Source organism: Camponotus floridanus, unplaced genomic scaffold (assembly GCF_003227725.1).
Source record: "Camponotus floridanus strain SB8 unplaced genomic scaffold, Cflo_v7.5 scaffold165, whole genome shotgun sequence".
Classification (NCBI taxonomy): Eukaryota; Metazoa; Arthropoda; class Insecta; order Hymenoptera; family Formicidae; genus Camponotus; species Camponotus floridanus.
This window is the reverse complement of record NW_020229287.1, coordinates 266,947-339,035: the sequence shown is the minus strand read 5'-3', so window position 1 is coordinate 339,035 and position 72,089 is coordinate 266,947. Positions and strand designations below refer to the sequence as shown.

Sequence of the window (72,089 nt, the reverse complement as noted above, 5' to 3'; positions counted from 1 at the left end):
ATATCTATATGCATATAGAAAGATAATTGATACAAATTTTGAAATGATGCAAATAGTTTTTCTCATTAATAATGCAAATTTTTATATTATCTTATTTTTAACATTATATAATAAGTTGAAAATAAAGTTTGAAGAATATGAGAATAAAATTTGAATAATTTAGTTATTTTTACTGAGAGTAAGCATTTAGATATTGTACACTGAATATGTTACATGTGAAGGTAAATACCTGAACATTTTTTATGTGAGATAAATATAAGTTTCTTTAGAAACGTGTTCAAAGAAAATGTAAAGAAAAAAATTGAAATGTTTGAGAAGTGAGACTGGTTCAACTATTTCTTTATATTAGTGATGATTGAGAAGACTATATCTCTCCTTCTCTCTCTCTCTCTCTCTCTGTTAAATCTTATTATAAAAATCTATTACTGTTGCTTAATATGCATGATTTAAAAATCTATTTAAAAAAATGTATTAAAGAAAAGACTATTCTATATCAAGCAGAATTTAGTTGTTTAAAATAATGGTAGTATGATTACCAAAGAGGTACATTCAGGTCATATAAAATATTTCTTTTTATAAAAATGAGTGAATATTGGGAACTGAAGAATTGATATTCAACCTGGTGGAACATCGGGAAATACATTGGTTGGAGGTATCCATCCATAATATCCAGTTGGTGGAGGCTGATAAGCTGAAGGTTGCGCAGGATACCAATCGGATAATGGAGGGGTATATGGTGGTGGCGCATCATTGGAAGGCCCATTGCGTTGAGCTAAAAGTCATATAAAAAACATAACTAATACATTTAATATTTTACAAGAAAATTGAAATGATAAAAATTCTTCTTATCAATAGTATCATATCAGTGATAATGCTATTGATTCTATTGTTATCTGACTACATGAAGAATATATATAAAATCAGAAATAGCTTAATTTCATTGTATATTATTAATTGCAAACATATTTTATTTATTTATCTTAGCAAACAAAATTAAAAGAATGTATCTTATTTATTTTTTTATCTCACCCATTGACGCTACTCTCAACAAAGCTTGCGCAAAATCCACTGCTCCTCCGCTCTTGAATCGTAACTTAAATTTGCATTCTCCGATCCAGTTACCATTCGGCTGGGCACGGCACTTGCCACCTATATAATTTGCCCCGAATACTGGTTGCTCCAATCCAACTTCGCTCAATGTCACAAATGGAAAGCTGAAGGACAGCATCCTGTCCCTTTGGTCCTTGGAGTTAAAAATCATTCTATGCGTCGTCAAGTACAATCTGCCTTGCTTCTTCCCGATGAATTCCGGCTGCTCCTGTCCGTGAAATTCCATCGTGACATTGTCGGAGAAGAGTATAATGCTGAAAAAAAAATTACGTACATGTGAAGAATTAATCAAATAAAAATTTGTATGCAATTTTACTCGTAAAGTTTATAAATTTATCTCGCTTAAACGACTCGAATTGCATAAGTGTGTAATTATAATAGGCTGATTCAACAAGGACGTTGGCGATAAAATAATGATTATTAAAGGCTATGACGATATTACGTGTTATTGCACGTTAAACGTCACGTCAAGAATATTCGAGATACATGTAACTTTGCGGATAAAATAAATTCCGTATAATTTGTCAAAAGATCTCACCATTCACCTGCGTGGAGAAGAACTCCACCGTTGGTATGCGCCGTGTTCAATGACATATTTCTTTATGTCAAAAATATATGACGGATAACAAACACTTCGATGACTGTCGTAAGATCCTTTTTTAAGAACTTCAAAGTCACGACATGCGAAAAAGTTTTAATCGTAACTGTAAGCACATCGATCAATCACAGTTAAATATTCCTACTACGTTTCAGAATGCTGGACTGTGATTGGTCGACTTGCTTACAGTTACCACTAAAACTTTTCACGCGACGTGCCTTTGAAGAGAAAAGAGAGGCCCAATTTACATCAATGGTTTGATACGCATTTTAAAAATTAATAAATAATTAGTAAATGGCTAATAAACTCATTACTTGATACGAGTATCAAACGATCGGTAAATTAGATCAGAGAGAGAGGGGGAGAGAGAGAGAGAAAGAGAGAGAGAGAGAGAGGAAGTTGGCGTTTTCTCTATTTTATCATTTCAAATCTAAGATTCTAGATTTAGATATATTTGTCTTATTTTAATATATACTACCGTTTAATTAAACAAATATTTGCCTCAATTAATTTCAATCAGAAAGAAGAATAAGAAACGTCATAGGTCACTTCGGTAATCATCACTTGGGTAATTCCTAAAGGCGCCCTCTGAAATAAAAACGTGGACACGAACTACGAAGCTAATCATGAATGTTTTCAGTAGGTAACATAATTTTGGGTTATTCCGTCGGTAACACAAGTATCGATAATGCAAAACACTAAATTTTTAATACAAATCTAAAGTTTTGAGTAGTCTTTCTCTCCCTGTATTGATAATATAATTAATTATTAATATATTCCTTGATACAATATATTAATCACACATCATCCACCATCACCATTGCCACCGCCATCTTTACGTGATCTTTATCACAATGATTCATCATTGAAAATAAAGTATAACACAAAAAATATTCTTTATTTATAAATATTAAAATTAAAATAAAACATTGGCTCAAATAATAATAATTAAAAATTAATTAAAAAATTGACAAATAGAGCCAATAAAGCCTAATTGGAGCGCAAAAAGAAACCTTCCTCTTTCTTTTAATTATTAATATATTTTAAATTACAATACATGCAATAAACACGAATGTTTCGGATCATTTTTTGATTCATCTTAATATTACATTATATTATTAATATTATAACATAATATTACATATAATATAATATTATATACGTCAATATTACGCGTTATAAAATATAAAAAAAGATGACATGAAACGTCTGTGATTATTGCATGTATTGTAACGAATAATATGAAATATGAATTTCTGTATAATAAAAATTGTATAAATAAAGACAATTTTTACATTAAAAATACATGAAAAATATGTTTCTGCAAACTCGCAAAATTTAAATTTTCGCGCGCCGTGTGATTTCTCCTTGCCGAAGAAAGAAGAAAAGCGCAGAGACCGGATATCGGATATCCGAATACCCGGGCATCGGTCAGCATGAAAATTCGGCGCGCGCAGAAATCAATGCTGTAATTGTCAAAGCATGCGCTCGAGGGTAGAACGGGAGAACCCGGCATACGCAGTACGAGGGAATAAATAACACAGTAATCATAGTGCGCGATTAAAGGACCTCGGGCGAACAGGAAGCGAGCACTCGCCGCAAGCGAGGAAGCTGCCGAACGCGAACGCGCGAATCCGCGTTCGCGAGCCATGGACTCGTAAAGAAGATTATCGAGTTCGTCGCCGCCAGATCGTCGATCTCCTCGAATCCTCCTCCCGCTCCGATTTTTCTTTTCGAATTGCAATATGGACGAAAACTTGAGCCGGGGATATGTCCAACTGGGCAAGGCCAGGGGCATGAACGAGTTCAAATTTTCGAATGGATTCACGCATCTCTCGCCGCCTGTCGACAAATGCAACTTCATTTACATGGCTCTGATTCTTGGCGGCATAGGATTTCTTCTACCTTACAACAGGTCTCCTTTTGCACAGACGTGCATTATTAATTCTCACACATGCATATCCTTTGTGTTGATTATTGAGAATTGAAAATCTCTTCGCAGACTAGTCCTTTTATTTTTCAACAACTGGATTGCTTCAAGAGAATTACTAATAATAATTTAATCGTATCGTCGTGATATTTAATGCAATTGATGTTCTATCGTAAGCGATTTTTAGTGGCTTTTACGAAAAACTTTATTTAATAATTATTCTAAATAATTTAATAATTTATTTAATAATTATTCTAAATAATTTATTTAGTAATTATTTAATAATTATTCTAAGTAATTATTTAATAATTATTAATTTTAGTAATTATTTAATAATTATTAAATTATTCTAATTTATTTAATAATTATTTGAGGTAATTTATTGGTTTAATATTTATTTGAGGTAATTATTCTAAGTAATTTATTTAATAATTATTCTGTAAAGAATTTTTTTATTCATGGCATGTTTTTGTCATATCAAATTTTGTGAAACATGCATCTTAAATTTTTGTTATAAAATCTTTGCAATTTTTATATTGACAATTATGTAATTGTTTTTTACAGTTTCATTATAGCAGTAGATTATTTTCAAGCAAGATATCCAGGAACTACCGTGATATTCGACATGTCTGTCGTTTACATTATTATGGCTTTCTTTGCAGTCTTTGCAAACAATATATTGGTCGAAACCTTATCGCTGAATACACGAATCACGTTTGGTAAGATATGCGAAGAATACATAAAGTTAATCAAACTATATTAGAGTGAATATTATGACAATAATATAATTAATAATATAATTAATAATTATGGAAATATTAAATGAGTTTTAGAGTTTTTTATAAAATTATTTGTAATAATATTATATGTGTACAATTTTTTATATTCTTTGAAAATATTATTTCGCATATACTTTATGTATAATTTTTAATAATTAGATTTTTGTATGATTTATTATTTATTTGAGATGATTTGATAATAAAGATTATTTTAATCTCTCTGAATTAATATTGTCATTTAGTTTCTTAATAAAAATAGATTGTGTCGAACTATAATCGTTGCTTCAATTTATTTATATATGGTAAGAAAATGAGATAGCAAAATATACATAACTTAATCTTTATTTTGTAGGATATCTAGTTTCCTTTGTTACTCTGAACTTTGTGGTGATCTGCGAGATTTGGTGGGAACTCTTCGGTGTTGCAACTTCCTATACTATTAATTTAGTTGCCGTTGCAATAGTATCACTTGGTTGTACAGGTACAGAATTAAAGAAATTATTAATAATTTATTGATTAATATCTCAGATCAAAGGAATATTCGGAAATCTAATTTTCCGACTAATTAATAATAATATAATTTATTTGTGGTAAATATAATTTAAGAAATATTGTATGTAAATATTGTATATGTGTGTATATGTATATAATTATGTGATAACTTTTCACGCTCTTTGCCTTAATTTTTAGTTACGTTATATATTAAATCTGATTAAATTAAAATTAGCAACATTTTTTTGAACAAATTCCATTAATTGTTAATTCTGCAAAAATCTTATATTTTCTTATATCTTATTTTTTTTTATTATAGTTCAACAATCGAGTTTTTATGGATACACATCAATGCTTCCCAGTCGATATACTCAAGCTGTGATGACTGGAGAAAGTGAGTCTTTGCGTACATTTTATGAGTAATTATAGTTTAGCAAAACTTAGTATTAAATTTGAGAAATCGAAAAAGATTTTTCTTAATAATTTTATAAAAAAAGAAATTTTTTTAAAAATATATATTATAGATAATATTACGAATAATATGCTGCTCTTTCAGCCCAACTCTGGAACATATTATATAATATATACAAAAATATTTTATTGCATTTTTTTAGGTGTTGCTGGCTTTTGGGTATCAATTAATCGAATAATAACAAAATCGTTACTCAATGATGAGCGTGGTAATACATCCATGTTTTTTGTTCTGTCGAATATGACGATCTTGTTGTGTTTTGTTTTACATCAAGTAGTACGGAAGACAGACTTTGTGCAATTTTACATAACATTATGCCAAGAAAGAAACCGGATCACTTTGGAACCAACAGAAGATGTCGGACTGGTATGTAATTGTAATCATAATATCATGTAATTACTTCATTTATAATAGAAGGCAGATAAAAAAATAAAATTCCCTATTTTATTACAATTATTTTTAGCATTTATGCACAAATTAGACTGTGTTAAAATATAAGCTAATGAGCTATTTTTCAATATATTCTTCAAGAAGATGATTGATGCACTTGTTTTGCACGAATTTGAAAATGCTTCCTTGATAAAAATTCAACTTTTGATATTTAAATCATTCTTGAAATAGAATGTTTCAATCAAATGATTACAAAAGTTCCTGAGTTTGATGCAGAGTAAGATTTCACATTATCATGAGAAAATTTGATAAGAAAGAGGTCTAAGATTTGCTTCAGAAAAGGTCATGCTTCTATCTTTGATTCATCTCCTTGATGCAAAAAATGCTTTTCAAGAATAATTTAAATATTAAGTGCTGGATTTTTTTTATCGAGAGGGAATCTTCAAATTCATGCTAAATAGAACAAGAGTATCAATCTTTTTGAAGATTATATTGAAAAGTAATCATTAGTGTATGCTTATTAAAAACTAATTATTAAAAATAATTATTAATGTGTATTATTATTTTCAGATGGATCCGTTAGACCAAATCGGTGATCCTTCGAAAGGTCAATACGGAGTGTTGAAGATCCAAACGAGTCCGTTGGGGACAGAATCCGCGAGTGGGACCGATTTAAATGGTAAGAAATTGATTTTGTATGATTTAAGTACAGAATGATATTAGATTTATTTAGAAGACTATTTCTTCGAATTACATTCGAGAAAAATGTGCTATTGAATCGAGATTACGACAATAATATGACTGAATAATATAATTGTTTCAGCGTCTCGACAATATTCTGCATTCTCATTCAGCAATCCAGTTTATGAACCTAGCGCACCTTCAGGAAATCCGCCTGGTAGCGCTGGACCAACTTACAAAGTCGAAGATGTCGTGGTTATGAGAGGTGCTTATGGAACACAAAGCACAAGTACACCATGGTCCGGCATAAAAAGTAAGAGAATACAACTTTTTCCTACTTCATTAAAAATTAATAATAATCAATTAATTTTTTTTACATTACACAAACTTGTAATATTACAATTTGATGTTATCTTTTACACTGGATTCTGTAAAAATCGCATACAAATCGTAAGATATCTCAATTTTATAATTCATAGTGAAAATTTAAAATAATTTTTTAGGGGGTTTACTCGCAAGACTCGAAGTTGCCAAATTGATCTTCCCATACATGGCTAGCATTGGAGTCGCTTATTTCGTAACGCTTTGCTTGTATCCAGGAATCGTGTCGGAAATAATATCTTGCAAGTTTGAATCATGGATGCCGGTTATTTTAATGACCGCCTTCAACGCCTCTGATTTACTCGGCAAGGTATAATATCACCCATTATTTAAATTATTTACATTAATCCTGCTCTTTTTTAAATTAGTAACATTAATCCTGCTCTTTTTCATTGTTTTGTATTTATTTTTCATTCTATTGATTAATATTGTAATTTTATATTGTTATATTACATTTACACTTTAATATCTTTTGAACATTTAATTGAAAAATTAGATTTCGCTCGAAGATTGCAAGTTAATAATATATTAGGTATATTAGTGTATTAGATATATTAATAGAACATTAATGAAAAGGATAGAAAATTGATAGAAAACTAAAATTAAAAAACATTAGAATTATATTTTTAATAAAAATAGATAGTTTTTTTATAGAATTATTATTTTTTTAAGTAAAGATGAGCTAAATGTATGAAACGACATGATTAAAAAATGTTTCATCAGGATCATAACATGGATTATCCGGTTTCTTTTATAGGTATTTGCTTTAATACCTTACGAATGGAAACGTACGCAACTACTTTATTTCTCTAGCGCGCGGGTCATACTTATTCCTCTATTTCTGCTTTGCGCAATTCCACGTGGTGCTCCTATTCTCTCCGGCGAGGGATATCCGCTTTTGTTCTCTTGGTTGCTCGGTCTTACGAATGGTATAGTCGGTTCCATACCTATGATCCAAGCACCAAGTAAAGTACCGGAGGAACATCGAGAACTCGCAGGTATAAAATTTTATTATAAATCCAAAATTCAGAATCTGTTATAGTTTATAAGTTGAAAAATTAATACGACATATAATTTCGATAGGTAACATTATGACGTTATCGTATACAACCGGATTGACCATCGGTTCTCTACTGGCGTATATGATGGATGCTTGTCTCGGACCACCTGTGCAAGCCAAGGACGTGTGTTCCAAGTTGACCAAGATTCAGACCGCGTCAACCGCGTTAAGCAACGTGACGACGAGCATCTTGACGACCGCCATATCCTCCACTTTGTCTGTCGTCGAGAGAACGACGGTGATGCCGAAACCGAAGACCGTTAATGTGCTAACTACAATTTGGATGTCCACATTATTGTCGAATAGCACCGCAAGCCTATTGAATGATGAGGGATCGCTGAATGCGTCGACGACGGTTTTACCGAAAATCTTAGCTAATGTTACCACTTCGGCAAGTAACACGATTCTGCAACATTAGGACGCATATGTTTATGTGCTGTGTTAAATCTGGTGCTTACATATAAATACAGGGTGTTTCACATCAAATGTTTCTTTAAAACTCGACGTCGTACGAAGAATGTTTCGGATAAAATTGATAGAGTTTTGAAAGAAAAAATATTGATAAAAAGATTTGAATTTTAATTAAAGTTGTTTTTAAGATCAACCTAGTTTTTTCAAATAGGATCAGCCTAATTTTTTTGTACAAATCGATTCTCTACAATATTCGGCGTCAAAAATTAGAGATGATCAAAATAGAATGAATAGTTTATGAGATATTTTATATACTTCAGTTTTTGACATAATTTTATGTAAATTATGAGAGAGAGAGAGAGAGAGAGAGAAAGAGAGAAAGAGAGAAATATCTTAAAATAGTTCAATTTTTGACAATTCTATTTTTATAACTTTTAATGCCGAATATTGGGAAACATTTGTATAAGAAAATTAAGATTTTATTTTAAAAAAACTAAGTTTATCTTCATACAACCTTGATTGATATGAAAAATGATCTTAGTTAAAATTCAAATATTTATTAACTTTTTCTTTCTTAAAAATATAAATTTTGGCTGGAATGTTTTTTGTATGACATCAAGTTTCGGAGACACTTTATAACATTTTATGTGAAACATTTTATATAAAAATGGAGAGAGAGAGAGAGAGAAAGAGAAAAATAAAAAAAAATATGTGTGCATGTATGTGTGCGCGTGCGCACACAAAAAGGTGATATATGAATTAAGACGTTACTACAAGGCTGAAGTATTATGAATTAGATTGGTTGAATTTTTCAGTTAATGAAAAGGAAAAGTTGTTGAAATATATTATAATATTGTTTTCGTTATATTGCCAGTTATAAGACGCAATATTTATTCATATTATGTATCATCGCGGAACATATTTTTTGCTGTTTAATCTATATAAAAAAATTTGCTTTTAAAGAAACAAGAAAAATAAAACAGAAACAGTATAAGTAATTCTACTGCAAATGATTACAATAATACAATATGGTTCGTGGTAAACATATGTAATGTTATTAAAATATGAGACGTTCAGCATCTATTTCTAAATGTTGGTCATTCGAAAAGTTGTATAGATGAGATAGAATCTTGGAAATAAAGACCAGAAAATAGCGAACAAGTTAAATCTTTCAAAGCATTATTATATACAGAGTATCTCCTTACAATACTGTAATAGTATATTCTAGAGATAAAATAGAGTAAATGAATTCCAATACAAAAATATTGAGGATACAATAATTTTTGAGTTATAAATGATCAAAGTTTGTAATAATGTCGCATAGAATTCGCGCGCTTGTAATTATACTTACATGCGTATCGATCGTCTGTTATTGATTTTTTACTGTAACTGTAATTGATTGCATTGGATTAATATGATTGCATTAACATATAATTGACATTGGATTATAATGTACGGGATAAATGTAGACTAGTGAAGAAAGAGAAAGCAAGAAAAAAAAAACAAATTATTTTGAGAATTGAGTTTCAAACATGTGTCATGAGAATAGAAAAAACACCAAAATTAAAAAAATTATAAACAATTATTTTTAGATTATATATAAATAAGTTCGTATATTACAAAAATATTTATTTTTTAAATTAAGTATTAAAATATTTTTAGAATTTACATTCTCCAAATATATACAATTTTCATTTATCTGTTGTTTTCAATAAATAATTATCTCTCTAATTGTTTTTAATAACTTAAATAGCTCTTTGACTTTTGCTTTCTAAAGAAAGAACTTTCTATGTTAAATATTTTTCTGTTTTCAAAAGAAATCTCTTTAGCGTTGTTTTAAAAATGAATTACATCTGTTCGTAAAAATTGATTAAATTCTCCTTTTTTTAAAAAGACAATAGATTCAAAACTTCAAAATTGTATATTATATGATTGGATTATTTAAAATGAGGAGTGTTCAATTCTTAATAATATTACATAATAATAAAAATATATATATATACGCTGTATATAAATTTGGTATTGTGAGTAATTATTAATTAAATTAATTAAACAAATTAAATATAGTTAAAATATCAAATGTATAAACAATACCACTTATTTCATATTTTTAAATGATATAATTCACCTCAATCATCGTTTTATCAAATTATTATATAACTTATAAAAATAAAAAAGGTATAAATATTTTAATTTATATCTAACAGAAAATAAATGACTAAAATAAAATTAATTATTATATACATTTGTGTTTGAAGTTGAAAAAAGATTACTCGTTAGATATTCGGTGTGTAATTCCTGCTATTCTTGTATAAATTGCACGATGTAAATTAGTAAACGCTAGCTTAAATAAAAATAAATTTTGCATTTTATTTTATAGGATTGTATGGGTTGATATGGATTTTACGTTTCGTTAATATTTATTTATGCGCAAGTTGTATTGATGCACTTGATTTTGTATGTACTGTGATGAAGTTATCTTTTGAAATATCACCAGATTAAACACACGCACAAAGGAATCAATTGTGTATAACATTGTCGGTATGAAGCTGAAGAAGGTGGTTTATGAGATTACATACATGGGGCTTCACAAATGTTCCGTTTCTGTTAAGCATATGTGCCTTTTATTTCGTATCAGCAAATCGCTGTTTCGAATATTTTCAAAAATGCTAAACGAGCAAAATTGTTGATTCTTTTTCTAGAAAATAATACGTTATGTATATATTTATCTTGTACTTTAAAACTCACGTCTTTGTTATCGTTTTAATGCGTAAAAGATTGTTAAACTATATTCAATGGTTGATGATTGAGAAATTTTTGTCGATAAGGTTACTGCATGAGTATATTCTGTCATCTACATGTATATATAGTTGATTGATATGTAAATGTAAAATATGTGTATTTATGTGGCACATTAGGCGTCTCAATTACTTTACAATTCACTAGATCCACTTTTTAGATGAACTTTCAAAAATAATGCATTATGTGAATGAAATGCATTATGCCACATTATATATTATGATTCGTAGTAAAGAGACAACAATAAACGATAATTGACATAATTAATATCTGATATACATACGTGTTATGGTATACATATGTATTTGATATACATGTGTGTTATATCTCAAGCATAAAAAGACAAAAAGTACGAGTTTATTTTATGAAGATTTTAATCATACATAAAATTCTAGTTGAAGCACAATTGTTTTTATGTTTACTAATTTCAATTTAATTGTTAAATAAAATATGATTTTCTATTTATGTCAAGGATAAGTATTTTTGAAAATTTTCCCAAATTTTGTAAAATTTATATAAAGAAAGATATATTATTAAATTTCGTTTATAATTTAATTGTTGCTCTAGAATGATAGGAAAATGGTTATCACTTTATCCATAAAATAAAAATGAAAACATAACTCTTTTTTATTTCTAACACGAATGCGTTGACACTTAATGCTTAATAAACATGTATTAAAATGTTTATGATATATTTAGTACATGATACACTTCCTAAAAAAAAAAAAGACTTTCTCACAAACATTTCTACCCCCTCCAGCTTCGTTAATTGCATTATCTGCTCAACATATCCGATGTTATGTAGGAGATTGTATAATCAAAGTTTATAAAATTAAGACATAGTTAGTTGTATGTATTATGAAGAAATGTAATACATATGTAATACATTCTATCATGCGACCGATTAAATATCTCTCTCTGTTTCTTTTTTTTTAATATATAATGTGCCCAGTAGCGGATTTTCCATTAGGCACATTTTAGATACACATCCTGGGGCTTTAATATTGTAGGGAGCTTCCTCCAGATCAAGTTGTAAAGTCTTGACACTTTGATATTGCAAGATATATCCATATCAAGTTATACCTGGGAGTTTTAAAGTGCCAAAATCCGCCACTGCATATATACAAAGAAATATTCATCCAAAGTAAATAAATTTGAAAAAAAAGATCACTTCCAAAGCTAATCAATTATTTCGATTACTATATCACACTGCAGCAATGGTCTAATATATATGCGCATTATTCATAGTCAACATATTGACTTCTGAAAATTTATATGTATAGCTATACAGAATGTATTCGAAATAATCACATGCTTGATGTATCTTTTTCCTTCCCTGTTTGTACAACTCCAGAGAAAAACGTCCCCTAATCTACGATATCTTAAGAATAATGTGTATAAACATTTTATTCTTACGTCGTATAAAGTAAAGGAAACTTTTAGTAAAGCATCTTTTTTTTCTCACATATTGAACCTTCCTTTATGTGGATTTTAATCAAGAAAAATGCAAATATTTTTTTAGATTAGATGAAGAATTTGACAAAACTTTGAATAGAGATTTTTCGAAAAAGAAAATTTTATGTTAATGAAGTATGATAATTGAATATGTTTTGACATATTTTTATACAAAACATTTTTCTTAAAACAAAATACAACTAATTTAATACTAATTGGAAATTTTATTAATATCAAGAATAATATTTAATTTATAAGAATCTTTCTCATATTACTATTGAATTTACAAAATTGGTTGGATTGCGTACATCAGGCAGCATAAAAAGATAAAAAAATCATTAATTTAAATTACGTTTACACTTACGTTTTTTAAAGTTTCTTATTATTTAAAACAAAAATTTCTTTTGCCTTCTATTAACGTGATTAACGTGTTTATTTTATTTAAATCTAAAATAAAATTAATATGCGCGCATGTTGATGTCTTTGAAGATAAGTCATAGTCTAGCTAAATATAAAGAAAATATAAAGATGTTGAAATGCATATATGTAATAAAAAATATACGTGTATTATACTCGTTATGTTATATTTTCCATTTTAATAATGTAATATTAGGATACATTGTATCAAATATGATGTGACACTTTGATGTTGATTCTCTAAGTCAAGTATTTCCGTTTCATATAATTCCATAAGCACTATAATCAACTGTCACACATATCACATCACATTGAAATGTTAATATATACAAACTATACATATATATAAGTAATGAAAGGAGTACATTCTATACATATGCGTGTTTATGTATATATATATATATATATATATATATATATATATATATATAAACACACACACATGTACACAACATAATATATCTTATAGAATTATATATATATATATAGAGTTCCGAATTATTGGTTTCTCAAAATCTAAATTAAACTTTTTCGTACATGATCAATTAACATAGACGACTTATACAATAGCAATCTATATAATTGGCTCCTAAACTTTAATCACATATATGAAAATGCTGAAATCCCCGATAAAATGATGTCTGTTCAATCTCGTTGTTTCTTCTTCATTTAATCCGTATGATTTGATTTTAATAAAATCGTAACACAGGAAAAAGAACGCAGTTGCTTGCCTGCCACAATGGAACGACAACAATCGTCCTATCACAGTTAAAGTTTGCCTAGAAGAAAGGCCACGATGATAAATTATCAATATGAAAAAGGAAAACCGAATATTTCTATAATAATCATTTGAGGTATTTCGCTGCCCAGTCTGTTCGGCCATAGGGTCCGCCACTGGCTTTCGCGTTGAAAACGTTTCCAAATAAATTAGGTTGAAACGTGGGCTTATTGGTAGTCTCTATCGAAAAGAGAATTGGTGTTAGCTAACTGTGTTTTTGTCTTTTTCAAAAATATCATTACTTGGATAAAAATTGCCTGAGAATCGAAGCAAGCCTTCGGTTGGAAAATTAATAAAAAAAAAATACGCAATCTTGAAGTAAAAATTCATTCAATACTTACTGATATTTTGAGTACCATATACGCTGGGATAAGGTAATCTCAAGTTTTGTTCAGCAATATAACGATTTCGCGCGAGATAATGCTGTCTTGTTTGATTCTCAATACTATTTCTAGATTCCCAATAGGACTCTGCAAAGTCCTCATATTTGTTGGATGTCGTTTGACCGATGAATCCATTTAATAACAATTTTGATCGGTTGATATCAGAATCCCCATTTCTTGAAAATGAATAGAGAAAAGTATTAAACTGTAGACAATAAGAAAGCTACAGTATGTGTGATGAAGACGATATGGATGATTTATTTTGAATTTACACAATGCAAATTACACAAATATATCCAAATATAGCTGTGAAATAAACATTCAAATTTTTTCATGTGTTTTAGTTATAAAAAATCGTTCCATTTAATACATATTTACTGCAATCTAATGAATGCGACAAGCATATTGCTGAAAATTCGATAATCAGAATGACAATTGTGAAGATATATCGCAACGCATTGTTCACGTATAACACAAGCAAACGTGTTTTGTCTAATAAGTTCGTTATTATCATGAAATATTTTACGAGGTATTGGTCACAGTGAATCAATAAGATTTGACATAAGTATAGCAAATGTCTCGATATAACATTGAAAATAATCCAAGAGATTTTCCAAATAATCGATCCAATAAGCATAGAGATGCTTAAGAAGATAATTAATGGGAATGAGATTCTTGTCAGCATATCGGTTAAATATTGTATAGTATTAGCCAAAATATCAATCGATTTACGAACGATTGTATCATAAGATTGCGTTGTTAAGAAGTGGTATTTTTCAAATGGCGCAAATTTAAACAGATTCATCAGACATTCGGAAGGTATGTTCCATCTGATATGCAAGCGCAGGAGGCCGATTATTATCAACACCGTGCACGCGATAAGGATTCTCTCGATTGGATTTCGGAACATTATATACCTGGATGGCAAATTTGTGCTCTGGCCTGCGACATACCGAGCCACGCTGAGGTAGTGTTGCTTCGCTGAAACTTTGCGCGAATTCTTCATTTGACTGGACTGGTTTGACTGATTCCACATCCTCGACGATGGTTCGTTCCACGCTGGTAGAGACCAATTGGCATTACCATGCTTCAAATTTTCAGGTTGTTGATAATTCACATTCCAATTCATACGATTTTCCTTATATATGCGATCGGGGATGAGCATTGCACTTGTGTTTTCCGGACTGACTTTGCTCCTGATAAGATAATCAAAAGATCAAATCAAGTAACCGAAAGATAGTATATCGAAAGGTAAATTCATCGAGAAAAATTGTGCAATTTACCCTAAAAGACCGGCAAACTCGTCCTCATCATCTTTGGAAGCGTTATTATCATGTTTATTGTGATTATTATGATTTAGCAATGGCAAGGCAACTGTCTGCTGATGCGATTCAACCATTTTTTCGGGTGCTCTATAAATATTAAATTTCAATTTTAATAGTTTTAATAATATATAAAAATGTTATCAAAATTTTTTTTTAAATAAAAAAATATAAAATATTTTTTAAAAATTGTGATATCCAATTGAGACTTATCATCACTTATCGCAATAATTAAATATATATGAATTTTCGATATCTTACCTCGATTGAACTAAGTTATTAACAAGGTCTTCTTGAGAATAATTGTATTGTTTAGGCGCAGGTGATGGAAGATTTATTTTGTTCATGGTGAAGCCTCGTTGAGATATAACACCAATTTTCTTACTATTAATGATACGCGGGTCGCCAACTTGAAAATATGGATACCTAAAGATATGACAATAATCATTATTAACAGTTTCAAATCATTCAGAATCCTTTTAAAAATCTTTATAAAAACTTTTTAAGAAAATATAATAAATGATGTAAAAATATGTTAATATCTATTGTTTTTTGCAAAAATTTTATATATTTATTATATAAATTTTAATAATTTTAATATATAATAAATATTAATAACTTTAATATATAGTTTAATACATAATTTAATATATAACTTTTCTTCTTTAAAATTGGCATTATTATTATTGCATTATTATTTTAGTTAAGTCGAAGTTAGCATCTGCAAGCGTTTCATAAAAATAAACATCTTGATTATTTAATGTCTCTTGTTTTCAAGAATTATTTCCTCTTTTTCAATTTGTTAAATACTTTATGTAGACTTACATACCTAAGAGATTGCTGTGCTGTTGGTCTCTTTATAGGATTCCATTGTAACATATCTTCCATAAGTATAACTGCTTCTTGACTAGCATTCGGTATTAATACGGTTAATGAGGTACGCGTAAAATTGGGAAATTTGAAATTCATAGCCGCAGCCAATTGATATCCTTCCGGCCAATCTTCTTTATCAGGTGTTCCGATTACAGAACATATTTTAAATATTTCGTCAATTTCGCTTTTTCCGGGAAACAAGGGCCTAAATGTGTATAATTCGGCCATTATACAGCCAACCGCCCAAATGTCGATCGGGCTGTTGTAAATCGTAGAGTGTAACAATACTTCCGGTGCTCGATACCTGCATATATATAAGTCTTTAATTTTAATTAATAGAGGTCGTATTTTTTGTGTTTTTCAGTCATTTGTCTTTTAGAATTTGAAATGTTCTGATAATAAAATTAATTTGTGTGTGACTCCAGAGTTTAATTGAGAGAAATAATTAATCAATATGTGAAATTAATTGGAAGAATAAGTGCAGGAGAATATCAGAAAAAATTTATTAATAGGTATTTTTCTTCTCTTGTTCAATCTGAGTCTGATTAAAAAAAGAATCGAAAGAATGTGTATCGTTTATAATCAGTTAATGAGAAAAGAAGAAAAAGAGATCAGGGTCAAGGTATGAATAAGTAACGCGTGATATTGATCTCTGTAGAACTTTAAGGAATATTATATTTTAATTCAGTTATAATCAAAACTATTTCTGTTTTCATTAAACAAATACTTTTTCTTTAAATTTTCTAAGTTTAATTAAAAAAAATAACCATCCTTAAAGGATTAATTTATATTTACGAATAATACTATCACGAAACTATTACCATCTCGTCGATACGTAGTCAGTATACGGAGGTCTTGATCGAATCTCTCTCGCTAGTCCAAAATCAGCAATCTTTACTAACTCGGGTCCCATGCACAATAAATTTTCTGGCTTCATGTCGCGATGAAAGAAACCATGTTTATGCATGAAAGCGAGACCTTGTAATACTTGGTATACCATATTTCTTATTACTGGTTCGGGAAAGAGTTTGTCCCTACAAATATTCCAAATATATAAATACGAGATTAACAATAACATCTGTATAACGCATATATATACCTGTCCTTCATTAATTGGTAGAGATTTTCCTTCATGTATTCAAATACGAAATACAACACATCGTTCTCTCGTATAACTTCTTTAAGTTTCACCACGTTTGCGTGACTGAGTTTTTTCAATGACTATAATATAAGAGGGGAAAGAAGAAGATGAACATTATCTGTTAATAATTGTCGATTTGATTGAAAAATAAGAGATCGCGAGCAGAAGAAAAATTATTTTATAATTGTAATCATAATAATATGTAATTTAATTATATCATAATTGAATTTAATTATATTTCAGCACAATATTATCATTTATCGTTAATATCAAATATTACGTATTGTTCTGCAAATCTTTTTGTAATTTAATATTTAATATTTTAAAAATATATTAACATATTAATTAATTAATATATTTAATATTTTAATAGTTTAACATATTTTTTTATCCGAAATAATAATACGATTTTTTTTAAATTATCTAATTTAATCGTACCTTTACTTCTCGCAAATTCATAGCCTCTTCCCAAGAATAATATTTCCTTTTCATTCTCTTTATAGCTACTTTTTCACCTGTATCAATGCGTTCGCCGAGGACAACGGAACCAAAGGTTCCATCACCCAATTGATTCAAAGTTATATATCGATTCATCTTCACTTATGTTATGCTTGGAAATTTTTCACTCGTTCACTCGTTCTTACATAGTGAATCTTAGCATTACAATTGCGACATATTTATACACCTTCGTGTATGGCATCGCATATGTTCTTCATACCTATTGTAATCATAAAAACTGAAGATATTTTATGAATTTACTGATTTAAAAAATTTTTTTTCTAAAATATAAATTTAGTATATAAAAATTTGTAAATGTATGTATGTGTGTATAATGTAAAATATTTAAAACAATTATTATTCTATTAGAATAATTTCAATAAAGGAAGAAATCAGTGCTAAATAAATAAAGTGTTATATTATTTGTTATATTATTTTTTCTTTATTCAATTTATTAAAACGTTAATTTATTCACAAAATAATAAATATTTTTTCTTCGTTTTACTTATATATGGAATATCTGAGAATTATCCAAAATACGATGTGATGAATAGAGACAGTTTTTACTCTTGTAATAATTTAAATTCTTTGGAATTTTTTATTACAATTTATTTTTGAATTATAATCAAGAAAAGCATTATATTATCGAGCGGATACTTGAAGTTTAATTCGAAAGTGCGAGTATCTTACGCATATAAGTAAGGCTTATAATGCAAACTACAAGTTAGCAAACTTAGTCTCGTTGGCGTATAAATAAATACTTGGTGCGAGTTATCCAGAGTATTGACTCTATAGTGGTAGAATGAATATTTGATAAGCGACATTTTGCCATAAAACTCGAAACCGTTGACAAGATGGTAGAGAAACTCTTACGCTATTCACGTCAGAAAGTCTTAATTTGATGTCATATCAAATATCCTAGCTACGATTTTTGCGTAATATTGAAGAGAATTTATATGTATTTTAGGACTAAATAAATAAAGAAATATGATCAGAGAGCAAATTATTTTCGACAAAGTTTTCTCGTATATGTTGAACTTACTTGGAAAATTACGCGATAATATGTTCGACATTTTTTTTTGCACATGTTATATACGATAATCCGATTCTATGATATAGAACAGACCTATGACATATGGAGCAAAAGACTTGTAAATCTAGGACGTTACTTTGTATATATGTCACTCTGAGATTAGCATTTTCTTACGGCCGCATGCGAACAATCTTGTGAGCCAGACATGCAAGAATATAGATTTTCTCGAATGACGTTATTCGACCTGATAGCTAACAACCTGCGTTTTGTGATTTTCTATTCTAAGAGAAAAAAATAAATTAATTCCGATGAATTTAAATTTCGATACTAAAAAAAGTATTTTACACAACTCGCAATTATAATTTTAATATAACAGACTCTCTGATAAATTCAAAACATTATTTTTGATCTACAAAATATCGTAGCAATAGTTATAAATATTTAAAAATGGTCTTTATGTTTAGATATGATGATAATAAAATCTCGATAAAATTCTACTTGCCGATAATATAGCAAATACTACATAATTACGATCTTGTAACGTTTAATCCCGAAGATTTTAGAAATAAAACAAGAGAATATAAACATACAAATTTTGATTTATTAATATATCTCATTTTTGTGAATTTAATTAATTTTACAATATATTTTTATGAAATGCAATTTAATTATAATTTTATCAATCTTAAAATATTGCCTAATAATTTTTCCAAAGATTCCAAGCATTATTGTTTAAAAACAAAATATATATTTAATATGAAAAACATAGAAAATAATTATGACAAAGCTTATATTTTTTAAAACATAATTTTTAATTCTATATCTTCACTTTTATTTTTAAAATTCATTTTTTTTAAAGCATAGCGCATCTAAAATTTGCACTGCGCGATTTAAAAATCGCAAAATAGGCTTGCGAAATTATGCATCCCGATTTTCAATATGAACTTACAAAACGTTAAAAATAGCTATCAATTCCCAAGAGACCGAGATATATTATAGATCGCAATAAAATCAAACATCGTCAAGATAACATTAGAAAATTAATAATTTTTTTTTTGAAAATATTCTATTATTAATCGGAAAAAATCGGAATTGTACTCACAGAACAAAATGCAAAGATTCTTGAATTTTCATGTACTTGATTATCTTCTTGCGTAGCATTCGCAACAAACTATTAATCGAGCGGCCATACTTCACGGTCGCTATGGATACGAATATTAAGTCAAACTGTCAAACTCATAGACTTGTATACATTATACTAGACTGCCAACTTCGATATGAAAAGTGAAGCTAAGGCAGACATTTTTAATTGGGTAGAATACCTTAGACTGGGTTTACAATAGATAATTTAAGCCCTAAGCCTTAATAAATTGACCAATCACAGTCAAGTATGAAGAGAATATTCGACTGTGATTGGTCAATTTCTTAATACGTAGACTTAAATTTTCGCGATCGGACATGTAACATGTACCATCATGTATTTGTAATAATTAATGGCGTATAAGTATTAGAGAAAATAGCAAAGGATGTACAAGAGAGAAAAAAGGAAATCAGGAAAAGCATTGGACAGCGTATAGACACACATATACGTATAGGTAAGTAATTTATAAAAATTATTTATTATATTTATATATTATTTTCGAAATGATGAATTAATTGTTTTATACATAATCAATTAACTATTTTATTACATTATTTTATTATATTAATTTATTATATTGGTTTATTATATCAATTATTTTATTACATTATATTTTATTAATTAATTGTACATAATCAATTAAATAATCTATAAATTAAAATTCCTTTAATTTAATATTTCGCGTGTATATTATATAATGTATATATGTAATGCATAGAAAATTTCGAATCAATTCAACAAATTACCAATAAAAATAAAAGAGAGAGAGAGAGAATCACAAAATTTTATTAAGAAAATTAAAATTAAAAATTTATTTATATTTATATACATAAGCTTCTTGCTATTCAGCTGGTGCTACTGGAATTTCGTGCACATAGCACGGAACAAGATCAGAAAGTATGCACATGTTAAGCGGCCTTTTCATTGACGCTACTTTTTAGCGTCAATGAAATTGCATCTTAACAGTTGGCAGCCCTACGAAATAGGCTGTGCAGCACTGCGCGTATATAAAATAAATTTGAAATCGCTTCTAGCCTAATCATCTTCACGCGATCGACTTTATTTGAATTGCACAGCATCGCATCGAATTATGATGCGACGCCGATTTGTTCGAACGTAATTCGGGACATCGCGATGCTGTATAAGCATCGAATGAGCACGAATTGTCACGCAAATATGATAAATCACATCTACTCACCGTTCACCGGCTGTTCCACAGGCCGCTCCACTCGCTCGCCTCGGGACGTCCCATTCCGATCTTGATGCACACGATATCATCAACGCGAACGCGCGACACTTTATTCGGCACTCCCGATATTCGCTCGCATCCGATAATCATCATCAAGGGCGCAAATAACGCGACGCGACTTCGCTCCATCTTCGCGATCGCGCTATCACTGAACTGTGAAAAATAGCTGTCGCGCACTTTCACCGACATCTTATGAAAGTCGCGCGATCATCCTTGGACACTTTCGACGCTCTTTCACTCGCAATATTCGTTTAAAAACGGTTAAAAGACGCGAAAAATGCGGACGTACGACGATCCGTGTAACTGCGTATGACTCCGATTCGCGTATGACGCGTATGACGTAGCGATCACGCGCTAACATGGCGGCTGAACCAGTGCGCATTCGTTTCTGCGCACTGGTTCGGCCGCCATGTTAGCGCGTGCTGCGACGACACTGCTACGTCACTGCTACGTCAAACGCGTCATACGGCCGCCATGTTGGCGCGTGAATCGGAGTCATACGCAGTTACACGTATCGTCGTACGTCCGCATTTTTCGCATCTTTTAACCGTTTTTAAACGAATATCGCGAGTGAACGAGCGTCAAGAGTGTCCAAGGATGATCGCGCGACTTTGATAGTGTGTCGATGGAAATGCGCGACAGCGATTTTTGATGATATTCAGTGATGGCGTCATTGCGAAGATGGAGCGAAATTGCGTTGCGTTATTCGGGCCCTTGATGATGATTATCGGATGCGAGCGAGTATCGGGAGTGCCGAATAAAGTGTCGCGCGTTCGCGTTGATGATATCGTGTGGATTTGTGTGCATCAAGATCGGAATGGGACGTCCCGAGGCGAGCGAACTGTCCCGAGGAGGAGCGGCCTGTGGAACAGCCGGTGAGTAGATTTGATTTATCATATTTGCGTGATAATTCATGCTCATTCGACGCTTATCGACAGCATCGCGATGTCCCGAATTACATTCGGACAAATCGGCATTATAATTCGATTCGGTACAATTCAAATAAAGTCGATCGCGTGAAGATGGTTATGCTAGAAGCGATTTCAAATTTATTTTGTACGCGCGCGCAGTACATTACAGCCTATCTCGTAGGGCTGCCAACTGTTAAACGATAAATTTGTTTGATCTAACCTAACCTAACCTAACCTAATCTCTCAGTGTCTTTGGATATCGAATGTAAATACAAGTGTATGTTGCCTGGATTGTATCATGCTTTCAAAAATAATATTTAATTATTTCATTAGTGTATTACATTTTATTACGTAGTATATTAATCGCATTAAATGTGCGACGTACAGTTTTACACATTTTAATGAGGAGCATATAATATAATTGGTTAGATTAGATTAAATTAAAACAAGCTGCTGTGATTTATATAACGTAATAGGATTAATTTGACGAATGTGCAGCTATTGAAGTTACATGATATTTGTGGACACATTTTTAAAGTAATCATGAGTGTCTTATCTCATCTCGATTATATGAAATTAAAATATAAAATATTTATGTATTCCACATTAACGTTATTCATTGCAAGTACTATATTACTACATTACAAGTACTTTTCTTATATCTCAATCATATTCAACCATTTATTTAATCGATGAAGCTTTTCATATATCGCAGACAATATGATACTGTATGTGAAAGTTTGGAAACACAGGTAATACATGGCACAAAAATAATTTGCTCTCAAGTATTGTGCGCATTTCTCAAAAATAAATCAAATTAAATTATTTTCAGAATCCAAACATCGCTACATTGCCAGGATCTTATTATAACTGGGATATTATCACCTTTTAATGTGTGTGCGCAGTATTACATACATAAAATATATAAATTTATTTGAAACATACTGAAATCTTTATCTTATTTACAATATTCATGATATTATAAAAGAAAATTGCAACTCTAATGAAACAGAGCGATGGAATAATTGGTTGATACTTATGCTGGTCTACAATATTTACCCTTTTTTCACCATTAGACTTTTGGTGCTTTTTTTATTATACAGATTTTATCTGTAAATATAGTACTCGTAATGTTGTTTCTGTATCACTGTAAGCATACAAAAATGATAGCATTTGCAGGTAATTATGTTATACTTATATATCGTAAGAAAGAGAAAGTAAAATTAAAGTTGAATACTGAATGTGCCCTAAAGTAAATCTCATCTAAATAAATAAATGCATAAATGTGCGCTCCACATTCCTCATGAAAAAAATACATAATATTAATCTTTATGTATTATTTTTAGATTTTTTTTTATTCTTTTAAATTCTCTAGATGTACTTTTCATTTCTGCTCTCTTTCTTTCCAACTACTAAATATACTACTAATCTATCATTTTTAATATAGATCTGTCATTTTTAGTGTACATTATTGCAGTAAGTGGAATAAAGAGCAAATCTTTTGGCACATTTAAAATGTACAGAAAAGTCAGTTTTATCTGCATTTTATTCAATAGAAATATTTAAAAAAATCTGAAAAAATTCATACGTCTTTTTTAATCTTAATCTTTCTAAATAAAAATTAGAATAATAAATTTGCAAAATAATTTGCTTTAATATATTTTTATTGCAAACATGAAGCAAAGTGCTCAAGGTGCATCACTATGAAAACATCGATAGAATAAAAAGTAGATCGTATACAAAAAAATTAAAATATTTACACTACATATTTGATATAACATTTAATCGATATGTGCAGTAATGCGATAAAATCTAATTTTCTCTCGAATTTTTTCACGAAATTTAAACTACTAAGAAAATATCAAACATTCAAATTGTTCAATAGTCTTGCGAAAGAAGCAGTTCTCGCTTAAAGAATCTTTAGAAAAAAAAAGTAAAAAAATTCTAAAGAAAAAAAAGGACAAATAATTTTAAATCTCACATCGATATTTAATTTTATACTAATATTTTTAATGTAACACTTCATTTATAAAGATTTTATTTTGTGAAACGTTTATACATAAAAGTACAATGATTATACGGCTTCTTTAATCTATTGTTTCATCTTCGCATGATTTTCGTTTATAAAATATTTGTGCCTCTGGATATTTTTCTCTGGAAGCTTTATGCAATGTGTGTAACCTAAATCTGTTAACGTACAAGTATTAGAGTAACGGAATAAGTATATGTAATTTGATTAAAAATACGTTTCTTACATGAATTTTTAATTACATATTTTGTTATACTACAAATAAAAAAATTATGCTTGCGCGACGTGATTCTAACAATTTACCGACATGCATAAAATGATGACTTTACCGGCACTCGAAAAGTATTTTGACTACGTAATTCTGGCGTTTAACGCGAATGCAGATGGCGATATTAAACAGCAAAGAAAGATGGCCGCATGAGTGAAACGCGAGGCGCGAAATATTGCATTTCGTACATCGTTCTTTGCGAAAAAAATGTGTGAAAGTGTTGTACGTATTCGCGATTAACAGTTCGGTATTGATGAATACTAATCAACGCAAGTATAATTTGTCGTGCATTGGATATGTCTTCAAACTCTGTATATGAATCGCTCTCAGTCTTTTAAAATGCAAAACTAAATATTATAAGATTTGACTTTGGAAAAGCGCGATAAAACAATCGAATCATTCGTAATTCATATCATTAGCATAATATACCATGAATTTTCGTTATATATTGAATCGAAATTGCGCGAAAGAGGAAAAAAAGAACAAGCCTATGAATAGACATTTCCATCCTTTACTAAAAGAAAAAGAAATTAAAAATATCTCTCAATTTTTTCTCTGTTTCTTCGGGCAAGTCTACATATATGACCAATATGATTAATTGATTCTATCTTTATATATTTATCATTATGTGCTTTCAGAAATCAAAGTTGCGCGAACGTTGAGCACAGGAATGGCCATGCTCAGTGGTTCGTCCGCCATGTTGGCGCGTGACTGCGACGTCACAGCTACGTCACTGCTACGTCAAACGCGTCATACGGCCGCCATGTTGGCGCGTGAACCGGAGTCATACGCAGTTACACGGATCGTCGTACGTCCGCATTTTTCGCATCTTTTAACCGTTTTTAAACGTATATTGCGAGTGAACGAGCGTCGAGAGTGTCCAAGGATGATCGCGCGACTTTGATAATGTGTCGATGGAAACGCGCGACAGCGATTTTTGATGATATTCAGTGATGGCGTCATTGCGAAGATGGAGCGAAATTGCGTCGCGTTATTCGGGCCCTTGATGATGATTATCGGATGCCAGCGAGTATCGGGAGTGCCGAATAAAGTGTCGCGCGTTCGCGTTGATGATATCGTGTGGATTTGTGTGCATCAAGATCGGAATGGGACGTCCCGAGGCGAGCGAACTGTTTCGAGGAGGAGCGGCCTGTGGAACAGCCGGTGAGTAGATTTGATTTATCATATTTGCGAGATAATTCGTGCTCATTCGACGCTTATACAGCATCGCGATGTCCCGAATTACATTCGGACAAATCGACATCATAATTCGATTCGGTACAATTCAAATAAAGTCGATCGCGTGAAGATGATTAGACTAGAAGCGATTTCAAATTTATTTAGTACGCGCGCGCAGCACATTACAGCCTATCTCGTAGGGCTGCCAACTGTTAAGGTGCAATTTCATTGACGCTAAAAAGTAGCGTCAATGAAAAGGCCGCTTTACACACTGAAAAAGTTGAAACTGTTTGAACTTTATTTTATTGATGCCATATCTAGAGAAAGTCTAATGATTTTAATTTGCCGCTGGTTTCTAGCGTCAATGAAATTGCACCTTTACCCTCTAACATCAGTGGCTTCGTAGTTAACGTTTTTTAACGTTGTCCACAGATGGCGCATCGCTCTCAGGAAAAAATAGTGTGATACTCTCTAGCTCTCTAGTACTCATCGTAGATGGCGTTAAATTGGCCGCGGAGTCTCACGTCAGTTTCTGTTCTGTGTAATTATTTTCAAAGACTGAACAGGATTGAACAAGTCGTTGTCGCGACACGTATATCAGCGTGCCTCCAACGTTCTGCGATTTTATTGCATCGGTCGCCCCTGGAGAAGTGCCTGTTAAACTCGTGAATGTATGTGAGACTAGTGTATCCGGAACGACGTAACCAGGTGGTCCGATATCTTGGTTCTGATCTCTGTGCCGTTCGCTGCTGTGTCTCTCTCGAGGATCGACCGCTACTTGTGACAAGGAAAGGATCGAGGTAAACTTCCTCCTGGGAATGTTGAAGGACTCGCTTATCGTTCGAGCATCCTGCCAAGAGGTGGGTAAGTTTAGTTAATTTATCTTCTCTGTTACACGTATGAGTAGATGTGTGTGTATATGGGATGTGTATATGTGTGTGGATGTAAGTATGCCCATCAATGAATTTAGGGATGGTTTCGTTGCATCGCACCCTTTGCTCTTGTTTAAAAATCCGAGACGTTGAATATCGAGATTCAAGATTATTTTGTTTTATTTATAGAGTTTAGATTGAATGACAATTAATAATTATTTCGCGTGAAAATTGAATTTGTTTGTTTTTTTTTTTTTTTTCGAAAAAAAGGAGGAAAGAAAGTAGTGTCCTTAGTGCGTTTTAAGTGCAAAAAGTGCGAGAAAGTACAGACGGATCTTAAATTATGTTGATTTTATAATAAATCGTTCAAGAAAACTACTTTCGATTATGAAAACTTTTGAATTAATTTCTTGACTGATCTATGTCTTCGTCCAGTTTTGCTTTTATAAATATGTAAATATAATAGATATATAATAATAAATAAATAATATATAATAGTAAATAATAAATATAAATAAATTTTATAGATATATAGATATACAATTATATTTTCAATAAAAAAAAAAGAAAAAGAATAAGGAATTATCAATATTGAGTTTTCAATTCTAAAAAAAATTTTCAAAATGCTATTTTTATTTTATGCATTTTAAAGTAAATAAGAAAATAAAAAAAATTAAATGCTTATTAATTAAATGCTATTAACAGTTATAAATATATTTTCAATAAAGAGAAGGAAAAGAATAAGGAATTATCGTTGATTTTTCAATTCCAAAAGAAGTCTGAAAAAAAGTTCTTTTTATTTTATACATCTTAAAGTGAATAAGAAAATTTAAAGAAAAAATTAAATTATCAATTAAATTCTATTAATTATTTCATCTCGATTAAATCACGAGATTGCCACAAGATGTGTAAAAAAATAAGTATTGAGGGCGAAATGAATTTCTTTCTGTCCAATGTTGTTTTCGAGATGTTTGCTCTAATTGCACAATTTGCACACATATAAAGTTACATTTTTTTCTTGCGTATATGCTTTCTTTCTCTTTATCTCTCTTTTGTATTAATGTATCATGCAAGAAAAGACGTCAACCGATCGAGGCTTTTATTTTTTATTCGACTGCACGTTTGCGTTTCAACAACGGATCGCATTACGTGACACATGATGCCTCTCGGCGAGTGAAAGAATGAATGACAAAGAACTGAGAACGACGGTCGAGTGACATCTCTATTGTGTCGGAGCGGCTGGCGATGCGAATATCGATTCTAGAATTTGCCCGAGTGCGAGGCCAGTTTAATTTCGAGGTTACTGGGACTAATCATCACTCTCGATTTCGTTAATTCTTCTCACGATACGGATGGACCGTAGCTGTTATCAATTCATTCATTGTTAGCGATAGAATTTTGTTATCCATACATTTAGATTCTAATTCTCTCTTTGTTTTTTTTATTTTATTTTTATATTATTTACTATATATATACATTTTATTTTTATTTTATTTTTATCTTAATAGTTGATGTAAAATATAAGCATATGCCTCGATTTTGCGGTGTAATTAAATTAAAAAATAAGGGAAAATTCACAGATATCAAGGAAAACGGAGCATATTATGTAAATTTAATTTTTGTGAAGTGTGTTAGTCCAGAGAGAGCCTTAATGAAGTCTAATATATTTTAAAATTGAGTTTCTGTTTACTAACTTCTGTTTCATCTTAATGGATATTTTTACTTTGAAAAGGCAAATCGTTTTTTTAAAATTCATATAAAACCAGACTTCTTAAAATTTGGCAAAAATGATGAAGACAGGTAGGACAGAACGGAAATAAAATAAAACTCTTATGGTTACCATATTATAATTAATTAATTCTTATAATTATATGCAATAAATTGAATGATAAAGGGACCTAATATAATAATAAAATAAATTAAAAGAGAGAAAATGAGTTATAGTAAGAATTAAACTCAATAATAAAAGAGTGATTTAGAATATTTCAGTTACCAGTTATTCAATTATCAGTTTTAGAATATTTATTATTCAATTATCAGTTTTAGAATATTTTATTCTGTAATGATTCCATAGATATATTTCAGTTAATTTTTTGACCATCTTCAGCATATTACATAGATAGGAAACAATATGAGAACATTACACAAATTCCTTTATTCGATAAATAAATAAAGAAAAAAGAGCAAAAAACAATATATTCTTTTGTCAATACAGTATATTAAGAATCGATAACTTTAATATAATAATGATATAATTATAATATAATAATTAATATTCTCTTTTTAGTTTGACAGAATTATTTGTGTGAAATATCAAGAATTATTAAAATATAGAATTATTGAATAATATATGAAGCTATTAAAAGTATATAAATCCAGATTATCTTAAGTGTCTTTAAATTTTATCGAGATATGTCTATATATTTTATCAAGCTAGTTACACACAAATTTTATAAACTTACAGAAGATTTAAGCCATAATTGACATATTCACAGAATACATAATTACAGTTTTTTATTAGAATTTAGAGTTTTATATAAAAGACTTTATACTTTTAATGTATAGTTTTATATCTTGCACGTTCTTGCTTATTAATGACATTTGTTTTCCACTATTTGCGTTATATTGAGTTTACGTAAACAAAATCCCACGTAGAGCTCTTATCAATTGGCTTCTTGATTTTGACGCAAATCATTTATTTTTATTCCGATATACGCAACTCCAAGATACAAAAATAATCGTTTGTGAAAGATAGCAAACAATGTATATCGATATAAATGATTGAAATTATATCGATACCATAGTTATGTAATCTATTGCGAAGTTTGAAGTTTCAGTAGGCTACGTAAACCCGAAATACTCGTGCTCGTAATATTCAAGACGTTCTAATTTTGAGCTGTGTCTATTAATTCCTGAATTATGTTGCGTAAATTGTGTGCAGACAAGAAAGTCCATTCATTAATTAATTACATAAAATTTGAAAATGTAGATAATCATGTGCGATGTCAATATATGTTATAATATTTTTAATTATGTTTCCTCTTATAAATTATCTAATTATATAGACGACATGTATACCTATTTTTTATTTATATTTTTTAATTATATAATAAATTGGAGAACGACGATAATTTAATAATACAGTGATTAAATTAATTTTTTTATTAATTTTTTTATTTTTAAAAATTAATTCATTTTTATTAATTATATAAAATGTCTTGAGAGAAAAATATTGTTTCATTTTGGTTATTCAACCCTTTTTTTCTTTTTTTATTAAAAGATTTGTTTGTTTATTAAGAACAATACAAGAACAATTAAAAGACGTTACATGAAAAAATTATACCTGAGCGCAAATTCTTGTACGATATTGTACATTATCGCGTTGAATGTAGGTTGAATGATATTTGTCTTTTCGTTTCTCCGTTCTGCACTGATTTTGACATGTCTTTTCTTAGCTGATGGAAATAGTACGGTAGAAAAACAGGCTAAGGCCGGTTTAGATCGGTCAATTCCATAAATAAACAATCGATAGAATCCATAGAAATTAGTTCTACATACATAATTATTCAAAACTGATTAGAATTTTAATTAGTTATAATTTTAAGTAATTTTTAAATAATCGAGTTTCTAAAGCTGTATCATTTAGTCGCTCAATTAGCAATCAATTTTTTAATTCCGTTATGTTCAGATAACTGTGACAAGATATTATACTTTATGATGCAATTTTAAAGTTTTAAACTTATGGTATTTTTCCATACGTGAGATGAAGTATTCATAATATTCCTTAAAAATATGTTATAAAAATTTTTAAAAATTAATTTTCCCCTTATTTCAATGTTATTTGAGAACCTAAAGAAATATTATCCAGTAATAAAAATCCATAAAATTTTCATTTTTTTCCTCGATTAAATTAATTATAATTGTATATTAATTTATATATTAATATATTAATATGTTAATTATATATTAATTTATCGAATAAATTAAATAAAATATTACGTGCAGCTAATATTGAAGAAATTGATTTTGATATGTATGTGGATGTGTTTTTATACATATATATAATCGAACTGAGATGCTGTAATCATTTATGTGCATATCACTAATTTTATTAGTCCTATGCTAAAATATACGTCACTTTAAATAATCGCACTTTAAATATTTAACGAATGTATATCTATAAATGGGTTGGCATGGTTTGCATAATCAGATATTATTTCTATAGCATTCGCTAAAAACATTTTTATTCTTAATACAGTTTTAGTATAGTAAGTTCACCTTTGATTGTTTGATCGTTTTATTCTTATTTAATCGAAGATTGATACAACAGAGATAATTTATCAAGAATGGATGAGATATATTATCTTAAAAAAATGTAGTTTGATATTAACTTTTATTCATAAATTTTTCAATGACTCATCATAGTTAGAAGTATTACTATTATTAGTTATTATTTAGTTAATCGTAATTATTTAATTATTGTAAGCGTTAACTTCTTTTCTTCGAGACTTTTGAAGTGTTTTATGTGTATATAATGCTTTCATAGATTTTTCTTATTATTTTGTTGGTTAATTTTTCTAATTTTGTAATATGATGAGACATGAGATACATTGTTTTAATATTTTTTAAATATATGACATGCATCTCTTCAATTTTGAATCGGTATCAATTTGTCTCTATTTAATTTAATTAGCAATTATGAATTTGAATAACAGAGAATATTGTCGTTACTTACGATTGCAAATAAATATTTATTTTATTCAGATAATTAAAATGCATGACATGGAAAAGAAAAGACCTTTATCTAAAAAAAAAAAATGTTTTTTATTAAAATAAAATTGTTAGTAAAAATCTCCTAACATCTATTTAAAATCTTTTTTTTTTCTACACTAAATATTTAATTAAAAAAATTTAATTATCAAATTAAACATGTGCATTCAAAAAATTGTACTGTATTATTATTGCTATTATTATTCCAGAGGAGAAAAGAGGAAAATTAATTTTTTTAATATCTTAAGCAATATTTGAAATATCATTTGTAACAATAATTAATAATAAAATCAAGATTGTATATTTCCCTTTTTACCTTATTGTATTAATAGTAATTAATAGAAATCAATAAAATATATATGTTTTACACAGTATTAAAAAATATTATAATTCTATGAAACAGTTGTGAGTCATAATTCATATTTATTATGATTTTATTAATGCAGTCATAAAAATCAATGATACTTCATCAGTGGATTCTATTAATAACTATATTAATTATTTAATATAATTAATAACTCGATTTGTATTTCTACAGTCACTGATCAGGGTACCATATTACTAGGCTGGGCTGTTATATCTGGTCTTCCTATAACAGTTTCGTGGTAATTTAAGCAGGTCGGGGGCTCTGGACCACCTCTTCTCATTTTCGTCCCCATTTCTATAGCAGTTGTATTACGAACTTCTAGTAGTGAAGTTTTCGAATTAACACGTTAGTGAGAAGTGAACAGTAGTTGAAGTAACTTGATTGATCGAGCTTGATATCACTTCTCGGTAGTATCGTGATAATGCTACCGGTGATAGGTTGATAAGTGCAGCGATCTGAGAATTTAGTGCGATGCTTTTTAAGTTTTGAAAGTTGGGTTTGTTCAATAATTATTTTTTTGTCATAATTGTGCCACGATTCTTTATAGATAGCAAAGTATTGAAATATTAACAATATTTATTAGGGTATTTCGATACCATACAAATACCATTTACTTGATTATATATATTTTTCATGGATAGATTTTCGAGAATTTAAAAATCTTCGCTAAATTTTAATTTTTAAATAACAATTTAATTGTGCTTTGAAGGAAAAATCGTAAACGTTAGCCTATAAACTTCTTGAGATAATTATCATTTACATATCAGTTACATTTATATATTATTTAATTTTTGATTGGCTTCTTTCTTTTTATCATGATTAAAATTTTTATTATTTACACAAAAGAAAAATATATTCAGATATATATTAATTAAAAGTTTCTGATTTTTTAAAAATAGAATCGTCAAAAAAGATTGATTACGATTTTTACATTATTGTTATTACATTTTTTTGCATTGTTTGTAGAAATATTTCATATCATTTCCAACATAGTATGATAGTGTGATAAATATTAACAATAGGATATTATAAATTATTTTTTCTCATGAATTGCATAATCTACTGTCTTGTTTTTGATGATATTATTTTTACGTTATATTTTTAGATTTTACATTTGTTTTATTATTGTTTTTATCTTTATTACTTGTCTACAGTTTAGTTAGAAAAATTAGATTGTTAAATTGCATCAGACTTTACTTTTAAGTATTCAATTCAGAGAATACTAAAAAAAATTAACTGATTTTATCCGTATTTATTTTTTACAAATAAGTGTATCTCACATATAAAAATTTCTCATGTAAAAAATTTCAATTTTAAAAGATAAGGGGATACAAAAGCTTTTTCTCAAAAGCTTTTATTTTTATAAATAATTAAGAATTATGAATTGGCAACGAACTATGTATTTTTTCTTTAGATCAATTATGTATATTCTTTATACTGATTCCTCTTACAATTGATTCTCCTCATTATTTTATGTATAAAAGTATCGAGTTAAGATAATCGAAAAATAAATATTTTATGAAATATATTTTATAGTTTAAATGTTGTAAATTATATCAACTTAAAATATAAAATATCTTGTGAATTATTCAACTTTTAAATATTCTACTCTTATAATTTTTTACGTGGAATATTATGAGGAATTGATTTAGATGGACAAATTAGGGTACTTCCATTTAAAAAAGTTAGGCTGATCTTCACATGATCTTAGCACCTTCACCTGAGGTCAAACTAATATCCCTATCTTTTTTCTTCTTAAAATCCTGTAATTTTTATATGACATTTTTTTCCCAAAACGTCATGTTTTCGAATTATGTGAAAATTAAAGTGAGATACACTTTTGTAAATATAAATTCTTTCAAGTTTTCACACACAGCTAAAGATAAGAACACAAAAAATAATATCTTAAATTTTAAACTGTTCTCTATTATATTTCTTTTTTTATATTTATAGCTATGGTATAATAATCCAAGGTGTGTAATTGCACAATATATAATAATACAATTGACTAAATTTTGCCAATATACATATGTTATGTATTAAAATATTACGGCATACAATGCCGTAATATTTTAAATATTTGTAGACGATTTCTGATTGACCAGTTACTACGCATCTATATAATAAAAATATTTTATTTTTTTACATCATGCTTATAATTGCAGTAACTATGGTATATGTATGACAAATTTAAATGGCAAAAAAATGAGAATACTAATTTTTGATGACGAGCATAAATATGTATGTGCGTGAAAAATATGTTCTTATTACAATGAAATAAATATTATCTAGTATAATCCAAAAATGTTTTTGGAAAGACGACTATTTAATTGTATCCACATATGAAGGAAAAAAAAGATGACGCATGAGAAGAGAAACATGGTACTCGATGAGGTTAGCAATTTTATTAATCCTAAAGTAAGGGAAATAATTAGAATGTTAAATTAGTATTAAATTAATAGGATTAACATAATTGAGATATTCGAGTGTAAAATCTATCAAATAATAAAATGGAATAATAAAAGAGCCTTTTTCCAAACTAAGTTTAAAGAATAAATTTCCAAGTTTTTTTATTATTATGTAATTATTATGTAATGTATTTATGTAATGTGTAAACGATGACATAATGTTAAATTTTCTTTGATAAAAGTTTAAAAGTTTTAAAATTATTATCTATTATCTATTATTGATTAGATTTCATTAGATTTTATATCGTTGTAATAATACAATTAATTAGTAAATACTGTTAATCGTAAATTTTTACGAAACTACTTAATGAGTTACAAATTTATCGTTTATATAATATTTACATCTATATAATACACACACATACACATACATGTAGCAGTTTTTGAATGTAAATATTAATAAAGTCAATATTCAACACTGTCTATTTGATATCGTGATAAAATTTGTGTTGTGTGCACTCAGTGTTATTAATTATTAAATTAGAAAATTATAACTAATAGATTTTCTAGAAAAGAAAATCATATATATCTATCACTTTATTCCTGTCTTAACCACAAAAATTTAATTAAAGTAATTACATTCTAAGAACAAATATAGTACTCTTTCAGAATTTAAAACAATAAAATTTAAATTATAATAAAATATATTAAAAATTGATCAAAAAACTGTTTTCTTCTTTCAGTTTAATTAATCTCTGATTTCTTTTTATTTTGCATTGCATGAAATAAAATCACATTGTTAATTTTCGTAAAATAATCAAAATATAAACGAATTATGAAAAAAAGAATTTTGGCATTTTTTTCTTTTAGAAGCTTGGCATTAGTAATTAAAATTTTCACATTAATTTATAATCTTTAATAATTAGTACACTAATTTTTTATTAGTAATACAAAAATTGTATTATAATTAGCGATGATCGCATAAATGATGTTGAATAATTTCCCTGAGATTTAACTTTATATAAAATATTTAAATTTTGTTAATACCATTTGAAAAAAATAGCTTGTACTTGCTTGTGCATATTTCTTTTTATCTAATTTTTATTTACATCTTAATAGATTTTTAAATTATTTTCTTAATGCTCTTCATAAGATTGATTGATTTAAAATTATATATCTTCTCTTGATAAATCTTTAAAAATATTGTGTGCAAAACCCATAATTTTATATCTTTTAAGAGAAGTGTAAGCAAAATAGATAATAAAACGATTCTTTAAAGTACAAATAAAAAAGTAATATAAACGAATACAAACGCTTTTCTATAGAATGGTATTAAGCAAATTAAAATGTTAAAACATCTTTTAAAAAATTAATAATATATAAAAATTTTCATTTATTCCTTACAAATAATATATTTAAAATAAAACGTAAAAACAAATTTAATAAATTTAAAATAAAATTTTATAAATAAATAAAATATTTTTAGCTACTCTAAAATTTTAGACAATATAATTGTACGTAATATACATGCTCTGTAGTATCCAACTTAAATCTTCGTATCCTCTACCAATGATCAATGACCTCGATGAGATTTGTTGTTAAAGTCATGATCTCGACCTTTAAAAGATTGTAAACGATTTTATCCGAATTCCCATATAGGAGCTAATTTTGGATATTTTTAAAGAGAATACTGTTATAAACATATTCATTGATAATTTGATGATAATTTTTATCTGCACTTTAAAAAAGTATAAACATTTTTGCACTGAACATGTTTATTTTATAGATAGATAATAGGATATTGCTTGCGTAATATGTTCTGAATGCAAAAATTGATAATATTTTTTTGCATTAATCTGAAAGAAAAAATATAATTTTTATTAGAAAAGTTAATTTTTTAATATTAATCTTTATAAGACAAAAAAAATAATTTTCTTATTTTGTATAAATATGATTATATTCTGAATTGTAGAAAAAGAAAAATATTAAAAATTAAAAAAAGGCATTTTAAAAACGAACATCAATTTTGTTTAGTTTTTCTCGTCTCTTTGTAATATTTAAAATTAATTAATACAAAGATATATATTATAGTCCGAGCAAATAATATATTTTTTACAGAAAATGTTAAATTTGAAGTCGATTTATATTTATTCCCGAGGTTGTTATGCCAACTAGTTCTAAAAATATAATTTTAAAGAAAACGACATTTTAAAGTTAGCATACATAATTCAACTCGTAAAAGAAATTTAATTTAAATAAAATATAATGTTGTATTTTAATTTTTATTTTGTATAAAACGTATATCATCCATTAAGAAAATCTTTTTCTTCAAAAAATGATCAAATTTAAAATTACTTGGAATTATTAATTTTTCATTTATTAATACAGACATTTTAATTTGTTTTTCTTCTGACTTAAATTACGTAAAAGAAATAGATTAATCATAGTGTACTTGAAAACGATAAAAAGCATAAAAGAGTCTGCCTTATTTATGCTTCATTTGATATTACGTATGCATTTTTTACGAGATATAGATAAAATAATATTACATACTTTCTGTTATAGAGAATTGATACCAGGAAATAAAATATTACGAAAATGAGAGAGAGCACAAGGAAAGATACAATAGTCAGTCGGTCAGGGAATAACGAGCGGTAGCAACAAACGAGAGAGACGAAATTAACAAGTATGAGGAGGGGATAGAGATATAGTAGTCTCCTCTCTCACGTATCAGCAGCTAACATTCAGTCCCCTCGTGACGTTCGCGTGCTGATCGCGTTTGTCCGGTGCCTGTCGCATTCTCTTCGTTACTCATCGCTTTTTACACGGCACACACGTGTACTCAAGCACGCCTTTGCGTCAGAGATACTCAGGAAGTTAACAGCTGTGTGGTGCGCGCGGACGCGCGACTTTTTTGCACGTGATCTCCCGATGTAATCACCTTCGTTCGTTATCATCGCCGATAGCCAAAGAATCGAAAATCTCAGCTTAGCTTAACAGCAATGCCAACCACGAGAGTAGGTGTACTTGCGCCGCGAAGGACGTGTTTCTTGTCGTCGATAGGCATGACCTTGAATTAAGGCAGTGCCGAATACACGAGGCGAGAAAAGCTCCCCACTTGCCTACGGATTCCCAATTTGTTGTCAGTCTTTCAGTGGTGTATCACAATTTCCATCGTTTATTTATTTGCCTGAAATATTCCTGTTGCTGTTAACAATATGCGAAAAAATTTGTACAGAAATTATTTGCATGTAATAATTAAGGGGTTTACTCTTCTTAAGAAACGTGAGAAAATATGGAAAAATAAAATTTCTGGAATTCTCAGGAATTTTATTGGGATTTATTTTTTGAAAAATTCGCTTTTCGATAATTTTGCTCTCATATTGTAAACAGCTAGAAAATCGAGAAATATATATGTGTTTAAAATTTCTAAATATATATATCTATTTTTATTTATACATGCAATGATTTAACAAATTTGAATATCCAACACATATTCTTTATTGGAATATTTAGTGATAAAAAAGGAAAATTACACAAGTGAAAAATGCTTATCTCGTAAGAGTTTCTTAATTTTTTTCATTATATTTATAAATCTTGCATTTAAGAAGTTCTGTTTTTCTTTCGTATAAATAAAAAACGTTAGAAAATGTATCAAAAAATCTTTAAAATATTCTCTTTTTAGCTCGAATTTTGAACAAAACAATACCTAGAAGGTCAGAAATTTTTTATTTAAATATACAGATACTTTGTATAATTTCTTTCTTATCTATTTTTCTATATATTGATAATATCAACAGATATTTAAACGAAATTGTGTCATTAAATTAAATGAAGTAATATCGATTAAAGACTATAATTTTCATGCATTGCATTTCTTATATAATTCCATCATATTTCAAATCTTGAAATTAGAAACTGATAAGAATATGTGAACAAATACATTTAATCTGTTCAGGGTGAATTCATAACATTTTTAATCTCGTAGTAATAAACAAATACGAGCTTTTATCATTTTAATTGACTTATAAATATGTAGTTGACGATATACGTCATGATTGTATTTTGTCCTACGTACGGCATGCGAATATTTTGAAATCAAAAATAATAATTTTAATCGACTTGCGGAATGCAGATGTTTAGGTGCAATTTATATATGTCTATGAATGAGGAGTCTTCCTAATATATAATAGGTAGTATAATAGATAAATTGCAAGCGATCGATGTCTGACATGCTTTATATTAAAAGATAGAATCACGACTTGAGCTCGTAAAGTGATATTGAATTTATTGTGTTTATTGTGTTTATTTTTTTCATATTAATAAGTTCTCAAGACACTATGAGTTTCCATATTAAATTTTATTTTCTTCTTTTATAACTCAGGTTTCTTCTTAAGAATTCTTCTTCCTTCTTAAGAATTTCATCGAGTATTCTATTTGCAATATTTCGTTTGCGATATTTCTTTTGTTCGTGTTATATCTTCCGAGATAATCAAAACATCTGACATTCTTGTGATTATGTCATCAAATCGATCTTATCACAATTATAGTATGATTGACATACTTATAATATTATTATATGTTCTATATAATAATTACCATCTATAAATAAAAATACAATTTTTAGAAGGTCAATACAAATAGAAATTATAAGCTATAAACTAATTTCTAAAAGGATATTATTAATTTTGATATAATAAACAAATTTAGAGATACGACAGAAAATATAACAATGATTTTTTCTAGTTTTGAATGTAGAAAATGATAAAATATATATTTATATATATATTATAAAATATTTACTACAAAAATGTCTACTGACTCATTAACATTATTTCGACAATATTAAAAATCTTAAAACTAGTACTACAATACTAGCTGTTATTAAAAAAAAATCGAATTTAACAATCTGTTCCATGTATCACACATAAATTCTAGTTTCTTCTCTCCAATTTTTAATATAGATCTCGTTTTTGCCTGGGCAATACTTGATATGGATTACGTATAATCATATTTTATATTCTTCAATTTTTGATATTTTTTAATCCTTGACATAAAAAACTCTGTGTTTGTTGCATGTACATAGTGATAAATTTGAACCGATATTGAATTATTCATTGTCATTTTATATCTCGTTCATATCTCGTTCATATCTCTAGATAGATTTGTGTTTGTAATTTATCGTTTACATAGATTTGCATAGTCACATTTATTCTCGTTTACATAGATTAATATTTGTTAATGATTTTTTAATAAACGATGGACAGAAGAGAATCTTTTGAAGATTATTCAGGATGATCTTGATAATATGTTTTTTGGATTTGATTGTATTATAAAATTAAATATTTATCTTAGAATTTGTTATTTTCTGCTTTTGTCTTTTTGCTGTATTTGTCTGAAACATTTTTCCCTATCTTTCATATTTTTCGAGATATTTGCTTTGGGGCGATTAAAATAAATATATACATGCATATATATATGTACAAATTGTATATTTTTTATTTATCAAAGAAGATATATATTTTTTTATATATAAATATCTGTTTTTATATAGATGAATGTATATATACATACATATATACACACACTCCACATAGAATTTGTGAATAATTTTTATTATAATGATATACATAATATATGACTGAAAAATATAACAAATTAATAAATAATTTGATATTTCTTATACCAATTCCAAAATTTATTTTGAAAGTCTCAGATCATATAAACCTCACTATGAATTCATTTTTTTAAATACTTTAAGAGAACCGTGTTTAAAATTTATAAAATGTTTTTATATATTTTATTATTTATGTAAAAATTTTTTTAAGTAATTATATATATATAATGAGTTCTGGATATGTAGGAGTTATTCTTATTTCTTTATTCTTATTTCTCATGTATTATATTTCAGGGTTCCGGATATTTGAAGCGTGCAAATACTGACCGCCTCCATGAAATTTTTAATCAGGTAAGTAAATAGAAAGTCCTCGAATAAATTTGAATAAGTTCTAGCAATTTTTTACAGAAATATTTTTGCAAGAAAATTTTATATATTTTACATCTTTTTTATTATTAAAATACTTTCTTTTGATATATTTTACGTTCTTTCTCCGGAAAATATGTATAATCGAAGACGCATTATGTGTGATTGTAAAAAAATAATATACGCTAAATGAATGAAATTTTTGACAACGTCTTACCGAAAGAATTGTATTCTCATTTATAAAATTTCGTTTATTTCGTTTATTTCGTTTATTTTTACAATATCTTTTATTATCATTATTTTATTATTTTTTACTATCATTATTACTCTATCTTATTTATTGAGAGACCTAATTAGAAAGTGTGAGTATTAAAAGACTTAATTAGTAATTGTGAGTATTTTTATTTCAAATATTTCAAATACTTACTTATCAATATCTCGTTAAATCGCTCAGATCTTTTTCTTCCAGCCACTTATTGTTAATCAGTTCCTTATCTATTCTTCAAACCAGTAATACCATATATATCGAACAGGTATTGAATACATACCGGTATGTATTGTATAAATGTCGCACATATGTGCAAAATGTTTAATTTATAATAAATTATTGTACATATTTTTTTATTGTTTTCAATTATTTTTATAACCAAATAATTACAAATATACAATATTAATATCTTTAGAATTTTATCGTAAAGTTGCATTAAATTAAAAATATATTCTTAATTTAAGAGAATTATTAATTTATTCTTAATTTAAGAGAATTATTATTCTTAATTTATTCTTAATTTAAGAGAATATTTCAAAAAATATCACGGGGAGAAGGAAATATCCTTTATTTTTAAAATATTTATTAAAAAGGTTTATAAGGCGTATATGTTTCGAGAATACAATTTTTTCGGTACATATTTGTAATGTTTTTAACTATTATATTACACTTACTATAATACCTATAATTTATAATAAATTTTAATACATATTTTTTATTGATTGCAATTATTTTTTTAATCATAATTACAAATTTACAATATTAATATCTTTAGATGACACACGATAATTTAATATTCTTGAATTACAATATAAATTTACAATATTAATATCTTTAGATGGCACACGATAATTTAATATTCTTGAATTACAGTATGCATCGCAGGAAAAGAATGGCGAGAGATTTATGACCGCATCTGATTTTGTACGCAGTTATCTCGGTCTTTATACAAATGCTGATTATGATCCTGATTCCGTCAATTTACTTGCTGGTATCGTCGACACTAGCAAAGATGGGTAAGTTAATTGTCTACAACATTATGAGAGTACTGATGTATCTACAATATTATGAGATTGAATTTCTGATACTATTAGTCAATATAAAATCATCATAAAAGAGATATTTATTTCAATGATATTAAATATGTATGTGTGAATAAAAATAAATGTTTAAAAATTTAAGAAACATATTTTCAATACTAAAATAATATTTTTTACAAATCTTATATCTTTTATAAAATCTAAATCTTATTCAATTACATATAAATGTTATTTGATTTTTTATTGCTTAATTTTATTGATTTTATATTTTTTTATTGATTTTATATTTTTTATGCAAAATATTGAAAAATGAACTAAATTTGTTTCTTTTACCAAAATAAAGAATTATGTTTTTTCTATCAACATTTATTTTCTATAAAAAAAAAATGATTCTTTTTCATCTCTAATCATATATTGAATTATTAATATATGATTAATATAAAATATTATATATGTGTTTTACGCCAAAATCCATACTTATATTTCCATTCTATGCATTGTTAAAATGTTAAAACTTTTTTACAATATAATTTTTATATTTTTTCGAAAATATATATATACTTTTTGAAGTATTTAAAAGTTCTTAAACTATCTACATTTTATATAATAGTACATACGCACGTACACACACGTACGTGTTATCTTAGTTATGTCGGTTATCTTTATAAATAACTTATGAAATAGAAAGAAGAACAAATATATTTCATAATATGAAGAATTATTTATTCATAATATATTTTGTAATGGAATAATATTTATTCTAAATAATTGATTTTTTCTTTTATATTTTAGTCTCATATCGTTTGCTGAATTTCAAGCATTCGAAGGTCTTCTCTGTGTACCAGACGCTTTATACAAAACAGCTTTCCAACTCTTTGATACTAATGGAAATGGAATGGTTGCATTTGGTAAGAATGATTATATAAAAGAACTCTTTTTTTAAATATATATATGTATTTCATATGAGTATATATCCTATTTTCCCAAATTGCAGATGAGTTCGTTGAGGTGATGCGGAAAACTGTATTACATCAAAAAATGCCCTTTAATATGGATAGTAGTTTTATTAAACTTTACTTCGGAAAAGATAAGAAGAGATTAATTAGTTATGCAGAATTCAGTCAATTTTTGCATGTAAGTATTTTACACTTGTTTGCAGATTTAGTTTGCTAAGAAACGAGCCAAGTATGATGTAACAAGTGATGATGAAACATAGCATACGTTTGCTTTACTATTTGCAATAACTATATGTGTATAACTCTACTGATATCTTGGAAAATCGTAAAATAACATTTCTTATCTCGAAATTTTTTAAGTATTTTATGAAATTTAGCTGACCCCGACTTATATACAAAATACAAAGACACAAAAACATAAAATCAAATTGTTTAAAGTATTTTTTTTTTATAGAGATGATTATTTTTATTCCTGGTTTCTTAACTTTTGCGATGTTATGTAAATTTGTTAGAAATATTTATAAATATGAAACTAAATTATATAGAGAGATAATAGAATAAGATTTAACGCTAAAATATTATTTGTCTTTAGGATTTTCATGAAGAATATGCAACAGAAGCTTTCAAGAAATTCGATAAGGATGGCGCGGGTTTTATTTCAGCATTAGACTTTCAAGATATTATGCTCAGTATTAAAAGTCATTTACTCACAAAAGATGTGAAAGATAATCTAGTAGCTGTAAGTATCATATAAATGAAAGATTTTGCAGTGAATTAAGTTTTCATAATGTTTCATAATTTAGGAAGAAGAATATTAATTAAATTATATACTTAATAATATAATTAAAATGTTAAAATAATAGTTAATGTAATAATATAGTTAAAATGTTGGAATACTTAACATGTAGAAAGAATTTTATTTTTACTTTGATTGTAGGCAGTTAGTACAGGCCAAAGCGGACGAAAAGTCAGTTTTCCATATTTTATGGCGTTTAACTCTCTTCTAAACAACATGGAACTTATTAAACGTATCTATCTAAATGCGACCAATGGTCACAGATATCAAGAAGTCACCAAAGGTACAATTTATTTTAAAGATATATATAATGAATACTATTTTTTAATACTATTAATATAATATTATTAAAATTGATCAAAATAAATTTGATCAAAGTTTTTTTTTTATTGATATAAAGGCTCATTTATAATGTGCTCTTTGTATCTTATTTTTTACTTTTTGCCTATTGCCTTTTTATCTTTCTACTTTATACTCTGTACTTTTGTACTCTTTTTTTTGTTTTCTATCGTTTGAGATGAAAATTGAACTGCAAAAAAGACAAGAAACACATGACATGTGAAAAAACGATTTTCAATGATTGTCAATGCGCAGAGAAAAAAAAACAAGCAAAAAGCAAGAAATAAGAAGCAAAGAGCGCATTGTAAATCAATCTTTAGAGCCATATAAAAAAGAAACAAATACTTTTTTATATTAATATAATAAATTAATATAATAAATATATTTTTATAATCATTCGATCACTGTTTTATCGTTTGCCAATTTTAATTGATTTCAGTAGATCAATAGATTTGATATTAATACTCTATTGTAAATATGTAAACATTATTTTCTTTTTGCCAGAGGAATTCCTTTATTCTGCACAAATGATGTCCCAAATAACTCCATTAGAGGTTGATATTCTATTTCATCTTTGCGACCTACTTCATCAAACTGGGTGAGTATCTTCGATTTGAAATATTCTTTTTTTTTGTTGATTGATCGAGAGAAAATCACGTGGAATGGAGCAATCACTTTAGCAATTAATTTCAAAATTGTGATTTATTAATTGAATAGCGACTTATTTCCACGTCGATTTTGATCAGTACGATAAATAAGAAAACAAGTCACGTAATGCTATCTGCACCAGCAAGCACATCGTCATCCTCCAAATGTCAAGTATGTCTCGTTCTTGGCAAGGAAGATGGAAACTATCTTCTTGAATGAATCATTTCTAATCGCCTTCTATGCCTACAGTGTGTGCTTAATTATTATTTCTTCAATAATTGAACAATGTTAAGGCAAGCTGTATTGAAAACGTTTGTTTACGTGTTTACGCTGCCTGGATCAGACCTACGGAAGATGACGAAGCAGATTCGCGGCTTGGGTGCGTCTTTGTATTACAGACTATCACGTGCTACAAACATGTTTTATATATATATATATATATATATATATATATATATATATATATACATATATACGTATTTCAACATTTTTGTTCTCACCTATTTTCCTCAACGTCTATCTTAGGACGGTGGTGTACGCAAATATAAATATTTGCACGCCATGGACATACTAACGATTCCATTATTTTATCTTCTATTACGATAGATACGATCTAAGGGTACATGATGGATCATATTGGCAGGATTCTATTTATTGCTTCAAACAATACCATCAACGCCAATATATCTGTTTTTTTAACAGTTTATTCATATATCGTTTTTTATATTTATGCTCTCTTATCACAGCTTTGATGCATATACTAAATTCGTATTTCATTTTTTATATTTCAGGAAGATTGTGTATAATGATCTTGTGGCTATTACACCTGAGCAGTATTTCAAGCAGATTACAAAACGGGTTGCCGCAATTAAAGCGGTGTCAGTAAGTGTAGCGATGGAAGAATCTTGTGAAAATTCAAAAAATTTGTCACATATTCTTTATGCCAAATATTTTATGAGAATATTAGATGTTTAATTTAGCAAGCACTTTTTATTGTCTTACAGAGTCCAGACGAACGCGGTATTATCGTGCAAATGCTTGAGAGTGGTTATCGATTTGTACTTGGTTCTATTGGTGGAGGTACATATAAAAATTTTCTCTTTACAACTTTCTTAACTCTCTATTTTAATATAATATTATTAATTACTAATACAATAACAGATTTTAAAGATGAGAATACAATTTCTCATTCATTTCTCGCTTGTTTCATTAAGTGTTATAAAGTGTTTTCTCTGAAATTTGATATTGTACAAAAAGATGTTTCAAACAAAGTTTATTGAATTTTGAGAGAGAAAAAAGTTGATAATTTTTAATTTTAACTAAGATTATTTTTCAAAATTATGTAAAGGTCTCTCAACCTAATTTTTTTTTTTAAATAGTCATTTTAATTTCTTTATACAAATTAATTTCTCGCAATAATTGGCATCAAAAGTTATAAGAGCAGAATCAAAAGTTGAATATATATATATATTACGAGATATTTTATATTTTAATTTGACATAATTTTATATAAATTATGAAATATCTTGTAAAATTTTCATTTTTCCATTATTTTGCCTCAATACTTTTATGGAAAAATAATAAATGGACAGAAAATTCAATTAATATAAAAAGAACTTATTTAAAAAAAAATATGTAGCTGCTTTTTGTAAATTTATATTTTGTCTAGCAATAAAAATTACTTTTTACAATTGAAATAATATATTAAATAGAGTAATTGTGTTTTATAGCTGTTGGTGCTACGGCTGTATATCCTATCGATTTAGTGAAGACCAGAATGCAAAATCAAAGGACTGGATCTTTCATAGGCGAACTGATGTACAGAAACAGCTTTGACTGCTTGAAAAAGGTTGGAATCAAAAAGTCTCACCGTGTAACACTCTCTGCATTGTTAATCATAAAGCTGGTGTTTTACGTTTGACAGGTTATCCGGCATGAGGGCATTTTTGGCCTTTATCGAGGTTTAATGCCTCAGTTAATGGGTGTAGCCCCGGAAAAAGCTATTAAACTTACAGTTAACGATTTCGTCAGGGATAAGTTTATGGATAAAAATGGAAATTTACCACTTTACGGAGAAATTATGTCTGGCGCCTGTGTGAGTAGTTCATATCATATCTCATATTCTTAGTGCTTTAAAGCTCCCAACTAGACGAAACGTGAACTTTAGAATGAAACACAAGATGAGCGGAGGAGCAGAACCCAATGTCAAATACAAGAGATATAAATAATGCGATATCACAGTGAATTTAGATGGTCGCACTCGTACTCTTATCGCACACTTCGGTAATCGGAGAACAAATAAGGTATTTATGCAACAAGGTGTTATTTTTTTTCTTCAGGCCGGAGGGTCGCAGGTCATATTCACCAATCCTTTGGAGATCGTAAAGATTCGGCTACAAGTAGCCGGAGAAATCGCAGGAGGATCGAAGGTTAGAGCGTGGACCGTTGTCAAGGAATTAGGTCTATTTGGATTGTACAAAGTGAGTAGCAATAATGACTTTTTATTAATACATCTGTGATTTTCTTTCTTTTTACAACTTGCGATCCTAAAGCTGCAATTTTTTTATAGGGTGCCAGAGCCTGCTTTTTACGAGACGTACCATTTAGCGCCATTTATTTTCCTATGTATGCTCACACGAAAGCGCGACTGGCCGACGAGGGGGGTTACAATACGCCACTGTCGCTTCTCTTTTCCGGTGCGATCGCTGGCGTTCCTGCAGCAGCGTTAGTCACTCCCGCAGATGTGATTAAAACAAGATTGCAGGTGCGTTTATCGTCGATTTTAAAAATATCACAATTTTTTTATGATTCTGTTTTTACGTGTGATTTAGGTCGTAGCTAGAGAAGGTCAAACTACATATAACGGACTGCTGGATTGTGCCAGAAAAATTTACAAGGAGGAGGGTGCTAGAGCTTTCTGGAAAGGCGCGACAGGTATATTTTCTTATGCATTTTCTATGGATGAAGTTCTTGGAACAATTAATATCTTTATTATCCTTGCATAAGTGGAAAGCTTTTTTTAAAGATATATGAACACACTGATATCATACGCTTCATATATCAGTAGGATGGCTGTCGTAAAAAAAAATTAAAAAGTAAAAAAAAGTAAGCTAGTAAACAGAATAATTTTTTCTATCTAAAAATAGGATTTGCTGGTCTAGAAATATACATATGATGATCTCTGTCACAGAGAGGAATAAGTGATCGAGTTGATTATATAATCTTTTCTGTAAGAAGCAGAAATAAAATGGGATTTTTCTCATTCCCTTGTTACAATCTTAAAAATATAGCTAGTAATATATTCTGCTTTTGTGTCGATTGCATGCGCGGGGGATCAACCCTGCTGCATCTTTCGACCTTATTTCCTCCTCCATATGACTTGGCGATTTACTTATCAGTAAGTACCTCTTCTCTTCGTTTATGACTACCTGTGTTCTCGTTTTTTTTCCAATTCGCAGTCAACATACTTACTCTTTGTATTCAGAATGATCATCGAATATAACGTATTTCACAACATCTTATATTCACGCATATTTTCAGCTGTAACTCTGAAAATGCAGGTCAATAAACTATAAATCTTTTCTGACGTGTAATACATTGTAGAGAGTATTATAAAGGCGTTTTCATATTTTTATCTAGAGGAATGAGATATTACATCTGTTTTATCTCTGAAAAGAAGGATAATATGAATTTTATCTCTTGCATTATATTGACAATAAAAGAAAGTATTTGTGAAGACAAAATTGACACTCGTTCGTTTTTGTCCAAACAGAAAATAATTCAATTGAATAAATTATATTATGAATTATGATTAATGTAATACATTGATGTACATTTTATTTATTCAGTTGAAAACAAAAAATAATTATAATTGCATTAATTTATCACAATTATTATTTATATTAAGTATATGTATTTGTTTAATTATTACAATATATATATTTATTTAAAAAAGGAGGAACTCTTAATCTTACTTATCTAATTTTTCTTTAATGTATATTCTATAATGATGCAGATATGTGTGTAGTTTATTTTAAGTTACATATTGTGCATCAAGTTCATTCAATTCTTTATTTACTTCTTTATTAAATTTTTTATTGACTAGCATTTTCTTAACTTTAGCTAATATTTATTTACAGATATCTCGTGAAATTAACCGCATAATAATTGAAAATAATTACATTGTAAAAAATGTTTAAGAATTAAATATATGTGATTGTATAAAGTGTTTTCCGTAATTGGGCGGAATAGCTTTGAAACAATTAGAGATAGGAAAATGTCATAAGGCAAAATCAAATAATTTTAGATGCTTCATATTTCTGTTTTTTTTTTTTTTTACGCATTTTTGTATATAAGTGCAGTGTAATGTAATTGCACTTCTTTAAAAAAATGAGATTTTACATTTTTTTGATGCATTAGTGTATTAATTCGATGCAGCTTTTTGCTTAAAAAGTATAACTTTTTCATAGTTGTATTTTTTTATAATTTAAATAAGTTATTTTAACTTAGGTTTACAAAATAATATTTGGCACTCTCAATAGATTGATTTGTCTTTTTTTATACTACTCAGAAGAATCAAATACTGAAACAGCTTTTAAATTAACAATTTTTAAGTGTAATTCTTTAATAGTTTCTTGTAGAGTAAAAAACTTTATCATAACTAATACATACAAACGTATGAAATCTTATTAAAAAAAGTGCAATTCTATTTTGCAACTGCATCTATGTAAAAGATGTAACATTATTAAAAATGTAACACGTTAATCAAAATAATGTAACGGTTACAAAAGACACATAAAGAATGTGAAGTGTTTAAAATTATTTAATTTTACCTTGACATTTTTTTCTTCTATCTACATTCGTTTTAAAGCGACAGTCTCGCTCAGTTGCATGAAACTGTATATGCACGGGCGTATATAAATATAATTTATATATAAATAAAAAATTTTTTATATAAATATCACTTTTGTGATGCCCATTTTGTCTTGTTCTTCTCAAAAGAAAATAGGCAGCCATCATGCTTATCATTGAAACATTTTAAATCTTTATTTTTGACAAAGAATATAAAATTACGTACATACGATTTTATTCAAAATTATATATTCAAGATTATTAATTTTTTTTCCAGCTCGAGTATTCAGATCATCACCGCAGTTTGGTGTTACTCTCTTCACGTATGAGTTGCTGCAAAGGTTGTTCGTTGTCGATTTTGGAGGGTCGTAAGTATATAATTTAAGAGACCTTATTAAGAGAGCAATTATTAGAAAATATAATATTAAATATAATATTAATATAATTTTAATTATAATATATTTTTTTAAATTTACATTTGCTAATACAAGATATTTTTCTGAAATACAAGTACAAGAAAATGTTTTAGACAAAATTTATCAGTTAAAATTCAAGATTAATTTTTTTTTCTTAAAATCCTGTAAATTTGAGATATTTATATACAATGTTAAATTTTGGAGAAAGCATCTTACAATACTTTATATGAAACACCCTGTGTATGTATGTGTACATATATATCTGTATTTAAAACACAAATGTATACAATATTTAATGTTATTTATAGTCGACCTACAGGATCGGAACAAAAGGTGCCTACTATGGGAGTTGCAGATGAAATTCGATCAACGAATCCAGATCATATAGGTGGCTACCAAGTAGCTCTGCCCATCTTTACGGGTATAGAAAGCAAGTTCGGTCTTTGCCTACCAAGGTTCCAGGCTGTTACCGGAAAGTAACGATATTATTAGCAGTTGCTAGAAAATTAACTTGTAGCAATCCCTGCCATAAATAATGTACGAGTTACTGGTTGCTTTATCGACTGCGTGAAGTGAATGAGATGCATTGTGAGTTTCACTACAAATTATGAATCCGCAAAACATTTCAAGAACTCAAGAATCGTCTTGGCCATTTCGAGTTGGGTATCATGAAGATGACATGAAATTGCGATAAGAAAAAACAGCCTTTGATTGAATACACATTACATGTGCATAGAAAGTGTAATTATAGATTGATCAAGGAAAAGTACAAAATCTGTAGCTTGCAGAATGCCCAGAAATGATTCGTCATAGCTAAGTCGATGCGATCAATTGATATAGAAACAGAATCAATGGTATTGAAATTATTTATTTTGATACTATATAAATATGTTATATCAAATTATGAAATGCCGTCTGTGCGCAATTATTTTATAAAGCGAAAGAAAGAGAGAAAGAGAGAAAATGGACATTTATCGACGATTTGTTATTGCTAACTTAAATGTTTCTACCGATACGTGTATAGTAACCAATTGAGTGTATGTGTTTGTTAAATCATAAACGATTAATGCCAACGGATGATACGAGTATGAGGTTCTAGCAAAGGTTATAATAATTTTCACGATGGCCCCAACGTATATGCACCAGATATAATTATGTAAATTCTGAAATAACGAGAGATATAATTATGTAAATTCTAAAATAACGACAGTTAGGCCTTTGTAATTACATTTATTATTTATCCAAATGCTTAGCTTGTATAGCTTGTATGGTTGGTGAGTAGGAGGCCAGTAAATTTGTTTTAAGTACGCTCGTCGTACAACTGCAAAGCAATTATTGACAAATAATATTCATATGTACATGTATTCATCATTGAGTGAAAAGAGATATAAAGAAAGGATTTATCAATTTTCTTATTCTTATTCTTCTTATCTATATTATCTATTATATAATGAAATATAATAGATAAAATAAAAATAAATTGATTTCTTTGATATATTCTTTTAAGTATAATAAATTGAAATATAAATAGGTTTTTGTTGCATATTTAATTTAAACGACATGATTATTTTGCATTAATTTCTATAAAGATGTTCAATATCGTAGCAATTGTAACTTTAATTAAAACGGACATATTGGCACTTTATAACACCAGTTATACAATTACGCAAGTAAATAGAAGAGATGATATATATATGCATATAATTCTGGGAAAATTCTTGATAATGACAGTTATCAAAAATATACATTAAAACATATTTCTCGATGTTCATCTTCTTTCTTTTATTACAGAAAAATTACACAAAATAAAAAAGTTTTTCGAAAAGATCTTGATCCATAAAACAGACAATCTAAAATTTATTGAATAGATTCCTCCTTCTTATTATAATTATCAATTGTAGTTAATGATATTAATTGAAAACACAAAATAATAAGGAGAATTACTTTGTTTACACTAGCAAATTTATAAAATAAACTTTTTTTAAAATGTTTGACATTTTATGACAGGTTTTTTTTTAAAATAAGTTCCTTTAACCTTATTAATCTTGAAATTTTATTTATCTGGTGGAGTTTGACAGATCAAAGAATGTAATATAATAAAATATGATTAAATAATTCTTTTATGCAATATAAAAGTCCTTATAAAATGGAGAATCGAACTTGTTAAATTATTAGAATTATTAAAAAATTTATTCCGATCTGCAGCGTTTAATGAAGTCTTATTTAGAAAAAAAAAATAATTATCTTAATTGATAAGAGAATTATTATTAAATTGGATTATACAGATTATGGTCTTTATCAAATAGAAAAAAAATACTTTGAAAGAGAGACTGCAGTGCTACATAGCAAAAAAAGTTATATATATTTGAATTTTATAGAGATATTTATAGAGATCTCACCAGATATACAATTAATATTATATATATATATATATATATATATATATATATATATATATATATATTGGAATTGATGTAAAATATAAGAAAAGAATATTGTTAAATGTTTCTTATGATTTTATGCAGTATTTAAATCAGTTAATTGCGTTTGCCATAATATTTATCATAATCATATATTGGTAAAAATGAAAACATTTCTCGTATTTCTCACATATCATACATATATATTTTTATATATTACAACGATTTTTTATAGATGAATAAATTTTGATATATAAAGGTTTTCGATATTTTATATAAAAATTCAATATGTTTGATTGATTTGCGAACAAATTGCGAGAATTGGAGCATTTTTACATTAATATAAGCATAGAAAGATGCTAAAAAATTTTAATAGAAATTAGTTTAAAGTTATTATTAATGTAACACACCCACAGAGATTTGACCTTAATGTATGTTATTAAAATTATTAACAGAATAATGTCCAAAAGATTTAATTATCATTTATTGTTAATTAAACAATGGTATTATACTAATGTAAATATTTATCAAAATTTTTTTTACGGAGAAACAATCGTCTCTTGAATATAGATCCATCGTTTATCGGGAAATTGTACATTTTCAATAGCTTGCTTTATGAATTTTACTATTTATAATTTCAAATTTTTGATTAATATATTTTTTATACTTTTGTATTTTAAATATTTTTTTTTCTATATATCATGAAATTTCACTGCATAAAAGATATAACATTGTAAAAATTCGATAATTGCAACTGCCAATTTAAATTTTTTTATAAATATCGGATATTGTGTATATTGTATATAAATAAACTGATTATATGCAATATATTTATGAACAACATATATTACACGCGCGCGCGCATTTATGGATTTTATGCAAATATATTATTATTTGTTCATGAATTAAAATAATATACATTATGTAACATTGTGATTTTTCTATAGCTAAATGATGCATTACTTTTTTCTTAGGTTGCTTTTTGCAATTAATAATTTTCATTATTTTTTAGTCGAGTGGCAAAAAATTATATACTTGATGTACTCTAGGAAGATATCAATTTTTTATTTAATTCTTTTTTGACAATTTATGTAGCAATATTAAGTTGTTCACTAGTTTATTTAATTTATACGTAAACAAGATAGTATATTTTTCAAAAAACCTGCATAAAGTTTTGTTTTAGTGTATTTTACAGTTGAGAAAGTCAAGCATAAGTGCAAACTCATTCTGATATTATCATTATTAATATTTTATTGAGTGTCGATGTGTTAATAGAGCTTTCAGAGCTATGTATATAAAAATAGTACGTACAGATTAAATAAAAAAAAGAGTAATGAATCTATGGAATTGCACAGAGAAATGTATTTATAGCTCGTAATGTCCGTGTCTGATCTATCAATAATAGAGATGTAAATAGAAAAGAAAAATTTTCTTTATGAATTTTTGTGAAGAAATCACAAATTTATTTTCTAAAATTTTGTTTCCTTTTTCAGGTATGATTTCTGTTGAAGTTTTTCCATAATTTATCAGGATGTATTTTTCAAGCTAGTAAATAATAAATTTTCGATCAACTTATTAAATTTATAGAACAATATCCTCAAGTTTAGATTGCTGCATAAAGTGTGAATTAACTTTTGATAGCTTTATGTTCATTAGAAAATAGTCAGATAAAATTATAAATATAATAAAATCCTAATCGCAGATTTTTCGGTAGCTAAATATTTAAGAGCTAATAGATAGTTTTCAATAAATATTAGTTTTTACTGGAATGTAACAACTAATATTTCTGCGAAATATTTGATATTTAAATAACTAAATTTCAAAAATTTTAATTTTACGAATTATAAAGTAAAATCTCTTGATAATTGAATAGCCAAAAGAAAACTTATGTCGCTGAAAATAAAATAAATTGTTAAGAAAGATAATCTTTTTTATAAAACTTGCAGTTCTTGTGGTGTTGAAGTGTTTGCAAATTTTTAAGTTTTTTTTAAAATTATGTGAAAAGAACAATTATAAATTATATAATTGAATTCACGATTACTTTAATATTCATCAGGTTGTGAAAAGCTTGAGATAACATCGACGATTGTTGAATTGCGAGCGAACTCTCTCTATGAATATAAAATTTTCTCACTTCAAATTGCTTGCAAATACAAAGTTAAAATTGACTTATAAAAAAAATAAAGTTGCAAATATAGAGTCGACTTAAAAGCATTACATATACATATACATAAAATAAATATAAATTCATAGCATGGAATATAGCAAAAAAAAATAAATTTTAAAATACTATATCTGATTTAATGTCCGTATGCAGAGCCATTTCTTTGCGATTACATCTTGCGGCCGTCCTATAAGCAATTTTTATATCTTTTCTTGCTTATATTTTCGCAGGAAAAAATACATAATTTTATCGAGAGTCATTTTTTATCGAATGATGAATTATTTAATACAATAATCACTCTATGCACTCACGATTTTTAATATCGCGAACATGTTTTCAGAAGAGATATTTAACAGATACTATTATATAACATTTGCATTTTGCAACCCGAGATATCGACAATTCTTTTTATACGTATAAATGTATATACATATGTTGCATATGTGTGATATATAGTATGTAATTAAAATCCGTCGCAAATATTCACAGCTCAATAACTCTTGATTTTTGTACATCACGATATCTGTCTTGATTTATTCTGCACTTGCTGTTATCACTATTGGTTACTATCACTGTCATTATTGTGATTTTATATAACTTTTAATATTACTACGAGTATCTAAGTATGTGCTACCACAAGTATATGAACATACGAAAAATTATTTTCATCACCTATAATGGTACGAGAGAAAAACTTAAACATAAACTCGATGTATATACATATATATATTCTGTAGATTGGTTTTTATTAACAATATATTGTTGCATATATATTTATTGTGTAATACTTTAATATAATATTACTAATTATTATTGAGACGAGATTCTTATTTTTCAGGATTTAAATCTCTTCATAGGTATTAAAAAGATTTTTGTTAAACGTTTGATCGGAAATTAACTATAATGAAAATATTTAAAATATATATATTTATATATATTTTATTTTTAGGTATATTAGGTATATTATTATAGACAAGTTACTTTAAAAATTGAAGAGATTTGTTTCAATCATCTTTTACATCGAGTTTATGTTTTTTCATTAATGACCTCATTTTATTATTATTAATAGAAGAAGACCTAAGAGAAATAATGGCTAACCAATGCACAAAACTATAAACAAATGAGAATTAAAATCTATTTTATGAAATTCTACGAACTTCACTTATTAATATATTACAGCGAATAATTAAGTATAATAAATTAAATCCCTCCCATACTCGACTGTCTTATGACTTATCCTTGGCGTCATAGCATAGTGATCATCGCTGATAAATCTTTTATCCGTTAAAATCTCGCAGTATCACGGTCAACAACATTGTCAGGGTTTAGTACAATTTTACTAATTTTATTTTTATAAATAATATTAAAATTAGATAGTTAAAATCAGGATTGGGTATTTACTTATAAACTGTTTATCGATATGTCGTAATATCGGTGTAAATTTGATATAAAAAGTAATAAAAGGATGACCAAAAGTTGAGTATATGAGATATTTTATACTTAAATTTGACATAATTTTACATAAACTGCGAAATAATTTATAAAATATTCATTTTTTAATTATCTTGCCCTTGATGCATAAAACAATAAGAGGAATCCGTTTATGTAATTTATGATTTTGCTAATCTAATTTATTTCGATATTATTTATAGCGTAATTAAAACTGGTTTAATTGTATCTACTGAGACAATGTGTGCTGTTATCATTAATGTAACGGGCGGACGTAGACGAGAATATGTTTTCACGCAATGAAAGATGCGGCATGATTAAACAATGAATACTTAATGAGCTGTATTAAAATGCTAAATGCATTTACAATTAAGGAACAAAATTCTGAAACATATATTTGATATATTAATATACATACACTATGTATTAATTTATATGATGTGATGCATTTATTAAATATAGTTATTAGTAAATTTTTAAAAAGTTTTTTTTAAATTGTTGGTATTGAAAAGTAAATTCTATTAAGATCTTACGTTTTTATATAAATATTATATGCTCTGATGAAGCAAACTAAAATTGCATTTTTTTTCGCATGTATCTCACCATAATAATATTTAAATTCAATAATGAAATATTTTGAATATAGAGTTACTATGAAATGAAATTAGATTAATCATTCGTATAAAAGTCGAATAAAAATTTCAGATTTTTATTATTAAATATTACAATAAAGTGTTAAATTTCAATTTCATGTTGTATAATTTGAAGAGAAAAATTTAATCGCACATTTTTAATCGCTTTTTTTATATTTATTTAAATATTCTATGTTTAAAAATAAAACTTAAACATTTAGAAATATTCTTTGAAGGATGTGTAAAACTTATATGTTAAGGAAACATTATCCTTTGAAGGATTAATAAATTGTCAGGTTTGAATGATACAGTTGCTGACTTTTCTATAAATGATTATCGTGCGCTTAATTATACGTGGAAACATTATTCTTCGTCCGATTCAATAAATAAAAGGATGTTCTACGATCTGTGATCAGTATCAGATTCTTGACAGTATACCGGAAAATCATAGTTAGATAATTTCGAATTAAAATTCTTATGAAATATGCGGTTGTAATCTTTGATAAATTTATCTTACTGCGGATTGTAAAGATATACATACTTGTAAATCAAAACCTAATTGTGAATAGTATCTAAGCTGTTGTGGATATGTATATTTTAAAATAAGAATAAATATTAAGAGATATGTCGTTTGCCCATTATTATTTCTCTTTCTTTCTCTTTTTTTTAAGAGTATGTATATTTTAGAACAGAGATTTTTCTAAGTTGAAATTAAATTTCAGTACTATTACTATTTAATAAAACATATATCGTAAAATAAATGTAAAAATATAAATTAAATAATAAAAAAAGCATTAATAAATAATTGCTTTTCCATTTTTATCTTTTATCTTTCTTCAAAATATATATGATAGCAACAGTATATCTTAATAACAATATACCTTAATAACAATATACTTTAATAAAAACAGTATACCTTAATAACAGTATACCTTAATAAAAGGATTGTAATTCTTCATTCTTTGTTCCTTTATTACATATATATGTATATATTCATAATTATTATATATATATATATATATATATATATATATATTTTTTTTTTTTTTAAACTTGAATTTTATTGTTTAGAAACTAGAATATTTGTATATTTTATTATTTTATGACTTTATATATGGATTAATATGATCAAAAATTGAAACGGAAAAATTATAAAATTTTTTCTTAAAATTTCATTAAATAAGAAAAACTAATGAAAACTAGGTTTACTAACAAGAGAGAAAGAAAGAGAGAGAGATCGAGAGAGAGATATGTCTCGATATCAAGTATATAAGTAATAAATAATAAATGATTGTGATTAAATTTATATCAATTCATCATCGAGTATCATTGATTTCCTTTATTTGGAATATTTCTGTTTTAGTTGTATATTTTCGATTAAATTAAAATTAGTGCCATAATCAAGAATTTAATGGCACTTTTATAATCCGATTACGAAAATATTAAACTCAATCCGAAGATCTTGAAATATGAATATTTTTAAATATAATATTGAAATATTATATTCAATTTTATGAAATATTATATTCAATTTTAAATGCAAAATGATTTTATTACGCAAGGCGCACTCATAATTGCAAGTATATAATTTTTTACATTTATTAATAGATAATGAATTAAATTCTGGCTTTATTTTAAATGATTAACAATAAGAGAGATATATTTTGACTACTAATAATAAACTTGATTGGTCTATGTTTATTTTAAGGGCTCTACATATCCAATGAATTTGATATTGATATCTGTTTAATTTTAATCATTTTTTTAAATATTCGCACTTCTTCACACTTTTGAAGTAAAGAAATTTACAAAATATATATTTTTATATAAATTGTTCATTATTTTTTTGACTGAAATAGTTTAAATAAAATATAAAAAATATAAAAATAATAAAAATAGAAAATAGTTTAAAGTAATATATCTCTGAGCAACTAAAAGAGCTTTCCATCTGATTCCTGATATCTGATATAAATCGCTCAGGATTCTGCACTTTAAAGTGCAAATCATTCAGAATTTCACGCAAAATATATCTCAAAATAGAGATGATCGATGAAATGTGTCTGCTTTTATGGATATTTGCCGATATCTTAATTTATTTTTAAATTGAAAGAAAAGTTCAATTTTTGCTTAATATCTGCTTTTCTTTTTCTAAATTTAAACAAGCAACTTTTTTAAAGCATTGAGAATCTTTTATTAAAAATATTTTATCAAAAATTATCAATATATATCGAGATTTTTATTATATATTTAAGATTAATTTTTAGTAAGATTCAAATTTTTTAAAGAAGCTGAAAATTTGGTTCTAAAAAAATTTATTTAAAAAATTAATTAAAAAAAAAATGTTTTAATGTTATACTTATATTTAATACATTAAAGTTTCTTCATTATTATATTAGCAAAATATAACGAAATTATTGGAAAAAAGTTTGAGCAGGAATGAAGAGGAGCTCGGAAATATCGCTTTAAAAACTGCTTGATGCTAACAGGTTTATAATATTTATTTTTAATGGCATATTTGCAATATATTATTAAGCAGAGGAATATATTATACACAAATTAGTATGCTGTTATAATGAATTATGTTACAATAAATTATCTAAACGTTAAAATACTTATTACAATATTATGCAACAGAATATTCTTGATAGGAAATTGATTTGCATTTTGCGCGAACAAAATGATTTTTTTCTCTGATACACAGAACTGTTATATTTGTGCGTATTATGATGAGAGTTTAAAAATTTACGGCCATTTTGGACGAATGCGGATCTCTTGTAGCTATTAAGTTCTTCAGTATTATTTTTGAGGCAACTTATTGGTACATCTTTAACACCTGTTGAATTATGTTATTCATTTTCTTATCAATAATTTTAACCTACACATATAGATATATTGCTAAATTATTAATAAATGACACATTAATAAATTAAATGATAAAAATAATAGCATTTTAAATATAAATTATACATTCTTACATGCAGTATAAAGATATTTTTTGTTATCAATAAATTATAAAACATTATTAATTATTAAACATACCGCAAAGATTAGGATATTTGTCGGAATTTTTCAAAGGATGATCGCAGCTACGGTTGCCAATGATGTAAGGTAGCTTATCCAATACGTTGCCACTTTGATTATTAAACAGAAAATTAATAATGTATTAGTTTGATATAAAATATACGGGAATCTAATAATTTATTATATTATTTTAAATAATATAATATGTATAATATTTATAACAATGTATTTATGGAACTGTGTAAATATTTCATGAAGTTAATTTCTGATCAAACTATTCTTTGTTAAATATTCTAAGCATATTTTATACACAATACATTTTTTGGAGGAAATATATTAATGGAAACTAAAGATGAAGTCAATGTAATATATTTGTATAATATGATGAAAACGCAAAGCAACATGATTTTTTTATTTGCATAATTATATGTGTTTTTAATTCTCCTGCTTTGTTATGTGATTTTCAAAATATTATTTCTATATGAAAACTTACGCGGGTCCATAATTGCAGACATAGAATTGATAGGCAGTATTATTTGACGTTTTATACATTGAATATCCGCATCCGACTAGATAAGTATTTGCCCAAACAACCTGTTAAAGCAGAAATATAAGAGAAATATTTTTATTTGTCATTACTATTATTTCAAAATTTCTTTAATTTGTCAATAATATTTGATACTCGTTCGAAATATTCGATTAAAAATATTTATTTTATTCTAGCAAGATATAAAAATTCATATTGCTATTCTTTCTATAAAGTAAAATAATATAAGATATAACATAACATAAACAATATCTTTCTTCTTAATATAAGTAGTATTAGTTTATCACAAAATTTTACAATTACGAGTTTTTTGAATTTATATTATTTTATTTTATTAATTTTTTAATAGCAGGTATATATACTTGTGTGTAGTGACCAGTAGTAGCTGCACTCTTTGCGTCAATAGCGCTAAATTGATAAAGTTCGTGCTCGTCGAACCATTTATTTATTTGTTTAGAAAATTCTATTTTTGTGATATATTGGCTTCCTGGCGTTATCATCAGGCCTAAATTTTGACCGACCGAAAATCGTTCTAAAAAACATTTTATATGGATAAGATTATATAAATATTTTATATAGATAAGATTATGTAGATAATTTATATTAACATTACAATATAAAAAAAATGATTAATTTCTAAATGCATTTAATGTGTTTATTTAATATGTTTCTTGAAGAATCAATTTATATATATAATGAGAAATCTATCTTAAAAATATAATATGTTAATAAATACCTATATATTAACAACATATGTCAAAGTCAAAGTAATCGAAGCGGATTCCATTTATCGAAATATTTACTATAAAGTCTATTAATTTCTATTATTTAAAATATCTATGTTGCTTTCAAAAGTAAAATAAAATATTTCAATAAATATGAGGATAGGATCAATTTAAAAGAGCATGTATTATAATTGAGAGAATTGTATTACATTATATATATATATATATATATATATATATATATATATATGAATATTTTTTTTAGATTTTATTGTTTATAAGATTTCAAAATCTATCTATCAATGTGTCGTCTTGCATCGCATAATTTATAATTTTTTTATTTTTTGGCTTTGTTGACTATTGTAATTAATCTGTTTTGCATTTCTATGGCTTAATATGATATACATCAAATGAATATTAATATCATATCATGAATATGAAATGAGTTAACATGTGTTAATATAATATGTATATATTAAATAGATATGTTTATTATCTAAGAAAAATGATCCATCAATAAATAATACAACCGCTTAACCAATTCCTATTGAAATTCATTTGATTAGATGATTCTTGAAATCCATTTGATTAGATGATTAATAAATTCATTTTTAAAAACAATGAAGATATTTTAGTAACTCATATTTAGCTAACTCTTATAAAGAGCTATTTATAATTATTCGAATTATAGGTGTGTCTAATATTTTTTCTTGTCTTTTTATAAAGAATTAATTTAAAATTAATCGAAAATTTGAAAAAGATTATAAAGACATAACTTTTATACTTATTTGTACAAGAAAATTAACTTATTGTTAGACAAAAATAGAAATTAACTGATAAATGAGAGTAATTAGTTTATTTGTACAATACATGAAAAGAATTTTCTTTCTCAATTTTTATTCTTTCTTTAATTTTATTCTATTCACTTATTGATACCTATACGTACCAACTTTCCTGTCTTTCTCACTATTGTGATCAAATGTGCATTGATTTGCCCAATTTTGAGCACCAGACGCAAGCTCGGAATCCCAATACTGCAAATATAAATATACATAGGTTAATCAATATTTATGTGATTTCTCTTTACATTATAAAAATAAACTATTCAATACATCGAATGTTCCATTTTAAAATTTCCACACAATTATATTATTGTACACACACACACACACATATATATATATATATATATATATATATGTATTTAAATTCATTATATATATACTATTTATTATTAATTATAAATTATATATTTATATAATTTATAATATATGTATATATATATATATATATATATATTATAAATTATATTTATATATTTATTATAAATATATTTATAAATTATATATTTAAAATAAAATAAAATAAAATAAATTTAGTTCAACTAAAATAATTTTTATATATAGATATTAATATAAATTAAGTTTAATCTATAAAATATATTTTTAAATATATATATATGTGTGTGTATATTCATCATATCTAGCAACTTTTTGTGGACAAAATAAATTACAATTTAATGGAGCGCACCATTTCGCGCATATTGGCAGCAGGTGGTTGAGCATTAATTGATCCCTCGGCGATAGATTGCCGTAATCTGTTGTGAGTGTCGAGAATATCACGTATGATGTCGCACGTCATATCCTCGTTTTCTGGAATATAATTCGAAGACGTCAGGATCAATGATAATGCTTGTCTATTATCGAATATGGGTTTCAATCTTATTTTAGTAGACGTTCCGTGCATAATGTGCTTCCGTGATTTTATATAAAGATATATATTATATTCTGTTGATAATTGATTCATATACATTGTGTAACATATCAATGTCTATTCTTTTATTTACGGGTCAATTTTTTAAATTTTTTTGTTAATCTTGGCATTTTATAATTTTTCAAACAATTAAAAAATTAACAAAATATAAATCTTAACAAATTCAATATTATTTATTAATAACAAATTCAATATTATTTATTTTATTTTCTGTCTCAACAGAAAATGAAATAGTTTTAATTATTTAGAATAAAATCTGTATTTTTTACATGATATATTTTGTAGAAAGTAACTTTTTTCTCTGTTAAATTGTCAAAGCTTTTTAGACTCTTATAAAACACTTCACAGATAGTTTTTTCTTTCTATTTTCAGATTAATTCAAGAGAAAATTTCAAATGAATTAAATATATAATAATTATAATTAAATATATGTATATATATGTATATATGAGAATATATAAGAAAAAAAGGGAAAGAAAAAGTCAGCTCATTTTTCCAAAAATTGCTATTATATATATATATATATATATATATATATATATATATATATATATATGTAATCTTCTTGTGTATTATATTTACCTAACAGTTCTGTACCGTGGCATTTTGGATTTGCGTGTGCAACCTTTGAAATAATAAAACTTACGAAATAAAATTGTATCAGGTGTCTAAATCTGTTCACTTTACATAACTGCTTTAAATCTTTTGTTTGACATTTCTTATGAAAAATATACTCGTTTCTATCACACGATTGATTAATATATGAAAAAAACATTTTCTGGAGCCAATCAAGTTTAAAATCTGTTGAAAATAAGTAGTAATTATTAAGAAGAAATACATATTTATATATACATGTAGATAGCGCGCGCGTGTGTGTAAAGTACAATATGTTCTTCCGTTTGACCTATTTTTAAAACTCTATGTATATGTGAAAAATATAAATTTCTTTTTACATATTCAATAAAATTAATTGCTTCAGCAAGGAATTATTTTGCTCTCAAAACTCAATTAAAATTTATATATGCGTACGTGTTTACGAATAGATTAATTATCTTCACAATTAAAACGCAATTTTTGGTTTCTTTGGAACACTTAGCACAGTAAACGCACTGTAAGCAATTTTCTACTTCTAGTACTGTTGTTAAATTTTGAGGTAAAATCTGTGGCGGTAAATCAATAATGTTTCTTTCAGTACAAGATTATTATGGCTCTCGACTTCTAACTGAAGTGTTTTATATCTCGAGGCCAATTCGCCAATGCTCTTAAAGCAAATAATATTCTGGCGATTTATTGAGCGAAAAATCGATTTCACATTTTCCTTTATCTTTTATGGGTATTCAATGTCTCGCCATATTTTGCATATAATTTATGATGGCATTGATAAGACACAATGATGGCTCTAAATATTTTACTATAGAATTCTTTAAAAAAATGCATTTTTTGTAGAAAATAAGATTTATATAATTTTGATTGTAATATGAAAATGTATAATAACACGTAACAATAATAATAGAATAATAGAAATAGTAATAATGGTAATAATAATAATAATATTAATAATAATAATAATAATAATAGTAATAATAACGTAAATAATATGTATAATAATAATATAAGAATAATAAATAATTATACACGCATGTCCGCAGGATCTCCAATTTTAATGAAAATCGCTGTATATCTCCTAAATTTGATTTGTATATAAAAATATTTCAGAAAATAGAGTTTTAGGATTTAAGGATAAGGAAAGAATTCTAATCTTTATTTTCTGATTAATGTTAATTAAAATAACATTAATAGTCTATTTATAAAATTATATTTATATTTATTTATAAAATGACATCAATGATCTGTTTATAAAATATAAAAATAAAAGAATACCCCAGCACTCGTTAATTCTTATAGAACAATAGATGATCTTATGATATCGATTTTCAAAATTTATCGAGCGTAATATCTGTATTGTATTCTTATCGTCTGCAGTTAACAACATTCAAGATTGATGCTTATTACATTTTATGCTATACTTGCAACAAAGCCGACGCATTTATATACAATAGAATATATATATTATGGGTATGTGTGTATGTGTAATTCATGTAGATCTACATTATAAATTTAATCTTATTTTGTATACCATCTCATCTTATGTTAAAATATTCCTATTTATACGAAATCGTTAAAACTCTCAATTTAGTTAAACATGTTCTATAGCGGTATATAAAGTAGTCCTCATTTTAGATTCTGGTATTACACATATACATAAGTCTGTTCGTGGCAGGCATTATAAAGCGAGACATCAGTGAGCCTTCATTAAAACTGTATTGAAAGTGATAAACATTTTATTGCAGTACACGTATCTAATTAGAACTAATTATATTAACATAAATTTCCGTTTGTATTTCCGTCTGCACATTGCTAACACATAATCCTTTTTTTTTTAATTACTCAACAATATTTTACACTAATTATGACTATAAAAATATATAACATTTTCCTTTTTATTTATATCAAATAGAAATTTATAACATATTAATTCTACACAAATAATAATTGATAAGCTTTGAATTTAAAGGCAAAAAAGCTTGTATACGTCTTAATGGAAATCATACAAATAAAGGTAATAAAAATCGACATAAAAAATATATGTATAAGTTAAAATGCTAAAATAAATCTTAATCTTGTAAATAATAGATTGAAATAACTTAATAGTTTTTTTTAAATTTATTTTTATTTGTTAATTCAAGTTTTTGGATTAAATTTTAATGTGTAATATATGCATGTTTTAAAAATAAGATTAAATGACTAACATGTATTTATATTTACTATTTTCTAATTTGAGAGAGACTATTTTAACATTTTCTTTTTTAATTTTATTTCATAAAATCATGATTAAATAAAATAGGTCTGATGAAGCCAATGAATATGTGATTTTTGTCTTCATACGTGATATTTGATCAAAAAATTATAATGTTTATAATTAAATTTGTAAGCAATATATATGATTGTAAAATACATACAGTGTAAGGTAATTTTAATTAATTATTAAAATTATTAAAATTATTAAAATTAATTATTAAAATTATTATAAAATTAATTTTCTGTGTATATCTGTAAAACACTTGAATTGATTGAAAGCAAGTATTTTTCTTTTTAATTAATTTAAAACAGGTTTACATGATGGAAAACGAGTGAAATTCATTTTATTAAAATTAATATAATTGGATCGCTTCTATCTTCTATAATTGGCTACTGTTATCTCTTCGTCATTTTATAATTTTATGTTAAATAAATGTTTTAATATATTCTAAAATATTAACTAGAGAAGGATAGACATCAGTAAAGATAATATCAAATTCTTTATTTACATAATTTATAAATTTTCTATATGCGCAAAAATTGTGTATATTATTCTGATACAATAATTATGCATAATATATATTCTAATAACAAGATTTAAACTCTACTTACACAAGAGAGAGAGAAAGAAAGAAACGGTTACTAATATAAAATTTCATTATCTATTATCTATTATCCGTCATATATTATCTTACCTTATTTTAATTACTAATTTCTATGGACTATAAATAAAGACTAGATGAATGGAGAGAACTAAAATTAACAGATCAAGAGAGAGAGAGGGGGGGGGGAGGGAGGAAAGGAGAAAAATTTCCAGAGAGATTTTTCTAAATTTTATCTTGGACGAGACATACCTTCCCAATACATATTTTTTAATAAAAGTGAATTAAGTTATAAATACTTGTTTGATTTAATAATTTAAGCGTGCTTCATATTCTAAGTGCATGCTTGTGTGCTGTGTGAGCATGTTATATAATTTTCTCAATAAGTTGGAACGAGATAAAAACAACGTAAAGAAATTTAGAACGAGCTTGATATTTAATTATATTTCAGACAAAGGTTTATTATTTTTTGATCAGAGAATAATTTTTTTGACTTTGAGTAATTTACTCTGGACATTGAGACAATGAAAGAATTTGATTTCCTTTTTAAGAATAAACTTTCTTTTTTTCATATTTGCATGCTTGTTAGCGTTTTCTTTTTCATCATGAATACAAATTCTGCATACAGGGATTTCGAAGTCAGCTCCCAGTGGGTTGCGAGAAGGAAAGACCAGAGAAATTTCTTCACCGAAATCCGCTCTCGACGGCCTTGACTACATTTGACTAATTCAATATTACAATCTCGTAGACACATATTTACATGGTAATAAGCATAATTTGCCTCATTGTCGTTTATATAAATTGACATCGCGCATAAGCAAATCAGCTGTTTCTTCATCGTCGAAACTAATTACAGTTTATACATTGCAACTGACTGCCCTATTAGCGAGAACTATTTGCCATTGTTAATTAATGTTCTCCAGATAAATATCCATGTAATACTACCCATATATACATAGAGCTCCGAGATGATAATAACTGCCACGAGCTGTAATCACATAATGTTCATTAATAAATATATATGCATACTTGTTGCTAAAAAAGAGTGCGAAATAAGAGAAAAGATTTTAATAATATAAGAAAGAAATTTTTTTAATATAATATCTTTTGTCAAAAAAATAGTTTCTTTGTATCTCTAATTATAATGTTAATTATGATACTAACAACACAATCCGGCGTATCTGTTGCTATATGACATTCCATAATTGTCGCATGCAGGTTGACCCGATTGATAAGGTGATACACCAATTACGTTTCCACTGAAACGAAGTAAAACACATAATGATTTTTCTTATAATTTTCTTATTATTCTTATTATTTTTATTTTCTTATTATTCTTTATTGAGAAAATAATTTCTCCGTGTCATTTTTCAGAAAATGTTGATTTGATATTTACAATATAATTTTAATTTTAATTTTTGATATTTATAATTTAATTTTACACATAATGATGGGATAAATATAAGGAGTGAATTAAAATTGTGAAATAATGAAAATTTAAAATTATATATAGAATTATATCGTGCAATTAAAAGTATGTTTGTATAGTTTCTTTAAAAATTCATGTAATTAAAATTATTAATTATATTCAAAATTAATACAAAGAGACAGAAATAGAAAATAAAAAATATGAATTTTATTATTCGCTCCCCTTTTCGTGAACTCAAAAAAACATGTTATTCCAAATGATTTAAAAAGATTGCTGTTTCTTTTCTCTTCCTTCTTTCTTCTTCTTCTTTTTCCACGTCTATCTCTCTTGAAACTTTTTCAATATATAAAATTAGTCGTTCGAAATCGTAGAGTTATTTTTTTGATCATTTTGAAAGGAGCAGAGTTATTTTTTTATATCATTTTGAAAGAAAAATTACGTTCTGAAATTATGAAGACGAAAGAGTATTTCGTTTAATAAAAATCTAGTTCTGTAATATGCCTTGACGCAATTTCCATATTCTAATATGAATGAAACTAAATAAAGAAAATGAAGCTAGTGGTATTTCGAAGTAGAATTCTTACCTCGGCCCGTAGTTGCATACGTAATTCTTGGTATACCCGCGAGCGGGATCGTAATAAAATGAATATCCGCATCCCAGCAGGAAGGTGTTGCCCCACACCAACTGGAATTAATTCGGAATGTTTTCTGCTTCTTAAAGATCTGTAAATTGCTCGCGCACGTCAACATGAAAAGAGTTCGTGAAGGGAACAGTTTATGCTTCGATTACTTTGAATACGCTCGGGACAGACGGTTTGATAAATATATACAGAGGTGTTTTCTCGTAAAACCAAGAACTTTCGTCACGTTTCCTTCAGCTAATTTCAAGAGTTTAATTTACTTTAATAAAAAAGTCGAGATATATCAACAGCTCTTAAGTTATAACCGATTAAAAGTAAAGTGCTTTTTAGATAGAGAGATTTTAGTATGCAAATATATATAATGAAATGTTATATATTTTTTTAACGAAGTAAATTAAATTAAATTCGAGTATCTTCTACGCACATGCATTTTCAATAATATGATAAATAATACAATTAATAAAACGAGCTTCTTTCCCGGAAGACAAACTCGTCGTTAAAAAGTTCTTTCGTAAATTACAATCTCATGAAAATTTATAAAATAACAGCACAAGTTCATAAAATAAGAATTAATTAACTACGATTAGGAGATCGATCGAGTCTATAAATCGCGTTTTTTAATCTTATTTCTCAAACTTATTTTGAAACTGACCTATGAATAAAGTCAATCTTTATCAATTCATATTATATTTTATATATTCTCGTCACTGCAAGTCAATTATTATCTGAATAGTAAAAAAAACTTTTTAAGAGAGTGACATTATTTGAAAAATATTTATTAAGAATATATATTGTTCCGCTTGTGAACGATAAATTTAAATCTTTCTTCTAAAACACAAATTTTTTCAACAAGATTTTTTTTATTTTACCAATATAACGTACAGATCTTGCTGTAATATCGAATAATAAATTACGACGATCGTTTTTATATCGCATATGAATGGGAAGTTTTTATCTTTGTGCTAATAAAATTTTTTTCCTTTCTCTAGAGATCTTTCTCTTACATATCATGTGAATCAATTATAATTTTCTAACGCTTTAATATTTTCCGATTTTGCTCCTATTACAAACCTGTGTATAATGTCCAGTCGTTGTACTATAACCAGAATGATAGAATTGTACCTCGCTGAACCAACCAGAAATTTGTCGTCTCCAGTCCGGCTCATCGCCATAACGTCCCGGGGGCCTAAACGTCCACGAGCGAGCGATGTTTTGTCCTACCGCGAATCTACCTGCCAATCAAATACTTTGATCATGAATCTATTATCATGAATCTATTATTTAAAAGTAAAAATCTCGGGCAAAAAATATATTAAACTTTCGGCATGATATAATGTCACGTTTTGCCAACAATATATAAAAATTAGGCGAAAATGAAATGTTATAAATAATAATTGCTATATTTTTATCAAATTAGTATAGGAGATTTGTACATTTGTACTGAAAAAAATTACTATCAATTTTGTTTATTAAAAGATTTATTGAAAAATTATATATATAGGTTTTGTTTTTAAAGACTATAAAGTGGAAAAGAGATGAAAAACAGCAAGAAAGAGAGAGCGAGAAGAAAGCATGAGAATGACAAGAGAAATCAAAAAATAAAAAAATGAAGAGTAATCTTTTCAATAATAATTCCATATTTCATATCGTCTGTTTAAATAAAAGATGCTAACGGTAATGCGTATGCTGATACATAAAATACATATGCTGATAGATTTTATTTTATTTTTGGAGTATTCTCTCGGAAAAAAATGTCAATATTTAATATGTAGAATAATGGAAGACAAAAAAGATATCGGGGTTTGAAGATACTTTAAAAGCTTAATTCAGCAGCGATTTTTATTTATGAAGCTACGTGAATTATGAGATACTTTCTCAACGTAATGCGATTTGTAATTATGACTATCTGTAATATAAACATTGTTATAATTTATGTGATATATGGATGTCACAGTAACGTTTTAATGATGTTACTAAGACGTCTTTAGACGTTGTCGTATTTATCGAGTAGCTAATTGGAACACGAACTACATTTGAATTCATGGTTAGATCAAATCTATCATTGGAGATATAAAAAATAATAGTTATATCAAAAAATCTAAAAAATAATGGTTAAGCCAAATCTATCATCGGAAAAATAAAAAATAACGAAAACTTGTAATACAAACACATTAAATAATGAAAATAAACAAAATTTTGAAAAAATAAGAGGCTTATCGATTTTTTTAATAAAAAAATCGTATTTTATGGAAATAGAATCTTTTTTTTCTATTTAAATACTTTATATATCTCTACTCATCACTTAGAAAAAAATAAAAATCTTATTTTTTCTTTGAGAAATGAAAAGGAGCGAAATGTTTATTCAGTCCTTTTATAAAATATATTGTAATTTGTAGCTGAAACTTTGCATAGAAATATCACCTAGGAAAGAATTATACTTAAAATGCAATAAATTTATGATTTTTATAGTACTTTTACTTTTTATGAAAGGAAAGAACTATAATCGAGAAAAATGATAGATTTATCACATCTTTAAATATAATTCTTTCTTAAATCGAAAAAGAGCAAGGATATTTCTTCCGCAATGTCAAGATATATCTATTTTTAAAAATTATATGTAATGTATGAGGATAGAGAGAGTCTTTATATTTTAAGCCTTTTTCGAATAATTTAGATGCTGCTTTGCTTTTAAGAAATAGAGCTTAAAAATTTAAACTATATCAATTTAAAAGCTCACAAAAAACACTTAATTTTGCCACTAAATGGAATTCGATATTCTTATCTTTCAGAGCGATGGCGGAATGGTGAACATATATGAGCTCGGTTCTTCCAAAAATAACAACAAAATTTCTTCTTTATAATGCGGTCGAATTAATTAACTTACGGGATTCAGAAACTTTTAAATAATAATCGATTTTAAAATATAATTTTTTATTCTGGTAAGAAGCAAGAAATAATAATTGATCATAGGTTTTCATTGTCATATGTTTTGTATGCATTAATTTATTTCATCAACTAAACAATCAGTATGATTTATCTCTCATATATTATGAAAAGTCTTTAAACTTTTCAACGAAAACTTTTTTTTATATGTGATTTTTATTTATTGCAAGAATTTATTTTTATAATGCTGCTCTTCTAACATGCTACGTATGCTATTATAATATGTTATTTTTCCGGCATTATAAATTTAATATTATATTGTTCTTGTGATATATATATATATTAGAAATGTCATTTTGCTTAAATATGCAATATAATCGCTAATAAAATGTTACTTACGGACATTTCTTAGACTGTCATGTGATTCGGCACAGCGATCTGCCCATCTTTGTGCTATCGCAGCAAGTTCGTCGTCCCATATCTGTAACAGCAATTAGTAACATACACGTCGAATTAATCGTACAGTACGATATACGGAATATTATAGAGTTATAAAACTCACTTCAACTATGTAATTAATTTGTCATGCGACTTATCGTGTAAATTAGTGTATATTGCGAGAGAAACTAGTGGCTTTTTTACAAATATAAATATGTTGCGAGATAAAAGAACATTTTCATCATGCTGCAGAATAAAGTTTAGTACGTTCAACGGTATGTCATAAATTTGGTTATTATATCTCTAAACTACTGAATTTTCATTGCAGACATTTTAGTAGATTTATAATCGGTTTTCTCGACAAAAATTTGATTATTAGTATAGCTCTTCTTTTGTAAGGATTAATAAGAATGTATAAGATAATTCTTTGTTTTCTTATTGCATGTAATAAAGATGGTTGTATTTATTTTTTTAAATATATTCTTTGTTTCGAGATAAAAATGATCTTGGATATTTTTGGGAATACTTTTGTAAACACTTAATATTTAAATTAATATGTATCATCATTACTTATGTATTATAATTTTATTATATTCTTCTCATTATATTAAATCAATTTTTATATAAGAAGGAGAAAAAATCGAAATAAAAAGCAAGCAAACTATATATGATAGTGTAACAGACGAATTAGCAGAAATTGAATAATATTGAAAAATAATATGCAAAGAAAACTGTCTCTCATATCATTTTTCTAATATTTTTATCTATTTATATGAATTATTTAGAAAACGTATTTTCTATCGAGATTTTGAGGGCAATTTTCTAGGAAATAAGATGAAATTATTGACTTACCATCTCCATCATATTCGCTGCTCCAGGTTGACCACGTATCTGTCCTAGTGCCACTAGTTGCCTCAATCGATTGTGTTCGTCCAGGATAATCTGCTTCTCTTCACACGATATACCACCGGATCCTATAAGATAATATATGTTTTCAGCTGTTGCTTTCCAA

At 27.0% G+C, this 72,089-nt stretch overlaps 6 protein-coding genes across 20 annotated transcripts in view; 2 read left to right on the top strand and 4 right to left on the bottom strand.

Moving 5' to 3' along the window:
* LOC105250558 (WW domain-binding protein 2) overlaps window positions 1-1,851 on the bottom strand; it is a 4,998-nt gene extending 3,147 nt beyond the window's left edge. For all 3 annotated transcript variants that reach the window (XR_889137.3, XM_011256718.3, XM_025407194.1), the window contains exons 1-3: window positions 1,649-1,851; window positions 1,030-1,364; window positions 620-772 (exon numbers count right to left, since the gene is read on the bottom strand). Coding sequence is in view for 2 of the 3 variants with exons in the window: in XM_011256718.3 (XP_011255020.1) it covers window positions 620-772; window positions 1,030-1,364; window positions 1,649-1,704 (544 nt within the window). In the remaining variant the exon portion in view is untranslated. The remainder of the gene's footprint in view (window positions 1-619; window positions 773-1,029; window positions 1,365-1,648) is intronic.
* A 1,350-nt stretch (window positions 1,852-3,201) lies between these two features.
* LOC105250559 (equilibrative nucleoside transporter 4) lies at window positions 3,202-8,650 on the top strand. Its single transcript, XM_011256719.3, has 10 exons — window positions 3,202-3,623; window positions 4,203-4,357; window positions 4,770-4,898; window positions 5,229-5,303; window positions 5,524-5,747; window positions 6,342-6,450; window positions 6,595-6,765; window positions 6,956-7,143; window positions 7,591-7,831; window positions 7,917-8,650. The coding sequence occupies exons 1-10, from the start codon at window positions 3,454-3,456 to the stop codon at window positions 8,309-8,311; spliced, it is 1,857 nt and encodes a 618-aa protein (XP_011255021.1). The 5' UTR covers window positions 3,202-3,453; the 3' UTR covers window positions 8,312-8,650.
* A 4,826-nt stretch (window positions 8,651-13,476) lies between these two features.
* On the bottom strand, window positions 13,477-20,225 carry LOC105250560 (serine/threonine-protein kinase ICK). 9 transcript variants are annotated; one of them, XM_025407189.1, is made up of 12 exons: window positions 20,106-20,225; window positions 19,178-19,284; window positions 19,013-19,096; window positions 17,911-18,208; window positions 17,431-17,552; window positions 17,153-17,365; window positions 16,288-16,635; window positions 15,720-15,884; window positions 15,420-15,548; window positions 15,054-15,332; window positions 14,095-14,312; window positions 13,821-13,933 (listed from the first exon to the last, which is right to left on the bottom strand). In XM_025407189.1, the coding sequence occupies exons 4-12, from the start codon at window positions 18,064-18,066 to the stop codon at window positions 13,821-13,823; spliced, it is 1,743 nt and encodes a 580-aa protein (XP_025262974.1). In that variant the 5' UTR covers window positions 18,067-18,208; window positions 19,013-19,096; window positions 19,178-19,284; window positions 20,106-20,225. The 9 variants fall into 9 exon arrangements, with proteins under 9 accessions (XP_025262969.1, XP_025262977.1, XP_025262974.1 ...); XM_025407185.1 differs by having other exon boundaries at window positions 19,013-19,284; XM_025407186.1 differs by having other exon boundaries at window positions 17,911-18,190; window positions 19,013-19,284.
* A 6,003-nt stretch (window positions 20,226-26,228) lies between these two features.
* Window positions 26,229-50,921, top strand: LOC105250562 (calcium-binding mitochondrial carrier protein Aralar1). Of its 5 annotated transcripts, none has more exons than XM_025407172.1 (18): window positions 26,229-26,640; window positions 40,109-40,165; window positions 41,322-41,464; window positions 42,281-42,396; window positions 42,483-42,622; window positions 43,037-43,183; window positions 43,382-43,523; window positions 44,084-44,177; window positions 44,571-44,606; window positions 45,019-45,109; window positions 45,232-45,307; window positions 45,958-46,076; window positions 46,152-46,322; window positions 46,567-46,707; window positions 46,797-46,991; window positions 47,059-47,161; window positions 49,356-49,446; window positions 49,803-50,921. In XM_025407172.1, the coding sequence occupies exons 1-18, from the start codon at window positions 26,599-26,601 to the stop codon at window positions 49,972-49,974; spliced, it is 2,076 nt and encodes a 691-aa protein (XP_025262957.1). In that variant the 5' UTR covers window positions 26,229-26,598; the 3' UTR covers window positions 49,975-50,921. The 5 variants fall into 5 exon arrangements, with proteins under 5 accessions (XP_025262957.1, XP_025262961.1, XP_025262960.1 ...); XM_025407176.1 differs by having other exon boundaries at window positions 26,230-26,644; XM_025407173.1 differs by lacking the exon at window positions 26,229-26,640 and adding an exon at window positions 34,079-34,183.
* A 7,794-nt stretch (window positions 50,922-58,715) lies between these two features.
* On the bottom strand, window positions 58,716-63,424 carry LOC105250565 (venom allergen 5.02). The gene is made up of 8 exons (XM_011256725.3): window positions 63,255-63,424; window positions 62,808-63,026; window positions 61,983-62,104; window positions 61,399-61,486; window positions 60,090-60,259; window positions 59,674-59,774; window positions 59,199-59,290; window positions 58,716-58,992 (listed from the first exon to the last, which is right to left on the bottom strand). Exons 2-8 carry the CDS (start codon window positions 62,998-63,000, stop codon window positions 58,775-58,777), a joined length of 984 nt encoding a protein of 327 aa, XP_011255027.3. The 5' UTR covers window positions 63,001-63,026; window positions 63,255-63,424; the 3' UTR covers window positions 58,716-58,774.
* Window positions 63,425-65,764: 2,340 nt separating this feature from the next.
* LOC105250563 (venom allergen 5) overlaps window positions 65,765-72,089 on the bottom strand; it is a 14,186-nt gene continuing 7,861 nt past the window's right edge. Inside the window, exons 2-7 of the mRNA XM_011256723.3 lie at window positions 71,930-72,051; window positions 71,039-71,120; window positions 68,828-68,988; window positions 67,700-67,800; window positions 66,851-66,945; window positions 65,765-66,674 (exon numbers count right to left, since the gene is read on the bottom strand). Coding sequence (XP_011255025.1) covers window positions 66,628-66,674; window positions 66,851-66,945; window positions 67,700-67,800; window positions 68,828-68,988; window positions 71,039-71,120; window positions 71,930-72,051 — 608 coding nt within the window. The 3' untranslated portion in view covers window positions 65,765-66,627. The remainder of the gene's footprint in view (window positions 66,675-66,850; window positions 66,946-67,699; window positions 67,801-68,827; window positions 68,989-71,038; window positions 71,121-71,929; window positions 72,052-72,089) is intronic.

What these genes read in the sequence shown, in the direction of transcription:
- LOC105250562 (XM_025407172.1), top strand. Translation starts at nt 26,599, where the DNA reads ATGTTGAAGGACTCGCTTATCGTTCGAGCATCCTGCCAAGAG. An exon ending in AAATGGAATGGTTGCATTTG is followed by an intron (nt 42,397 to 42,482) that starts GTAAGAATGATT and finishes CCCAAATTGCAG; the next exon opens with ATGAGTTCGTTGAGGTGATG. An exon ending in GACCTACTTCATCAAACTGG is followed by an intron (nt 44,178 to 44,570) that starts GTGAGTATCTTC and finishes TGCCTGGATCAG; the next exon opens with ACCTACGGAAGATGACGAAG.
- LOC105250565 (XM_011256725.3), bottom strand. Translation starts at nt 63,000, where the DNA reads ATGTTTTTTTCATATATTAATCAATCGTGTGATAGAAACGAGTATATT. An exon ending in GTCTGCAATTATGGACCCGC is followed by an intron (nt 59,291 to 59,673) that starts GTAAGTTTTCAT and finishes TAATAATCAAAG; the next exon opens with TGGCAACGTATTGGATAAGC. An exon ending in CAAATATCCTAATCTTTGCG is followed by an intron (nt 58,993 to 59,198) that starts GTATGTTTAATA and finishes ATAATTCAACAG; the next exon opens with GTGTTAAAGATGTACCAATA.
- LOC105250560 (XM_025407185.1), bottom strand. Translation starts at nt 18,066, where the DNA reads ATGAATCGATATATAACTTTGAATCAATTGGGTGATGGAACCTTTGGT. An exon ending in ACAGCACAGCAATCTCTTAG is followed by an intron (nt 15,885 to 16,287) that starts GTATGTAAGTCT and finishes TCATATCTTTAG; the next exon opens with GTATCCATATTTTCAAGTTG. An exon ending in AATAACTTAGTTCAATCGAG is followed by an intron (nt 15,549 to 15,719) that starts GTAAGATATCGA and finishes TAATATTTATAG; the next exon opens with AGCACCCGAAAAAATGGTTG.
- LOC105250559 (XM_011256719.3), top strand. Translation starts at nt 3,454, where the DNA reads ATGGACGAAAACTTGAGCCGGGGATATGTCCAACTGGGCAAGGCCAGG. An exon ending in ACCATGGTCCGGCATAAAAA is followed by an intron (nt 6,766 to 6,955) that starts GTAAGAGAATAC and finishes ATAATTTTTTAG; the next exon opens with GGGGTTTACTCGCAAGACTC. An exon ending in GGAACATCGAGAACTCGCAG is followed by an intron (nt 7,832 to 7,916) that starts GTATAAAATTTT and finishes TAATTTCGATAG; the next exon opens with GTAACATTATGACGTTATCG.